The sequence below is a fragment of the Hyaena hyaena genome, unplaced genomic scaffold, assembly GCF_003009895.1.
Source record: "Hyaena hyaena isolate Hyena2069 unplaced genomic scaffold, ASM300989v1 scaffold_907, whole genome shotgun sequence".
NCBI classification, from domain to species: domain Eukaryota; kingdom Metazoa; phylum Chordata; class Mammalia; order Carnivora; family Hyaenidae; genus Hyaena; species Hyaena hyaena.
Genome location: NW_024081541.1, coordinates 517,949 through 590,037, shown reverse-complemented (window position 1 = coordinate 590,037; position 72,089 = coordinate 517,949). Strand labels below are relative to the sequence as shown.

At 33.3% G+C, this 72,089-nt stretch overlaps 1 long non-coding RNA gene across 3 annotated transcripts; it reads left to right on the top strand.

Annotated features, from left to right (window-relative positions):
* Positions 1–22,657: 22,657 nt before the first annotated feature.
* Positions 22,658–66,757, top strand: LOC120222762. 3 transcript variants are annotated; one of them, XR_005526114.1, is made up of 5 exons: positions 22,658–22,894; positions 41,497–41,578; positions 44,130–44,236; positions 60,420–60,480; positions 66,659–66,757. It is a non-coding gene; the product is annotated as an uncharacterized LOC120222762 (long non-coding RNA). The 3 variants fall into 3 exon arrangements; XR_005526116.1 differs by lacking the exons at positions 60,420–60,480; positions 66,659–66,757 and adding an exon at positions 53,075–53,105; XR_005526115.1 differs by lacking the exons at positions 22,658–22,894; positions 41,497–41,578; positions 44,130–44,236 and adding an exon at positions 59,973–60,061.
* Positions 66,758–72,089: the final 5,332 nt, after the last annotated feature.

Here is a 72,089-nt window from a genome sequence, read left to right as displayed (position 1 = left end):
AAGGAGATGAATTCAAATACTGGTCAACAAAGGGAACCTGATATCATAAATAAAGAACCACATACAAGGAATCTGTCTTACATTTCAAATGAAATTTTTAAAAGCATACATAAGTACAAATAAAGCAAAAGAGATCTGGAATATACAAGGAAAAAAGAAAAAGTAATATGAAAATGATCAGGATGTAGTTCTCTGGACCTTGAATAAGGTAAACACTGGTACCTGCTGGTAATGCTAATTACCTGGAATGGGGCAGACCAGCTGATCTGAAAAAGCTATGCACCTTGTATACAATCATTGTTTAGTTCCTGAGTTTTAGTATTTTCTTCTTTACCTGGTGATTATCCATGTCACTGATTGTAGAGCTTCTTTCTTTATTTCCTAGGTAGGGCAGTGGATTTTATTTGTTTAAGTTTTTAAAATTAATTTTTGTTTTTTAAATCCAGAGAGAGGTAGGGAGGTTATTTTAACACAGTGTTGTCAATGGGGGCAACTTGGTAATAGCTGGAAACATTTTTGGTTGTCACTGGACTGGACTGGAGTGTAGGGAAGTCCCCTACAACAAAGAATTATTCACTCCCAAATATTAATATCAATAGTGCAAATGTGGACAAACACTGTTCTTACAGTAAATATATAGATATGTCTCTTTATGATTTTTGTAGGTACTTGTGAGCAGAAATAATAAATGAGATAATAGTAGTTTTCCTACTTGATTATATATCAGAATTATATAACAGGATTTTGAGAACCATGGATTCTAGGAATCCTTTATAAACCTGTTAAGGGAAGTTTTAATGAATATATTTTATATTTTAAAGAACTAAATAGTTACTTCTGTTCGTGATGAGGGAGCATAAGGCAGGCTGAGAGCAAAGCATAAGCTAGCACATCCTTCCCCCAAGGTGGGATATGTGTGACATTCCTCTGGCACCCCTGGCTGCCCAAGGACAAAGGAAAGGAAAGGAAAAAAAAACAAATGATTAACTGATAGAGACCACAGTCATGCAGGACTTGAGTCTCCATCAGTTTATAAATATCCTAGTTAATTATAAGAAAAAGGCAATCTTATAAAGAGCCTAATCTCCAGAAACCTATACACTCCGTTTCCTGGAGACCCCCAGTATCACCCTCCCCTCCATAGTGATGTGGGGAATACAGGCAAGAAGGAAATGGTGGTAAAATTAAATTTCCTTATAACTTGCAGCCCAGTGACAAATACTTGAGGCTGGCATAGTAAAATGGTTCTCTAGGAACTCTCTGTAGTCTTAATGTTAATGGTTTGTTATAGGGAAAAACAACCTTAGCTTGACAATAGCTAGGCCTCTACTAATCTGCGTCTTCAGTATATGAAAACCTCTTTGGAAACTTCCCTTTTGACTTTACCTCCCCCAAGCCCATGGTATATAACCAGTCATTCACAATCCCAGTGCAGCTTTTTCTGCCCATGGGTCCTGGCCCCATGCTTTAATAAAATCGCTTTTTAAAAATTTTTTATAAATGTTTTGATTTATTTCTGAGAGAGAGAGACAGCGTGAGCAGTGGAGGGTAAGAGAGAGAGGGAGACACAGAATCTGAAGCAGGCTCCAGGCTCTGAGCTAGCTGTCAGCACAGAGCCTGATGCGGGGCTTGAACCCACAAACTGTGAGATCATGACCTGAGCCGAAGCTGGACACTTAACCGACTGAGCCACCCTGGCGCCCCTAATAAAATCACTTTTTGTACTAAAGACATCTTCAAGAATTCTTTCTCAGCCATCAGCTCTGAATCTCTCCCCCCCTCCTACCACCAAAAAACCCCTTTATCATTAGGTACTCATGCTTGAGAGTAACTAAAGTATTATCTCCATTCCTGGCTTACTAGAGAAAAGAGATTTTGTTTTCTTATCCTGTTTATTCTCATGGAAAGTTCTTATTGATCTGTTTGTTAAATTCTGCCTCCAAGCATGCATGGAAAAAATGTATTCTACATCAAAATTTGGCATCTCTACACATGAACTGAAGGATCAGGATAATAATTCAGATTATTAAAGTAATAGGTATCATAGGAATTGTTGACACAGCTGTAGCATGCTGATACTTAGGGTTCAAACTATTTCTTTTTCCATGAGGCTTACATCGATTGTCACAGTGATGAAAACTAAGAAAACATTTTCAACTTCGATTAATATTAAGCTTCATCTTTATTGCCTCTGCTATGTTTTTCTTTAAATGTTTTATTTATTTTTGAGTGAGAGAGAGAGAGACAGTGTGAGCAGAGGAGGGTCAGAGAGAGAGGAAGACACAGAATCCAAAACAGGCTCCAGGCTCTGAGCTAGCTGTCAGCACAGAGTCCGACTTGGGGCTCAAACCCACAAACCGTGAGATCATGACCTGAACTGAAGTCGATGTTCAACTGACTGAGCCACCCAGGCGCCCCTGGTTTTTTTTTTTTTTTTTTTAATTAAAATAGCACTCTAACTCAAGTACCTGAGTAAAAGTAACATAAATATTTCCACCTTTCTCTTGTTAAATCGTTTTTATTTTTTTAATGTTTATTTATTTTGAAAGAAAGAGAGAGCGAACAGAGAGGGGCACAGAGAGGAAGAGAGAGAATGCCAAGCAGGTTCCGTGCCCAGCATGGAGTCCAACTCAGGGCTCAATCCCATGACTCTGGATCATGACCTGGGCCAACATCAAGAGTCAAATGCTTAACTGACTGAGCCACCCAAGCACCCCATTTTTCTTGTGAAAGCATTCTAAAAGAAATAAATCTTATTGGTTTTCTGACTGAAAATTATGTACGTGCTTTTTTGAAAATGAAGTCAGATAATACATAAGAATATAAGGACAAAAGTAAATAGTCACTGTATCACTTTATCCAGAGTTAGTGATACACTTAAAAAATGTATACATTTTTATAATACAGTTAAAAAAATATATATCTTGGGGCTCCTGGGTGGCTCAGTCAGTTGGGTGGCTGACTTCAGCTCAAGTCATGATCTCACAGCTTGTGGGTTCAAGCCCCACATTGGGCTCTTTGCTGCCAACTTGGAGCCTGGAGCATGCTTCAGATTTTGTGCCTCCCTCTTTCTCTGTACCTCCTCCATTCACATTCTATATCTCTCTCTCAAATAATAAACACTAAAATAATATTTAAAAAATATATCTTTCAATGTAACTTATATGTACACAAAAACACATTAACAGCATTTCCTTAATTTAAAAAAAGAATTGGAGTATTTTTCTGTCTGGTCATAATAGAGTAGCAGATATTGCCAAAAATTATTATGAAAGCTGAATAATCCAGTAGCTGCTAACGCAAAGGAATCTATATTCCAAAAATTTCCCAAAAAGAGAGAAAGCCAGAAACACAGGCAGGAATTAAAGGAAAAAGGAAGAAAGAAAGGAAGGATTTCCAACTTCCAGATGGCTTCACCATTAAATTCTTCCAAATAGTAAAAGGAGAAATAATATCAATATTACACACATTACAAAACATGAAAATGAGATCATAGACAAAGAAAAACTAAAGAAGGTCATGACCACTAAACCAGCCAAGCAAAAAAAACCAAAAAAACAAAAAAAAAAACAAAAACAAAATTAAAGTGTACTTTGAGTGGAGAAAAAAGAGACCAAAAGCACCAAAGACTAGAAAGGAATAGAGAACATCACCAGAAACACCAACTTTATGGGTAATACAAAAGCACTAAATTCATCTATTAAAAATCATCTGTAGGGTGACTGGGTGACTTAGTTGGTTAAGTGTCCAACTTCAGCTGAGGTCATGATCTCACTGTTCGTGAGTTCAAGCCCCACGTCATGTTCTGAGCTGTCAGCTGGAGCCTGCTTCAGATTCTGTGATTCCCTCTCTCTTCCTGCCTTCCCTCACACACACTCTGTCTCTCTCTCTCAAAAATGAACATAAAAAATAAATAAAATTTTTAAAAATCATCTGAATGTAAGTGGACTAAACACTCCAATTAAAAGTTAACACAGGGAGTCAGAATGGATAAAAAACAAACAAACAAACAAGATCCATCTATATGCTGCCTACAAGAGACTCATTTTAGACCTAAAGATACATCCAGATTGTGAGGGAGTGGAGAACCATCTTTCTTGCTGACAGAGGTCAAAAGAAAGCCAGAGAAGTCATACTTATACCAGACACACTAGATTTTAAAGACTGTAACAAGAGATGAAGGGCACAATATCATAATTAAGAGATCTATCCTTCAAGAAGATCTAAAAATTATAAATATTTATGTCCCCAAATTGAAAGCAGGAAAATATTTAAATCAATGAATAACAAACATAAAGAAATTAATTAATAAATATAAAATACTAGTAGGGGACTTTAATATCCCACTTATAACAATGGAGAGATCATCTAAGCAGAAAATCAACAAGGGAAAAATGGCTTTAAATAAGCATTTGAACAGTTAATATATACATTAACATATATATTCAGAACATTTCATCCTAAAGCAGCAGAATACACATTCTTTTTGAGTGCACATGGAACATCCTCCAGAATAGATCACATACTGGGTCACAAATAAGGCCTCAGCCAGTATTAAAAACAAAATTGAGATCATACCATGCATATTTCTTTTTATTTTATTTTTTTATTCCACGCATATTTCTACACTACAATGCTATGAAACTTGAAGTCAACCACAAGAAAAAATTTGGAAAGACCACAAATACATGGAGGTTAAAGAACAGACTATTAAAATGAATGGGTTAACCAGGAAATTAAAGAAGAAATAAAAAAAGTACATGGAAGCAAATGAAAACACTATAGTCCAAAACCTTTGGGATGCCGTAAAGGTGGTCCTGAGAGGCAAGTATACCGCAATAAAAAAAAGTGAAAATGGAAGAATACTTTTCAGCTTATTTTATGGAGCGCCATTCTGACATCAAAAGTCACACACACAAAAAAAAAACTACAAGAAAACAATATTACAAGCCAATATCTCTTATGAATCTACAAATACAGTACTATATAAATATGATAAAAACATTACCAATGAGGTTACTCCAAAAATCCAAGTTGGCTTAACATTTGTATATCAGCAAGGATAAAAACCTCATCATCTAAATAGACATATAAAGATCTTTGATAAATTTTAACATTCATTTACTTATTAAAAAACAAAACAAAACGGACAAAAAATCCTTTAACTAATAACAGAAAAGACCTACATTTAATCTGAGTTATTTACAAAAAGCCTAAAATTAACATCATACTTAATGGAATTATTGAATTCTTTTTTCCTGCCTTGGTCAATAAGCAATTGTGTCCAACTCTGTTCAACATTTTAGATATTCAACATTAGAAGTATTAGTCAATACAACAGATAAAGAGAACTAAGAGTCATAAAAATTAAAAAGGAAGAAATGACACCACATTGTATTTAAAACGTCTCTATTATTATTTAAAAATTCCAGGAGGGTCCATAAACATTTATAATTAATATGTGAAATGTTAATATACATTAATTGCAAAGCTAAAAAAGATGTTATCTTGATACACAAATAAGCAAGTTGGAAATTATATAAAACACCGTCAGTTAAAATTGCATCAGTTAGCATAAAATACCTAGAACTCTTCTAAGCTAAACTAAGCAAGTTACCTGCACTAAAAAATTAAACATTTTTCTAAACAAAGTAAAGAACTAAATAAATGCTCACAAATGGGGAGACTCTAATAACATTTCTATTCCCTCAAATTGATCTAATAGACCTTTGTAGGTATTCAATTCAATAACAGTTTTTAATGTTCAAGAAAAATTTTGAAGATGCAAAGAATATAAAATAGCCAAAGTAGTCTTTAAAAAGATAAATAAAATTGGAAGACAAACAATACAAGATATACTATAAAACAATAATAATTAAAATAATGTGATATAGATGCATGTGTATACAAAAATCTATGAAGAAATACTGGAGGTCCTAAAAAGAAACCCACAGATATATAGTTACCTAATTTATTTAAAGGCTCCACTATAATCGAGAACAAACTAGAGGTTGATCTTTCCAATAAATTCGCTGGAACTATTAAATATTAGTATAGAAAAAATTTTACTACTATTCAAAAAATTGTTCAAGAGCATAATATCTTTAAACACTTGGGAAAAGCAAAGTTTTTTTTTTTTTTAAAAAAAGAACATGAAAAGCATTAAACTAAGAAAAATTAATATTTTAGAACTTCATCAAAAAAAACATCTTTAACAGAGTACAAATGCAAATTGCAGAGTGGAAAATATAGCTGCAATTCCTATATATAGGAACTCAAACCTAGTACTCAAACCTAAATATGTAAATAAATACAGGTTAATTTTTTTAAGGTAAAGTACATGACAAAATCTGGCCAAAACCTTAACTAGTAACTTCATCAATGAAAATGTCTAAATAGCCAAATTTTATATTCATTTGGTCAGAATTATTAGTCGTCATGGAAATGCAAATTTAAACATTGAGATGTTAAATGCCCACCAAAATGTTAAAAATAAAAGATTAAAAAGGCCTGTTTTAGTGAGGATGTACAGCAATTTAAGCTGGCATATGTTACTGTTGTAGTGTAAACTGGTAAAACAGTCTTAGAAAATGCTTTGTCAGTATCCAAAATACGGAATATACATTTTCCCCATAATTTAGCAAATCTGCCCTTAGTTATATACCCAAGAGAAATAAGTACATATAACTACAAAAAAGTCATTTTTAAGAATATTCATAGCATCTTTATTCATAGTATTCCCAAGCTGAAAATATCTGTCAAAAGTGGAATGAGTGAATAAATTGTAATAAATTAAATGTGTTTAAAGTACAATAAAAAGAACAGTATACTGATATGTACAACATGGATTAATTTTATAGATATTATATTGCCCAACTAATATTAACAGAGATAAAAATAAAGGGCCAGTGTAGGTTGATTTTAGTTATACTAGGTAAGCCTGGGACATTGGGCTATGACATAAATTTCTTAGTTTATTAAATATTCCTGAGGTCATTTCAAAAGGAAACAGGAGCCAAGGTTGAGCAAAAGAACCACATAGGAGGCTTCTCAACTTTCTCAACTCCATTCCTCCCATGAACACACCAATGTACAGCTACACATGGGGCAATTTACCTCTGAAAGAAACCTGGGAACTGACGCCTATATATGAAGTGAATGAGAAAATACTCACATGACAATAGGTAGGCAAGGCTGACTCCACTTTTGCCATATACCCAACTTGCAGCCCATATAATCAGGAGAGTTCTCCAAACTCCAGATCCTCTCTGAGGTATGTAAGGGCTTGAACCCCTTACTCTAGCTGGTAACACTTTATTATATAGTTGAAATTTTCTAAGAGATTAGAGTTTAAATGTTCTCACTCCACTCCTCTCTAAAAATTAATACGTAAGGTGATGGATGGATTATTTTTAACTTGTTGGGGGAAATCTTTTCACAATGTATATGTATATCGAATTGTCATGTTGTATAAATATCTTACAATTTTGTCAATTTAATCTCAATAAAGCTGAGAGAAAAAAATAAAAAGATTGGCAGAAACATTAAAAAAAATAACCAGCCACCATGAAAGGTTTTTCACTGGCCAAAAGCAATATGAAAAGAATAGTGACAACAATAGACTGAAATACTTCAAATATGTAAAAAAATATACTTATTCAAAATGATACCAAAATACATTTATTAACTCTGGAGTTTTCTAAAGCATCATACCATTGTTCTGAAATTAATAAATAATGGAAAATAATCTAGGATTTAATTATCCCTACTTTTCCAGATAAACTGTTTCAGAGAACACTAATATTTGATGAAGTAACATCATTTCTTGCTTCTTGTCAGATAATTGCAACTCACAGTTGTCAAAGAAATAATAAAATTAGAAAAATCACTATTCGCAACCACTTATAAATAATAAATCTAGGCAATGGTTATCAATGGTTGCTAAAACCATTAGGTGAACAGTTAATGGAAAACTTTATTATGGATAGATACGGCTGAATACACCTGAGCCTACTTATCTATCTTAACTTCACAATAATAAGGAAAGCAGACATGAATTTCCTGACAACGCTAAATGGAATGCATCACCTATAGAAAAATATTGACACACAGCTCCCCCCCACTTGCATCTGAATCTGATTAAGCCTGTTTTTTCATCAATTGAGAAAATGAGGAAGGAATCAGAATACTCTACAGGTCAAATGGACCCAGTTTAAAATAAAAGTTTTAGAGGTTGAAGATGGGATTGTGATGCCTCCTGCTTTAGTTTTTTCTTTTTCAATATTACTTTGACTATCGGGGTCTTTTGGGGTTCCATACAAATTTTAGGATTGTTTGTTCTAGCTCTATGAAAAATACTGTTGGTATTTTTGGTATCAGTATTGGTATTTCATTAAATGTGTAGATGGCTTTGCATAGCATAGACATTTTAACAATATTTGTTCTTCCAATCCATGATCATGGAATGTTTAAAGTTAAAATCTTATTTAAATGGTCTTTAGTATCAGTAAGGTAAAAATTAGTTTCTTTCTCTTCTGACAGATATTAAAACCTTTGTAAAATATAAATGTATTATTAAAATAATTTTTTAATTTTAATTTTTAATTTTTAAATTTTCTTTTACAAATAGTTTATTGTCAGGTTGGTTTCCATATAACACACAGTGCTCATCCCCACAAGTGCCCTCCTCCATGCCCATCTCCCCCCTCCCCCCTCACACCCATCAGTCCTTAGTTTGTTCTCAGCATTCAAGAGTCTCTCATGGTTTGCTTCTCTCCCTTTCCCCCACTATTTCCCCCCTTCTTCTCCACCATGGTCTTCCGTTAAGTTCCTCCCAATCCTCCTATATGTGCAAACATATGGTATTTGTCCTTCTCTGCCCGACTTATTTCGCTCAGCATAACACCCTCAAGGTCCATCCATGTTGCTACACATGGCCAGATTTCATTCTTTCTCATTGCCATGTAGTATTCCATCGTATAGATAAACCACATCTTGATCCATTTGTCCATTGATGGACACTTAGGCTCTTTCCATGAAAATAATTTTTAAATGTTTATTTTTGAGAGTGAGAATGTGTGGGTGTGAGTGGGGGTGGGGCAGAGAATGAAGGAGAGAGAATCCCATTGAGGCTCCATGCTATCAGCACAGATCCTGAGATGGGGCTCGAACCCACAAATTGTGAGATCATGACCTGAGCCAAAATCAAGAGTCAGATGTTTAGGGATGCCTGAGTGGCTCAGCTGGTTAAGTGTCCAACTTCAGCTCAGATCATAATCTCACTGTTCGTGGGTTCAGGCTCCTGGTCGGGCTCTGTGCTGACAGCTCAGAGCCTGGAGCCTGCTTCCTTTTCTGTGTCTCCTCCTCTCTCTGCCTTTCCCTCAGTTGCACTCTATCTCACTCTGTCTCTCAAAAATAAATAAATGTAAAAAAAAAAAAAAGAGTCAGATTTTGACTGAGCCACACAGGAGCCCCTAAAATATATTTTTTAAATTTATCATCCATAAATATCCACTGTTAATACTTCATGAATGATATTCCAGTTACCTCTTTAAGCATATAAGAACTATTATGCATTTATATTTTATTTAATAATTATTATTTAATATACAGTGCTATTAATAACAAGAGGGCTAATAATATATATGCCAGGCCAAATAGTATATGTGTTTTAGCTATTGTACATAAATTAGGTCATTTATTCATGTGAAATCCCTATAATGAAGGCATTACTATTTTGTTTATTTTACAGATAAGCAACCTGATTTACCATGGAGTAAAATAACATACTTAAGGTCACAGCTACTAAGTAAAGATGCTAAGAATCATACCCAAGCAGTTTGTGCAGCCTAATTTCTCTCAACATAATTTTAATAGAAAACGACACCAATAACAATTAGAGAATTATCTGATGAAATTAAAAATGTTTTGTTAAATTACTTTTGCAATAAAAAATACCCTTAAATTATCTTGGTCAACTTTTTTAGGATACTTTTTGTATGGCTTAATAACATTTCATGTAAAATGTGTCTGTGTATATGAGATTAGTTCATAATGAATGCATGTGTGTCTGCTTGAATGTGCAGATTTTTTGTAGGTTTTATCATTGGTTTCAATCCTACATCTTACCTTTTATTACATAACTTTACTATATATTTACTAATCATGTTCATAAGGCCAAAATTAAACCTTTTACTATATATTCATTTTCCATTTCTCTTTCTCATACACACACACACGTACATTCACATATACAGGTAGATGATACGAAGACAGACATGCATGTAATTTATCAACTATATTTATTTTTTATTTTTTTAAGTTTATTTATTTATTTTAAGTGAGAAAGAGAGTGAGAGAGTGTGAGGAGGGAAGGGGCAGAGAAAGAGGGGGAGAGAGAGAATCCCAAGTAGTCTCCACACTGAAAGCTCAGAGCCCAATCTCACAAATTGTGAGATCATGACTTGAGGCAAAATCAAGAGTTGGATGCTTGATCAACTTAGCCACCCAGGTGACCCAATCCACTGACTTTTAAAGAACAAACAGGTTGCCCCCAGTCTGTGGGAGGAAAATAATTACAGATGTATTCTGAGTATCTTATGGAATTTCTATAATATTTTTAGAATTTTCCATTAGAGGTAAACTGCATGATAAAATGATTTGGTTTGTTAGAAAAGTGCATACAGTATTAGGAATTACTAGCACTATTCAGAACTACTATACAGTTCAAGAAAATCTGATGGACTGAATTGCCAAAATTTTTGATGGAAAAGAGGCAGAATCAGGATTAAAATCTATGCTTGAATGTCCAAACTAAGCTGGTATGAAGCTTACTATATCAATTCCTTTTTTAGTTTTCCATATTAACATTCTCTAGAATCGTTTATACATTAGAATCATTTTATCCTTCAAAGTAAAAAACAAACAAACAAACAAGGCATCCAGCTAATAATGGCATTTTAATGTCTTTATGGGTCTTTTTCCATTCTAATTTTATACTTTTCAGTTAACTTTTTCTAATGTACAATATTTATAATAGCATACATTTCACCAAATTTTATTTCTTGTTAATTTCTAACTTTGTTAATTTGTTTTAACACTGGGAGTTTTAAAAATTGATTTTACCTTTCATACATACCTGTGAAAAATGATTTTTGGTGTACATGCTGATCACAGACCTTTGATATCTACTCCTGTGCTTTTACTATACTCCATATTGATAACTGCAATTACTTCAGTTCTGGGAGACTGAGTACTTTCCCAGAATTTATAATTCCTCGCCTTTTCTCTTTGTTTGACCTGTGATTATGAACAGAGTTCATTGTAGATACAGGTGAAAGGCTTATGAAAATGTAGTAATTTCCATAGGCCTGGTGCTCTTTGCTGCATCGGAGGTTATAGAATATACTTTTCTTCAGTTTTGGTCTGACCTGATGTCTGAGGCCATGTTTAAGCTGCCCTTTTCTTTCATGTTAAAGGACAGAGTGGATTTCTTGATGCAGTTCTCTGCATTTGAATTAGTCAAAGAGATTTTACAATTGGCTTCTTCTTGTGATTCTGCGTTGGGATTCATGTTCTTTGACCTGCATCCGTTCTTGAGGAGGACTTTTTTCTCCCTTCCAATGACCCAAATGTCCTGGTAACTTCATTTTCAGAATCTTTCTCTCTGAACTGAGACATGTTTGCCCTCCTATAATTCCCAAGGGTCAAGGATCTGTCTACAACACATTTTCTTTTGTCTATTGAATATACAGATAGAAGAAACAAAAAAAATGGCTTTGCATATGCTACTGGTTTTTTCATATTCTATTTACCTACTATTTACCTCTGAGAGTTTCTATTGTCTTTGTTTTCCCCCAGTGGTTCACCAAATCTGCACTGTTTAATTGTTGACCTGTGATACCAATTTAGTCACTGGGGAATTATGACAGCTTCTACCCTTGAGTATTGCAAGTCGTATAGGACCTGGGTGAATATCATTACTGGGATAGGAATTTAAAATTATTTACCTTATAGTCAAATCTTACTGATCTAATATTTCTTTAATTTCTCTGTAATTCACATAACTATATGTGCATGTTATTTTTGTAGGAAAAATTTATTTCCTCTATGTTTATTCTTTATCAGGCAAGATTCTTTTAATTAATTTTTTCCTTCTGGTTATGCAATTTTCTTTTGCTTTATCATTGACTTTTCTAAGGCACTTTTTATAGGAAGATCAGGAATAATTTTTTTCTTACTGAAGTAAAATTTATATACAGTAAACTGCACAGATCAGCAGTGTGGAATTCAAGAGTTTTCATAAGTTTATACACCCATGTGAAATCACACTAATAAGGATTTCTATGACTATAGAAGATTCATGTATGTCCCATTCCAGTTAATTACCATCTCCCACAGCCATACAATTCTTGATTGCTATCACCACAAATTAGCGTCTCCTTATATTATGTAGATAGAATCTTACAGGTATATGTTTTTACTTCTTTCACTCAAAACACTTTTAAGATTCATTCAAATTGTTGTACATATCAGTAGTTCATTTTTTATATTGTTGAGTACAATTACATTTTATGAATACATCACAGTTTGTTTATCTCTTTTGTTGATGGACATACTATTTGTTCTAAATGGATTTTTTCACTTTGTAATTATTTGTTCTTGTATAAGATGGACAGTTGATTGTTACAAAATAAAAAAAAATCAACTGCCTATCAATAAACCAGCAGTAATGGATCTTAATAAATTCCTAAATTCAACCATTATCTCTAGTTTTGTAGATTCCCTGTGATTTTCTGTGTAAAATATTATGTGTTCTGCAAATTAATAAGTTTTATTGCTTTTCTTATCTTTTGTTTTTTTTTTTTAATGTTTTATTTATTTTTTTGAGAGAGAGAAACAGACAGCGTGAGCAGGGGAGGGTCAGAGAGAGAGGGAGACACAGAATCAGAAGCAGACTCCAGTCTCTCAGCCAGCTGTCAGCACAGAGCCTGACCCGGAGCTCGAACCCACGAACCGTGAGATAATGACCTGAGCTGAAGTCGGATGCTCAACCTATTAAGCCACCCAGGCGCCCCTATCTTTTGTCTTTTTATTTGTTTTAATATAGTCTCATTTCATTGGTTGGCACTTCAGGTACATAATTTAATATAAGTGATATGAATACATATGTTTGACATTCCTGATCTGAGGGGAACTGAGAAGGAAAACTTCATCATTAGTTATAACTTTAGTGGTAGACTTACTTTTATGTCCTTTATCAGTTTTACAATGTGCCCTTGTATTCCTAGTTCACTGAAAGTTTCATTACACATGGGCGTAACTTTTCTTACATGGTTTTCCTGCATCTATTAAGATGATCATATACTTTTCCTCCTTTATTCTGTTAATATGACAACATGCATTGATTGATTTTCTATGTGAATTCAAGCTTGCATTTTTGAAACAAATCCCACATAGTCATGCTGTACTTACATACTGATGGATTACATTTGCTGGTGTTTTGCTAAGGACTTTAATATCCATATTCATGAAAGGTATTTGTGAATTATTTCCTGTAATGTCAAGTAAAGTTTTTGTACCAGGGATTTTTTGCTCTTATAAAAATGATTGAGTCTCTACTAATGCCCAGAGTAAAGTAGTGCTTCAAATTTTAGCCAATAACTGATACATACCTTTATTTGGCCCAGGGTTTTAAAACAGCATCTAATCTCTTATTTTGATTGCTAAAATCATTGGGGAAATAGGTCTACACATTTTATACCATCATTTACTAGTATCATTCATAACAACATCCTTCACAATCAATGTACTTTCAGTATCACTCTGAAGCTCTTAGTGACTTAAATTCTAGTAGCTTCAAACTTGAATTCCAAGCCCATGTTTCTGTTTCCTGCCTTCTTCCATTAGAATATGTATGACCACCTCATGCTCAATACTTTTAAAGTGGAACACATCACATTACCTACCAGTTTACTCCATCTCTGAGCTTTTAGGATCTTCCAATGATATCAATATCATGCTTATTACCTAAACTAAAAACCACAGATTATCTTTGAGACTTGTTTCCCCTACACTCTATAGGCAGTCAATTGATGGTGCCTGTGAGTTCAAGTCCTGAGACTCTTGTCACATTAAGATGCATCTTTAAGTCTAACTGTTTAGATCTTTCTTGTTTGCCTAGACTACACTGGCCTTCTAATTGTCTCACTTTTTCCAAGCCTTCTCCCACCCCTCCAATCCATCTTAAGTTTTGTCTCATGAATGCATGTCAGATCTCAACATTACCTCCTCAATAACAAAAATAAATCCATAATTATCTTATCAAGTTAGGAAGGAGTTTCACATACAAAGGCTAGTAATTTCATATTCTAATTCACCAAAATAATTTCTATACATTTTCCTTATGATTTTCCAGTATGAAAACTGAGTAACTTGTTTTCCTTTGTATGTCACATATATTCCTGAAACCATTCCTGTATTGATTTTAATTCCTTAGTCTGCATCTTTCCCCCTTCTTACTATACACACTATAAAGTGGTGGTTAGTAATAAAAACTCTGAAGTGAACCTTATGACATATTGATCACATATGATTATACCATATGTTTTCTATCAGACTACATGATTTTTGAAGGTAGTGTCCAAGTCTGCTTTGTTATCCCAAATACACAGCATGTTATCTTTCTCCTGGTAAAATTACAATAACTATTTGCTGAATGAATGACTTAGTTTCCACTGACTTGCTTTTGCAGTCATTTGCAGCTACTTTAAAGTGACAAATTGTCTTAGCCACCTTAGACTTGATCTCTACCATTAAACTATGTCCTTAAGTTGTATGTAAAGAAAGTTAGTTTAAGGGCACTAATGTGGGGAAGGACAATAATCTAGAGAGATATTATCTCTTTAAATTATTTACTAACCAAGGCCACATCATATCTATTTTGAACCTCATAAAGAGTTTTAAGTTAATGACCTTCATCTCCATTAGCTCTTCACCAGTGTGGTCTCATTGAAACTACGAGAGTTAATCATTTCTCTGGAGACCCTCAGTTAAAAATGAAAACTATTCAGACTATTTATAGATATTTATTTTGGCTTAAAAATAATCAAATTTATTTATTAATTTTATTTTATTTTCATTAAAATAAATAGCCAAATTTATTTAGAATAGAAAGATAACTTTTTACTCTCCAGCACAGAAAATAACAAGATTTAACAGAACAGCCAGTAACTTTGGCAGTTTAAGGGCTCCAGCATCTTAGCTAGACATGGAGACAAAACAGGTAGCCATCATAATAAGTCTTAGAGTGGCAATGGGAGTTGTTTGTTATCACATGTGGGACTTTCTTTATAGCTCATCAAAACTATTGAGGTTTCACTTGAAAGGACTCTGGTTCTGCTCAGATGTTTGGGGCATATGTGTCTGAAACATGTGTATTATTACTATTAATATGATCTCATTCATACCTACAGATTACTAAGGACAGAGAAAATTGTTTCTCCACAGCTTCCTGTCTTTTATATCATTTATTATCCTTAGTATTTAATCATTTCTTCTCACACTTACTGAAATGAGGAGGTATACACCAATGCTTACTCCAAAATCATTTTTTTTACCATCCTGAGTCCTGCTTGGTAAATGTGTACCTTTTATTCTCCTATGATCACACAAATTGCAAAATCAAAATTTTGAATTATATTTCATATTTGAAAATGCTAATTTTTTACAAATATCAGACTTAGTATTTTCAGTCTTTCAGATGAATATTTCAGTATTTATTTCTTATTTCTTTTATTTTTATTGCATTTATTTATTTCAAGAGAGCAAAAGTGAGTGAGACACAGAGAGAGGGAGAAAGAGATAATCTCAAGCAGGCTCTGCTCTGTCAGCACAGAGCTCAATGCAGAGCTCATTCTCATGAACCATGAGATCATGGTCTAAGCTGAAATCAAGAGTCAGATACTTAAATGACTGAGCCACTCATGTATTTCTCACCTACCCAGTCCTTGAGAATGTAGCCAAATAGTTTGGAAATCTAGGTGACTTAAATTTTTTAATAAATCATGACTTATCTTGACTTAACCATGACTTAAACTTTATAAGAGTCTTGTGAAGATCAACAGGAACAATGATTTTCTTTGAATACTGGTAGTTATTGTTCACTGATAATATGCCAGAATTGCTGTAATGTGCCATAATTCACATGCACTGCTGGCAACAGATACATATATATAGCCGTTGTCTCTTGAGTAACAGGGTTGTGAACTGCACAGGTCAACTTCCATGCAGATTTTTTGGGGGGGAGATAAATACAGGACAGCACTGTAAATGTATTTTCTCTTCTTTATAGTTTTTAAAATAATATTGTCTTTTCCTTCTTTTATGTTATCTTAAGAATACAGTATATAATACATATAACATACAGAATATCTGTTAACTGATCATGTTATCCTTTTAAGGTTTCTGGTCAGCAGTGGGCTATTAAGGTTTCTGATCAGTAGTAGTTAAGTTTTGGGGAATTCAAAAGTTATATGTGAATTTTTGACTCTGCAGGAGGTAAGTGCCCCTAATACCTATGTTATTCAAGGGTCAACTGTATATGCACATATATACGCATGTAGGTATGCTGATATTATACAAACTGCAACTTCTGGGGAGCTTCTATGTCTCCAAAAATAATATTTTGGGCACAAATACAGTTCATGACTATTTAAATTCTTAGAAGTTAAATTTACAATGGTAAGACTCAGAATAGAAAGGCATTAAAATGACCTGGAAATATATACAAGAACTTCAAAGGGGAAGAGAAATAAATATCATATAGTTTGGATGTAGATTATGCTTCTAGTTTGAATCATTTAGATATTATGTATCTGTCTGTACACTTGCTATAAAAGTCCTTTGTACCAGTGTGTGGTTTGTTGTCTAGAACCAAGTAAATCTACCCTGCAAATGTGAAAAGATGTCTTATATTAGCAACAGTTCTAAACTATTTCTTTAGCCTGAAAAAATAAAATTGATTTGACAACACACATGGAAGTATAACGACAGGTTACTGAGTTTTATTTTTCACACAGACTTCCTAAAGCTTGCGGATTCAGATTTTATATGAATCACTCTGTATTTGTAAACCACAGATTTTTGGTTTCAGTCACTGTATCAAATGGTTCCAGGTCTTTGCTGAATTCATCCGTGAATATAAGGAATGACATTTTGCTAGCAATGCACTTTATATCACAGTAACAAGCCTGAGCTTCTTTTTTGGTGGAATGACCCTGAAATGGGAACAAGTGGGAGAGATGAGGATCTATCAAGGTGAATGCATACATTTTTTTTATTAGGTGAAAGAAACCATTTGCTCCGTCAACTTACTTTTATGTTTCAGTGATAATGGGAACTTTAGAAGCACAAATAGTCTCTCACATAACATACCTGATAAGTTTCCATTTGTTATATCTATATACAGATATACTGGATTTTCTCCAGCTAGCTTTCCTTCCTACAAGTTCCTGAAATTCAAATTCTTCTCATTGTACCTGGACTCTCTCCCTTGTTGAGGCTGCCAATGCATTTCTGGGTTTTAGTTCAACACAAAAAGAATTGGTATGTATAAATACAGATGAAACAGTATAATGTTTCTTCTATATTCTTTTAGAGTTGTCTTGGAGTGTGTCTGCAGCAGAAACCCAATAATAGTTTGAAGAGTGCATGTCAGAGATGTGCTGTCCAATATGGTAATTAATAATCATGTGTGGCTATTTAAACTTAAATGTAAATGAATTACAATGGAAGAACATTTTTAAAGAATCAGCCCCTTGGCATATTGACCACACCATGTGCTCAGGAACTATATGTAGCTTATAGTTGTCATACTTCTGAATGGTGCAGAAACTTCTATTAGAAAGTGGTGGTAGATGGAAAGAATGGTTTTTGGTATCAAACAGACCTGACTTCAAATCTCAGCTCCACTACCATTGTGTGATCTTGACAAGGTTACTTTGTTCCTTCTATTAAGTGTGATATTGACCTTGGATTTTGAGTGTGGACTGCTAAGACCTCTGTTTCACAGAGACTTCAGTGATCTTGGTATAGCCACATAATCATAAGATTATAAAACAACCAAGCTACTTAATAAAAACCAGAGAAAATCCAAGGATATGGAACCACAGATTCAAATCAATTTCCTTGTCTCTCTGTGACAAATCTTTGTTCCATTTGTATGTTTTCTTCATAGTCTTCTGTTTACAGTTTCTTCCACTTACCACAGAAGAAAGGCCTTTGCCTCCCCGGCTCCAGATAGAAATCCTGAAAGAATCCCCTGATCTTTGACACTATCCCGACTGCATTAATCAGTGTGGTTTGAGAGAGTGAAGTACAGTGATGTTGCAAAGGGCCCAGCTTAAATCAATTTTAGGGACCAGAGACATTTCATCATATAACAGTTGCAGCTACCCATTGATGGAGTAGTTTTCCACACCAAGGAAAAAGAAGTGAAACATGGAGGTCTTCTGGCTGACCTAAGACCCTGTCAGAAGACACAATGGCATCTACTACAAGTTGCATGATGTATGCCTTGCAGAGTGTTGTGAGGGGAAATTTAAAAGTCGTCAATGACGGGTCATTTCAAATGCCTAGCTTATAGGAATATTTCAATAAATTATAATTGTTGAATTTTCTTGTTTTATTAATTAGTAAGATACACAACGAAGTTTGACTACTTTAACTCTCCCCTTTCCTAGGTAGTTTTGCATAAATGCAGAGGTTATCTAGTAAGAGGTATTTATGGCCATTTTCTTCCTCTAAAAAGACTTTTATTTCAGCCCCAAATTTCCTTTAAAACTCTTCCAACTAGTCCTCTTTGCTAGTCAGACCATAGCTTATCTAAATGCCTTCCCTCACTATTCTTTTTTATTTGCTTTGAATGTTCTACAAAATTCTCCTCCTTACTCCCCCTGTGGAATCTCACTTGACTGCTGCAGTCCACTTAGTTGCATATTTCTTTTCTGAATTGTAGTAAATACTGCCTATATCTCACTGTTATGGTGCACTTCATAATTTGTAAGATATAATTTTTCAACATTAAATTTTAAAGGCTCTGAATCTGAAGTGGAGTGTGATTGTACCTAATGGTATCTCATAATCTCTGTTGGCTCTGAAGAACATCCAGAATAGAAAATATGTTAACTTATAGGAGTCAAATGTTTATGGGAAGGAGTTGGATGAGATAGTTAGACATTTTCATTATGGATAAATAATATTAAATAGAAAGTATATTTCAGAGTTTGAACACTCAATTATTTTTTTAGGGGAACCTGGGTCGCTCAGTTGGTTGGGTGTCTGACTTCAGCTCAGGTCATGATCTCACAATCCGTGGGTGTGATCTCTGCATCAGGCTCTGTGCTGACAGCTCAGAGCCTGGAGCCTGCTTCAGGTTCTGTGTCTCCTTATCTCTATGCCCCTCCCCCACTCACTCTCTGTCTTTGTTTCTCAAAATAAAATAAAGACATAAAAAAATTAAAAAAATTTTTTTTCAGTTTATTTATTTTGAGAGAGAGAGAGAAAGAGCACGTGAGAGCACACGTAAGTAGGTGAGGGAGGGTCAGAGAGTGAGGAAAAGAGAATCCAAAGTAGGCTCCCATGCTGTTAGTACCTGCCTGCCGTGGGGCTAAATGCCAGGTACCGTGAGATCATGACCTGCTTGAAATTAAGAGTCAGGTGCTCAGGTGACTGAGCCACACAGGTTCCCCTAAACACTCAATTATCAAACATGTATGAGTTATCAAATTTTCCTATTATTGGTAATCATTTATTAAACTTTTGCATACCTAAAACTTTCAAATATGTAAAACGATTATTTCATAAGTATATAACCCCCAAATTAGCATAAGAAGGCATTTGTGGCTCTTGATAAATATTGTCAAATTGTTTTCCAAAGTGGGGTAAGTAATTTACAATTTTCTCAGATATGCATTTGCACTTCTTAAATAAGGTATTTAAATAATTTAAATAATTTAACCATCCGTAGCCAGAGAATGTTCATAAGAAGAACAAGTCGTTCAGATTCAAAGTCCCATGATATTTTTATGTCTTATTGCAAGTTGAATAAAATAAGCAGAATTTGAGTTCATCCAGAGGGCTTCTATTTTCAATCACTCATCATTCAGCACACTATTGGTTAAAGACCCGAGTAACTTCAGAATCAATGGGAAAGGTCCCTGATTTGAAAATTTTGTTCATCACCTGACCTCTAAATTTCAATATCAGGCTAGATTTTCACACAGTTAGTATATACACATAGAAGGGTCTGTGGCAGAGCTACTAAAATAGAATCTCTGTTAAAGGCACTAAATATTCTCTAAGCTTGTTCCCTGCTATACAAGGTGGTGTTCAATGGGCATCACCTGAGAGATTTAAAAATGTAGACACTCAGGTTTTACTCCTACTTCTAAGAACTTCTGTATTACAAGATGAATTTTAAGATTTCCCTTTTGGTATATATATATCATATAGGCATATATATATGTTTATATATATAATATATATATAGACATTTGAGAATCATTGATATAGGTGGTTATGAAGTCACATCAAGACATACTGTTCAGGGGTGCCTGGATGGCTTAGTAGGTTAAATGTACAACTTTTGCTTAAGTCATGATCTTCACGGTTTGTGAGTTCGAGCCCTGCGTCAGGCTCTGTGCTGACAGCTAAGAGCCTGGAGACTGCTTCAGATTCTGTGTCTCCCTCTCTCTGCTCCTCTCCAGCTTGTGCTCAATTTTTATCTCTCAAAAATAAATAAATGTTGAAAAAAAAAGAAATACTGTTCATAGCTCTTAAATGTTTCACAATTTGCTATCATTTATGCATGTGACATTCATGACAAAATGCATAAAGAGGAATCCCATTCCCTAGCCATGGATCTGTGTGTAATTTTTAACTTAACTTTTTTTTAACTTTTTAACTTTAACTTTTAACTTACTGTAACATGTGGCATTCTCATGATTTGACATTGTTTAACATTATGAGTCAGCTAATAATTTTTTAAGTCTAAGTAGGCCTCCTCTACTATTCTAAATAGGTTTGCATTCTTATAACAATAGCACTGCAAAATTTCAAAATCATTTGCCATTTGGACCACTTAGTTGTTTCTACTCATTCACTCAGATTTTTAAATTTATTTTATTTTATTTTTATGTTTATGGAGAACTAGTGGCAAAATAAATGACACGTGGTTTTACTGTTATAAAGTGTGCATTCATCACAAAGATAATATTCTGAGAATTTACTCAAGTATTCTCTCTGAAGAATAATGTGCTAAAAAACTCCATTCATTCATTCAACATTTAATGAGCACCTACAACTTGCTAGACTGAAGTTCTAGGGATTTCATAGTGAATAAAGAGGAAATGAGGCTTTATTCTAGAAGGTTTACATCGTGTAAACAGAGAATACCTGATCGCTGTCAAGGAAGAAGTAGCCACAAGTTTTAGATAGCAATGATTGCCATGAAAAAAATAAAAGAGGGCAATGAGCCAGAGTAGCAGAGAGGGTGGTAAGAGAATTATGGGCTACCATTTCTCTCTGGAACAGAGCTAGTTTACATACACTAAAACTTAGCCCTTTAGTTAGTATTTTGGTGCCAATTTAGAATTTTTGTGTGTGGCTATTACTTATCATGTCTACTGTCACTTTGATTAATCTTGAGATCAGAGTCAAAAAACAAAATAATATAGTTTTAGAAGGAAATCCTTTCTACAGCAGGATGTAAGATTTGGTTGCTCTATAAAATATGAATAAGGTCATATACTATAACTTAGGTATTCTGCATTATTTTAATATATAACTTGTTTATTTTTAAATTCTTATTGAGGGCGAAATTGATCATATTAAATCGAGACCCAGAGAAGTTAATTAACTTACTCTGGTTCACATATATTTTAAGAAAACAAACCAACAAATAAAAACATTGTAACTCAGGGATTTGTAACTCTACTGTGCAAACAGTTTCTTCTCTACTTTCTATCTTCATAATTACTAACAAAATAAATAGAGGATTGCTGGGCAAGTCTCAATAAACAAAATTTGCCTAAAAGAAGCAGTAGTTGGGAGTAAGAAAGACAATGTGGCAAATGGGACAAACCCCATGGAAACTTTGTGAACAGTGGATACCCAAGGCTGTCCAAAGCATCTATGAAGGGAGGTCCAAGGACTGCAAGGTCATGCATATGGGACTTCTTCCTAACACAGTCCTTTCTTTCTGGATCAGCATATCTTTACTCCAATGAGACAAGAAACAAGTTCAGAAAGAAGAGTAGACATAGCTATAACATGTATTATAATAAATAATGCACAGCTAAATGTGGATAGGAAGATGAAACAAACAGTAAACAACTCAGAAATATACTTGAAACACCTTTAAAAATACAAAGAAACCGCATAGTGAATTTCTGCTAAGAGCATTTCCTGACTCCTTTGTAAAGAACCAATTATTATCTGGTCATCTGTTAGGACTGAATATTTGTGTCATCTCCCAAATTAATATATTAAATCCTAAGCCCCATTGTGATGGTACTAGGAGATGAGGTCTTCGGGAGGTAATTAGGTCACAAAGGTGGAGCTCTTAGTAATAGGATTAGGGTCTTTATAAGAAGAAATGAGAGAGCTTGTTTCGTCTCTCTGCTCTCCCACCATATGAGGAGACAAGAAGATGGTGATCAACAAACCAGGAAAAATGCTCTTATCAGAGAGCACATCTGCTGGCACCTTGATCTTAGAATTCTCAGCCTTCAGAACTGTAGGGAAAGTTTTTTCTATTGTTTAAGCCACTCACACTATCCTGTAATAACAGCTTGAACTAAGGCACCACCTGAAAACTCTAAAAATAACGTAGATGGTGAGTATTCATACATAATTCCTACAAAATTCTGTGTAAAGGTATTGTTAGATCTCTTTTCCTTTCCCTTTTCCTTTTTTTCATCTCTTTAGTAATGATGATGATGATAAAATACATACAAACAAAAGGTAGGAAATGATAATATATAAGATAAAATCTGACTTTTGAAATAAAATATAAAAGTAGAAAAGTTAAATATAATTAAATAGAATTAAACATGTGCATTCAGTAAAATTCAAGAAAGCACAGACCCTATGAATCAGGAGATGGACAAATAGATTCTATGAAACATGATCACATTTAGGAACTGGCAGAAATAAGTAAATAATCTAAGGACAAAAACATGAATTATAAATTTTAAAACTATAACATAATCAGTAACAACAGAAAAGTAAATAGATAATTGAGATAAAGTACACCTTTGAGAATCTCTAAGAAGGTAGAAGTTAAGATGCAGAACCACAGGTGATCATTAAGGGAATAAATAATGGAAGCAGAAAATGATGATGCCTCATGTTTGGCAGTTTATAAAGAGCAGAATATCTCTCCTTGGTTGAAGAAAACAGATATATAGATTGTTATGAACCTGACATTAAAATTGAAGAAAAGGGAAGAGCTATTTAAGCATAGCCTCATAAAATTTAACAGTTTAAGTACCAAGAAAAATTCCTAAAAATATAAAAAAAAGGAACATAAACAAAAAGGAACAAAAAAAGATGATATCAAAGAGTTGCAAGCACAGAAAGAGAAATAAGCCTGGCTTTAGCTTCCTCCACTGAAATTCTAAAATCTGTAAGACATTGGCACAAAATCCATATAGAATTTTTATGACAGAGATTGTCAAATATTATGATTAATAACACTTCGTTCAGTCAAGTTGTTAATGAAGCTATATATACAATGGGAGAAAAAAGATTAGATTTATAAGAACCAATGAAATAAATTTTGAATTTTAGTATTGGAAGAAAAGAAATAAAGTTATGATCAAACCATGAAGAGTCAAAATAATGATCTTTAGAAGTTTAGGTTTGGAGAAATGTGATTGATAGATTGCATTGAACACAGAAACTTGTAAATAGAATTAATTCTAAATAGATATAAATAGGTTTGCAAAATAGAATGCAAATTGCATTAACAAGTATTAAAATAGAGCACGCAAAAATGTCAAAATGATTTAATCATGAACCTGAGGCTTCAATAACTAATAAATTTAAGCCATAATTTTTTTTAAAAAGGTAATTGAGAAGGTTTGAAGTAGGAGAAAATAAACATTACATGTTTTTTAAAAAAACTTTATCTCACCTGAGAGAAATTTAATGTAGAATAATTTTTAAAAGTTATAATATAAAAATTCTCATGTTTCAAGTATTGTATACCTTCAACTTTTTAGAAACTTTATGGAAAACATTTAAAAGTACGGCTCATTTGGAAAAATATTTAAATTTTACAGAAAACAGAAAATAAACTTGTAATTTTTGTCTAGAAGGTGGACTAGCACACTTGAAAATTTTCTCAGTACAGACACATAACCATGTTGGATAAAAACAACATAAGTATGTTATTTTATCTTATTTTTAAAAAATACAACATGAAATATTTTAAATGCTAGCTTAGCTGACATAAAATAATCAATAAACATTTACAAGTGATAGACAAATACTTGTGTATATTTATCACAGCTTTATTCATAATAGCCCAGTTGGAAACAAATCAAATGTCTATCAACAGGTAAATGAATGACTAAATTTTGTCTAAGTCAGATAGTGGAATATTACTAGGCAATAAAAAAGAATGGACTGCTGACACATGCACCATCATAAGTAAATCTCTAAAATATTTTCTCAAGTGAAATAAAAGTCCTAAAATAATATCTGTTTGATTCTATTTACAGAAAAGTTATCAAACAGGCAAGAGTAAGCTATGATGATAAACCTGAGAACATTGGTTGCTTGAGACAGGGAGACTGACCAGAAAGGGAATTGAGAAAATTTATTAGGGTAATAAAAATGTTCTATATCTTAACTGGGGTTAAGTTATCAAATCTGCATTTGATAGTGTGTAAATACTAACTCGAAAAAGAAAAAAATAATCCCTGGGCAATGTTGCTCTGAAGTGAATCTAGAGCAAAATAAAATCATAATAATCTCATGCCCTCCACAATGAAAAATTTAAAACTTCTGCACAGAAATTTGTTTCCATTCCTCCCACATATTCTCTCATTTGATCACCCTGACTCCTATTTTCTCCTAGAGAAAAAGTAGAAAGTATCAGAATCAGAAATATTCCATCAGAAATATCAGAAGAATCAGAAAGATTCCATCAACTACACTATAACCAGTTATATAACTTCCGAATTCTACCTTCTCCTTGCCCCTTTGAACCTCTAATATATACACTCAAATATGCTATACTGATTTCTTTCTTGTTTGCTCTGTACAGTCAAAATATCAGTAACAATACCTTTACTTTCTTCCTTATTCTCATCTTTTCAAATTTTGTTTCTTAATTACAAAACCAAAGCTTTTCTAATAACAGTTAAAAAAAACAATAAAAGGTAAACAAAATTATTTTAGATTTACTCGTCTACTGCTACCATCCTAACTAATTCTGTCCCTTTTAACTATGCTTCAATGATGTTTGTTTCCATTTCTTAAAATTTAATCAATTTTAATGCACAGTAACTCTATCAAACTAATTAACACTGAGGTCTCCTTTTGAAATTAATGCTGTTATGTACAATGATAATATTTAGATCTCATCTTTAATTAAATTGAATAATTTTGACACTGTTGACTTTTTGTTCCTTCATAAAGCCCTTCTTTGTCTTGATTTTATGGGCATGTAACTTACATATTCATTCTTCTTTATTTTTCTGTACCTTCTCTCAGACTCAGACATCACCAACAGCTACATAAATGTTGAAATTCTTAAGAGAATATTCTAGGTCCTTTCTTCTATTTACTTTCTACTTTCCTCCTAACTAATTTCATCTGTCCCATGGCTAGATATTGAGGTAGGAGGTATGTTACCAAAACTCTAAAATAAAAGGCAAGTGGCAGGGTATTACAGAAACAACATCAAGAGAGGAAATGATTAAAAACAAAGGCTATAATGAGTAATATGTAATTGAATAGAATATTATAATAATTCAGATACTGAGCAGCAGAGGGGCTGGAGCAAAAATGAAGGCAAAGAAAACTAGCAGTCACTTGTATGATATCCAGCCAGTGTATGAATAGGGTGGAAATGGATTTCAACTTGTCTTAAAGAGTAATTTAGTCACTTGACAGTTACCACCATTGTACCAAGTGATTTTTGTTGATGGTGCTCTTAAAATATAAAATATTTCCACCATTTAATAAAGTTATATTTAGTGATTTGTTATAGTTGAAATAACTGTAGCAATATGCTACTATTTTTATACCTTGAGCTGTAAGAAAAAAAGTTAAAAACCATAAAATCTTCTGAGGTTATAGACTGGCACAAATTAAATTTTGTTATTTTTGTATACTGGGTCTTATCTTCCTAGGCAGCCAATTATCAGTTGGCAATCATATATTGAACTTCTTTATCAGTGTACCATTTCACTTGTTGCTTTCCAAAGAGATTAAACCCTGTATCGGAGGTAATGACTGAAGACTGAGAAGTATATCCATTGAGGTTTTCACACATTCTATATACCAGGAACTTTGCACTTTCCTTGGCAGGTGTTTCCACAGCCAGTTGCGTTTTAAAAAGGTAAATCTGATGATCTAACTCTTTTCTTTAATTTTTAATGCTGCCATAGTGTCTATATGTTAAAATTAAAACTCAATGTTTTGGCCTCCAAACACTTCATAATTTGATCCCTATTCATATTAATTATGTTGTAGCTCCAGAATATGACCCTTTTTCCAAATATTTCCTCGGCCCAGCAAGGGTGCATCCCAGATACGAAGGCTCCTCTCTGTGGGCCATTTGATAATGAATTAAATACTTCCTTTGTACTCTATTAAAACTTGTCTATATGCAAGCCTTCCTTTGGGCTCTCAAAGGTGATGATTATGTAGACTTCTATCACCAAACACTAATTTTGCCTTATTTGAAGGAGAATTCCCTAGGGTATGAATCCTTTCTGCATTCTCAGAGCTGAGCTTAGTGTCTAGTGCACATTAAATGTATATAGTGAGTGATTAAATAGTTGAAAAATAAATGAATCATTGAATAAATGAAGGAAACTGACCTCAGATCATTTGACTGGCTTACATAAAGCCATACAGCAAATAATATTAAACATAAAAATGACTTTAATTTATGTATTTATTCTGTCTTATTGATATTTTGTTAAACTCATTTACTTATTATATGTCTCTTTTTTTTTTAAGTTTATTTATTTTGAGAGAAAGAGAGAGAGCTCACACTGGGAAAGGAGAGAGAGAGAGAGAAAATCCCAATTACACTTTGTGCTGTCAGCACAGAGTCTGACAGAGGGCTCAATCCCATGAACTGTGAGATCATGACTTGAGCTGAAATCAAGCGTTGGACGTTTAATCAATTGAGCCACCCAGGCACCCCAATTACATGTCTTTAATGAAGTATTACTATTTATTTCTAAATAAATCTGTATGATTCTGGAAGAAAATTCAGATACCCTTGACAAGCTTCTCCTATTCACTGCTGGGCTTCTCACTACTGCCTTTTGACATGGATTGGAAGTGGGAAGCTATATTGTTAGTAGAGCTTTCAAATGTGGTATCTGTAGTTTGTGTGCCAGTTTTGATGTCCTCTTTGAACCAAAATAAGAATGAATTTGGGAGGAAAAATTGTGTCTCGGAAATGGTACATATGTTTAGTATAAGTGAAATATAATTAAGATTTTTTGCAGGATAAGATTTTTTTGTAGCATATTATATAAGGAAATAGTTTATTTTATGTGTAGCCAGGGTATAGAATGACTCACATATACACATACATACATACACAAAAATAAAAAGAAACACTTGTGCTAGTAAAATTAAAATGAGATAAATCAGATTAATTTGATAATTGTTTTTCAAATAATCACTTTTTAATCTATTTTAAGTCAACTTTAGTGTATCTGAATCTTTATAATAGATGTTACACATTTCTAAAAGTCAATTTTTGTTGATACCCCACACAAGTTAGTACATGATAGTCATATGTTTATTCAACAAATATTTTCAAGAGAGAAAAATACTAAGTATCCAAAGATAAAATGGTAAATATAATATTTTTCTTTAAAAAATTTTTAATGTTTTATTTATTTTCGAGAGAGAGAGAGGAAGAGAGCAGGGGAGGGTAGAGAGAGAGGGAGACACAGAATCTGAAGCAGGTTCCAGGCTTTGAGCTGTCAGCACAGAGCCCGATGCAGGGCTCAAACTCAGGAACTGTGAGATCATGACCTGAACCGAAGTCAGATGCTTAACCAACTGAGTCACCCACGTGTTCCAAATGTAATATTTTTTCATGCAGTTTACAACTAGTAATTACTAACAAAATGGAAAAAGTGAGTATATATGTATTTTTAGCTTAGCTTAGTTATCATACCTTAGCTTAGTTACACATTTTTTAAATTAATTTATTTTGAGAGAGAGAGCATGCACACGTGCACAGAGTGCACAAGAGTGGGGCAGGGGCAGAGAGAGAGAGAGAGAGAGAGAGAGGGAGAGAGAGAGAGAATTCTAAGCATGGTTCCATGCTGTTGGCACAGAGCTCGACATGGGGGTCAATCTCACAAATTGTGAGATCATGACCTGAGCCCAAATCAAGAGTCAGACGCTTAACCCACTGAGCCACCCAGGTGCTCCTATACATTTTGTTTTAATAAGTAAATAAGGTACTTCCTTTATGACTAAATGAGGTAGCCATTTAAAATTTTTGCTGGACTTTGATTTCCCAAGTTCTTTAAATTTTGTTTCTCAAACATGGTACTTTCAATAAGGTCTGTATAGCATAATGAAACAATATATCATATTTTAAAGTCTCTTTGCATCATGTTTATGTCACTGTTTGGCTGTTCAGGATCTAGTAGAGATATACTGTACCAGCTAGGGGAAAAAACTGCCCTGAGAAACTCACAGAAAAGAATTCTGTGTCATTGATTCCAGATCTGCAATCCTCAGTGACACAATTTTCTACAATAGTTTACAACTGAAATATTTTACAATTTCAAAACAACTAATCAGAAATATTTCAAAAGCATTTGTTTTTTTAATCTATAATTCAAAGCAGATCAGAGATAAAATCTTAGCCAATTTCATCATTGTAACTCAACCTCCTCATTAAAAGTTTTAGACTGGAAAGACTCATGCTAACTTTGTTAATTTAATGTTGGTTATGAAGCATTATTTCCTTTTTTACTAAGTAATAGGGGAAATTGATAGTTTTGTTAGTTTCTACCTCATCTGCATTGTTTTGAAAGCATATTAAATAGCTTTTTGTAGAGCTTGAAAGTCAGGGAAACATATGCTAATCAAACACACACACATACACATACACACATATACACAGACACATGATAATGATATGAACAACCCAAACAGTTCTTGTTTAAGAACAAGAAATTCAACATATTTAAAATGTCTCTTTAGAATTTATCAATGAAAAACAGAAATCTAACGCTACATAAATATACTGATTTTTGAAAAGTACTTGTATATATACATATATATATACCTCCCTATACATACACACACACAGAACATGTATAGAGACCTGAGTTGAGTTTATTGTACTTATTACATATTATTAATGCTTTCAAATCTCCATTGGTTTCTTTTATATAATAAATCCAAAAATTATGAGATACACTTATATATCAGAGGCACAACTTATAAATAGAATCTGCATCTCAATCATGTTTGAGGATTTTAACACTCATACTTGCTTAGTTACTTTTCTCTAAGTGAAACAAAGACCTTACCATGCAATAAATATCAAACTAAAAATCATGTCTTCAGTGAAACCACCCTAAGATTATTCCTAATAGAAATGGACACTCCCTAATAAGATCCCCCATGCACTCATATTGTGCACAATATGCACTTTCATACTGTGTTGATTAATTCATTTTTTCAATCTATCTTAAAGCAGTCATTCAGTGAGTTAGTCATCCTTACCCAAAAATATCTGTGGAAGCATTTATACAAGAAGTTAGGAATGATAAAATGAATAAAACATAGTATCCTTTCCATGAGGCCTCCTAATGTTGGGAGTTAAAAGAAGGCTTTAGTGAAGGAAATAACTTTTGAACTGAGTTGTATAGACAGGTGTAACTTCCCTACATGCATGAGTGGGGTGATCTCTCACAGGAATGAACAGTATGGGGTCATTCATAGGAATGAACAGTACTTTGGGAACGTAGTTGCTTGTTCAGGCTGGAGGGTGATGAAGGAGAAGGAGCTGATGCTGAAGAAGTGTGCAGGGGACAGATCGAAGACTGCCCATGGTCTTTACTGTGCAACAGTGAATTAACACACATTCTACCCCCTTTCTCCTGCATTTCTTATCTTGGCTAATGGAATATACTTTTATATCTTTATTCAAAATAGAAATCTGAGAAAGATCCAAGATCTCTATCTTTCTCATATCCTGACATTCAGATGGGTCCTACCTCTTAGTTATATCTCTAATCCATACCTGCTGTCTGTCTCCAATTTCCTCAGCTTGACTGTCATTCTTTCTTTCCTGGGTTATTGCAGTAGTCCCAATGTGTTTTATCTGCCTAGAGTTCCATTTCCCTATGCATTCACTGTGATGTTCCAAAAATAATATCTAAAAACAATTAAATTTTAATAATGTGATTTCCTGATGAATAGAAGTTATTACTTCAGTTGAATGTGGACTGCTTTTTTTTTTTTTTTTAATGCATTATCACTTCCTGGAACACAACTGTTATTAGTCGTTTTTGTGTCATCAAGTGCAGCTATAATATGATATTAGCTATTAGTAAGATTTAATAAATAACTGTTAAGTGACTAAGAAAAGTAAATACTCTTGGCACACCTGGGTGGCTCAGTTAGTCAAGCACTGATTTTAGCTCAGGTCATGATCTCATGGCTCATGAGTTTAGTCCTGCATTGGGCTCTCTGTGGTCAGCGCAGAGCCCTCTTCAGATCCTCTGTCTCCCCACCCCTCTCTGCCCCTACCCCGCTCTCTCTCTCTCTCTCTCTCTCTCTCACACACACACACACACACACACACAAATAAACATTAAAAAAGTAAATACTCTTAATTTTATTAAAGCCTACAAATAGTTCCTATCAAACAGAGATATCTTTTAAAAAGTGATTTCAATCTTTACTTTCCTCTTCTACCCAAGCTCAGATGTTAATGACGGTCTCTGGATTTTTCTTTACTTTTTTCACTTTTTTCAGCTCCAAAGCAAAAGTGCAAAAAACAAAACAGAGAAGCAAACATAAAAACAGTTAATCCCTTACACCCTGTTATCTTACTATTTGGTCTGCATGAATCTCAATGTTCTGACTAATTAAGTACAATCTTCTGGGATTGGCTGAGAAATCCTATGTGATTGCATACTGTATCCCATTCAACGTATGAAGTATATTTATCCTGGCAACCAATGAAATATCAATAATCATTAATTGATACAGAGTGAAAATATATAGCCAGTACATTTGATAACTTTTTCTCTCACTTTCTCTTTTTATAATCTTATATTTTAATCCTTCATTAGAATTAAATGGAATAATTAAATCAACATGAATGCATTATGTGACTGATATCAAGGGTCTTCATGAATTGCTGTAGATGGTAAAAATGATTTTATATTACAAATTATCATATTACATACTATACATAGTATCATGCATATATTACAATGATTTTATATTACATATTATCTTATTACATGTTACACATATGATATAATTTTACATATCATATCATATTATACATATATATACATACACATACATATATACATATATACATATTATACATACATACATACATACACATTATATATACTATATATTATATATATGTAATATATGGTTTACATTATCCTAGGGTTTTAGCCTCATTCAAGAAGAATAACTACACAGTCAAAAACTAAGACTATATGCATAATACCATGCAGACTGTACATGAAAACTTGTGACCAACATAAGGAATGATGAACTCACAGGGAGGTTACTTGGAGAGATTATGGTAGAATGCTAAATCGTGTATCTTGTATTTAAAAAGAATTTTCAGCTTTTTGATTGTCTGTTGAAAATGTGTCATTTAAGGATGAAGAGAACAGAACAGCATACTGAAAACACACACACTCACAAACACACACGGAATCTCTGTACCAGAAAAACAACTTGGAATTTAAAAGGAATTAAAGGATCCTGACAAATGCTGAGTAATTCACAAATGGTTCATCTTCCTTTTTGCTCTAGGACATACAGGCACTGTTAAGCATGAACCAAATGGAAACAGTGTATGTTCTCACCATACTCCACTTCACATTCTTCTTTCCTGGGCTCATGGAAAACTAAACTCATATACTTTTGTTGTTAGTATGACTATCTGAACAGTTCTGACTAAACAAATGTGTGCAGGGTCACTTCCAACCTTCTGTACACTTTTCATACCAATCTATCCTCTTATCAGGCAACTAAAGATGACTTGTATTGAAATGGTTGAGATGTAGACTTTATTTCAAGCCATCGTTAATAATTGTATGGAAGATATCTGCCCTAGAGGGTGGACTACCTATATCATATTTTGCAAGAGCAAGAAATAAAACTTTTTTTAAAATGTGAAACCATGAGATTTGAGGTTCTCTCTCTTTCTGTTTCATTGCTTTTGTCTGTAACTTCCCTTGTCTTTATTCTGAATTTGTTATTTTGGTAGAATTTACAGCTTTTCTGTGCTAGAAGTCTCCAAAAATGAGCCGCCTGCATTGTAGAAATAGCAAAATTTTTCTGAATTGAGACAATAGTTTTTACTTTGTTGTTAATACTCTGAGGTTGTTTGTTTTCTGTATACCACACATACATTCCTTATAAGACACTTTCCTTCACTCCACTTTTAATTTGATTGTAAGGAATCACTGTGTACATCTCTCTTTTCCCAGTATCTAGTTATTCAGCAACACTGGAATAACTATCAGCTTATCTGACAGGATATTATATAGGTAAATTTAGGAAATTAAGAAGCTAACTGATTTGGGGTGGGGATATAGATTTATAGGTGAAAGCATATAGCTATGATGCCATCAGGTTGGTGGCTGAATATTCTTGTTTATTGGATTAAATAAAATGTTATAATTAATGATGTTCATGATAGTTTTAGCCTGAAATTATAAAGTCCTCAAATAAAAATAGCATACATCTGATGGGACACTTAGGGACACAGGGATCCATTATTATTATCAAGCTCACGAAATCACCTTCACAATAAAATATAAAGTGATTGCTCATGTTTTCCTATATTCCTAACTTTGACAATCCATGTTGATATGAAAGTCTGACCTCACCTCATCTCAATAACACTAACCCTCCCCACCATTCCAGGCAAGGGAAATTTTAGAACTTTTTTCTCTAAACTTGCAGTAAATCAAAATGCAAAGAACCAGAGAAATGTGAACTAATACAGATTAGGATTTGTGCCAGGAACCCCTCCCCCCCAATTATTTTTGGATCATTTTCAGTTGTTTATATAAAATTTTTTTTATCCTACAGGGAACATTATATATAAGCTCGTGTGCACATTTTAATGAATAAACACTTTAAAATTAATAATTGATTTGTAAAAATTTAAGTGTTAGTGTCTGAGCAAGTATGATATCCATAATAATTCTTCTGAATCAGGATGAGAAAGAAGGGAAATAGTAATTTAATATAATTCAAACACATACACCATTTAATCTATTCTGTGCCCAAGAAGGGTCAGCCTGGAAAAGTATGAAGTTTGATTGATAAAGACATGATCAAATAGGTATCTTAACTACTTTGAATAACTTTTCTGGAATCCCTACAGCATAAAGGGCATTGTACAAAATTCTGATTCTCAGAGATATAAGATTATTCTAACCTCTTTTTTTAAAGTAAATGACTATTGTTTTTGACATCATAACACATTTGCATTATAAAAGAAATGTGCCAAACAAATATAAGTAATGCAGAAAAGCAAAAATGCAAAATGAAAAGTATAAAATCATCCCAAATTCCATCTAATATCATTGTTAACTTTAGATAAACCTCATTCTCAACCAATATTTCTGTATTTATTTATATCACTGTTTGAATAAGTTTAATGAGAGATGGAAAATATTTTTACAGAAATCACTTCATTCTAAACATGTTACTTTTAGTGAAACAAAATTTTGACTCAATTAATTTAAAATAAGTAAGCTTTTTCACTGGGAAGAAATCTATAGTTAGTACAGAAAGGAATCAGTTTTTAATCTTTAAGAGATGGAGTCAATTTTTAAACTGCATGTTTCAATTTTAGAGAATGATATTTGAATCTCTGCTCAAATGCTTAGATAAATAGTACTCTTCTTTTTTCCTCTGTCCTCCCCCACCTGCCAATTTCTGTAAGCTACATTATTATTTATACATTGTCAAAGTTTATAAAATTCATATTCTGTTTTACAACCTTCATATTCAGAGATGTTTGGTATTAATTCTATTTTTAAATGGATTCAGTGTTCTCAGCCAGTCCTTTATGACAGGTTTTCCATTTCAGATTTTATTTTGTTTTGCTTCATCACTTAGTTGACTGGAGTTATTTATCAAATTTACTTTTTTTCCCTTTAAAAATAGCCCATAAATGCTGTATTCCCTGAGTTTCTGCATGTCTGAAAATATCTGTCATTCTGTATTGTTTTGTCCTGTCTTATTGTACTTGAAGGACAATTTGGTTATGTGTAAAATCCTGGCTCGGGATTTATTTTCCCTACGACATTTAATGTTGCTGTAAAGAAATCTAAGGCCAGACCGAATCTGTATTATTTGATAATAGATGACTTGGATATTTTTGTGCCCAATTACCTAAAGAATACCTTTTTTGTATTTGAAGTTTAATGATTTAATCACATATTACTGCCAATTGTTCTATACCCACATATTTTCTGTAATGTTTTCCAATGTATTTAACATGTTACCTGTATGTTTTATGATATCTATAAATTGCAGATATTGTTCACTTTTGGTTTCTACTTCAAAAATTAAAATTCCTTTGGGTAATCACTGTCTGATATTTCAAATTATCACCTTCATTTTTATTGCTTTAATCTTCTCATTTTTTAAGTTCATTATAATTTTACCAAAACTTTCCTTATGCTCATAATTCGATTCTAATCTACTCTTTTGTTCTTGATTTTTCTAAATTACTCATCAGTTCTATAATGATTTTTATTTTTTTAACTTTCCTTGCTATTATATACCTTTTGCAATATTTTATTATCTCATCTTTAAGTTTTTTATTACAATATGTATGCAGACTTGTCATGCCATTTTCTTTTATTTTTCGATTCTTTTCCTTCCTCTTTTTATTTAAAATTCTGATTTATAATTTTATAAATGTATGAATATATACATAAATGTTTTAATTACATGTCAAAACTATAAATGTAGATTTAGTAAGGCGGAAATTGAGCAACATCATCTGGATTGACAATAAACCCACAATGCAGCATAATGGATATTTATATGTCTGTTTTTTTGCTTATGTTTCTGCATTTACACCAGGAAGGATCTAATTTTTAAAAATTTTTAATTTATTGTTTTACATTTTGACCCTTCCATTTATTTTTCCTACTCCCCACCCATGCATTTGGGGAGTCTATCTCCTCTGTCTTTATGAACTTGTTTTTTGTTTGTTTTGTTTTGTTTTAAGATTTCACATAAAGGAGAAATTATATGATATTTATCTTTTTCTGTCCGACTTATTTCACTTAGCATAATGCCCTCAAATGTCCTCATCCATGTTGGTGCAAGATTTTATTTTTATGGCTGAATAATACTCCATTGTAAATATCAACCACAACTTCTTTATCAATTCATCTATCAGTGAACACTTAGGTTGTTTCCATACCTTGGGTATTATAAATAGTTGTGCAATGAGCATAGGTCTGCATTTACCAACTTTGAGTTAGTGTTTTCATTTTCTTTGGTTAAATAGCTAGGAGTTGTACTTCTGGGTCATACAGTAGTTCTATTTTTAGTTTTTGGGCAATCTCCATACTGTTTTTCATAATGGTTGCCCCAATTTACATTCCTACCAATAGTGCATGAGGGTTCTTTTTTCTCCACGTCCACATCACTTGTTATATCTTGTCTTTTTTGTTTTGTTTGTTTTTTAGAGGCAGAAAAAGCACATGAGCAGGGGAGAAGGGCAGAAGGAGATAGAGAGATGACAGAGAAAGAGAGAGAGAATGAGAATCTTAAGCAGGTTCCATGTTCAACATGGAGCCCAATGTGGAGCTCCAACTCAGAATCCTGGGATCATGACCTGAGTCAAAATCAAGAGCTCGATGCTCAACCAACTGAGACAGCCAGGTACCGCATCTTGTCTTTTTGATAATAGTTATTCTAATAGCTGTGAGGTGTTATTTCAACATTTCAACTGTGCATTTTTCTGATGATTAATGATGTTGAGCATCTTTTGAAATACCTGTTACTTATTTGTATGTCTCCTTTGAAAAAAATGTCTATTCAGATATTATGCCTATTTTCTAATTGGACTATTTATCTTTTGAATTTTGTGAGCTCTTTATGTATTTTGAGTATTAACCTTTTATCAGATAGATGTTACAAAATTTTTCTCCTTTGTTGCCTCTTTATTTCGTTGATGATTTCCTTTGCTGTGCAGAAGCTTTTTAGTTTGAGGTAGTTTCACTTATTTGTCTTTGCTTTTGTTGCCTTTACTTTTGGTATCAGTTAAAAAAAAATCTCGGTCTTGACCAAGTCTTAGTCAAGAAGCTTACTGTCTATGTTTTATAGGACGTTTATGGTTACTGATCTCACATGCAAGTTTTAAATAATGTTTTGAGTTAATTTTGTATATGGTTTAAGATAGAGGTCAAATTTTATTCTTTTGCATATATTTGTCCAATTTTCCTAACACTATTATTGAAGACATTATCTTTTCTCCATTGTATATTCTTGTCTCATTTGCCCTAAATTAATTGACCTCTATTCATGTGTTTATTTCAAGGCTGTCCATTGATTTATGTGCCTATTCCTATAGCAATACTATAGGGTTTTAATTACTAAAAATTTGTAATATAGTTTGAATTCAGGGAGAATGATGCCTCCAGCTTTGTACTTCTTTCTTAAGATTGTGTTGGCTAGTAGGAGACTTTTGTGGTTCCATATACATTTTAGGATTGTTTATGTCTGTGAAAAATGCCATTGGACTTTCAAGAGGAATTGCACTGTATCTGTATATTGTTTTGGGTATTTGAGCATGGAATATTTTTCCATTTATTTGTGTCTTCAGTTTCTTACTACAATATCCTACAGTTTTCAGTATATAGGTCTTTCGTCTGTATTAAATCTATTCCTATGTATTTTATTATTTTGATGCAAATGCAAATAGGATTGTTTTCTTAAATTCTCTCTCTGATAGTTCATTATTATTGTATAGAAATGCAACATATTTTTGCATATTGATTTTGTATCCTGAAGTTTTACTGAATTCATTTATTCTAATAGTTTTTTGATAGAGTCTTTAGGATTTTCTGTATATAGCCTCATGTCTTCTGCAAACAGTGACAGTTTTACTTCTTCCTTTCCAATTTTATTTATTTCTTGTTCTTATCAGTTCCTCTAGCTAAGACTTCTAGTACTATGTTGGACAGAACTGATGGGAATGGACATCCTTGTCTTGTTCCTGAGATTAGAGGAAAATTTTCCAGCTTTTTACTATTGAGTACACTATTAGCTCTGGTCTTGTCATATATGGTCTTTATTATGTTGAGGCACATTCATTCCCACCTCTTTTGCTGAGAGTTTTTGTCATAAATGGATACTGGGTTTTGTCAAATGCTTTTTCTGCATCTCTTGAAATGATCATATAATTGTTATCCTTCATTTTGCTAATGTGGTGTATCACATTCAATGATTTGAAGATATTAAACCAGCCTTGTATCCCTTAAATAAATTCCACTTGATCATGGTATATGATCCTTATAATCTAGTGTTGAAATTAGTTTTACCTATTTATCATCTCTGCGGCCTGATGACCAGATGCAGTCTTTGTTGGAGTATATTTGAGTCTATCTTCTGAGAAAGAATCCTTTTCTCCAAGTGATGTCTAGATATCCTGCTTCTATGGGGGAAAGTCTCATGAATTCAGACTGTTCCTCCATTTCAGCAAAATCCTGTATCCTTTGTATGAAGAATCAACTCTTACTATTGGCTTTCTTCTTTCCATTATCTCTCCCCAGCTAAGCTTTCTGTTCTTACTTTCCACTCTACACACCATCCTCCTGCCAGTAAGAAGAGAGGACAGATAAACAGAATATCTCCCTCCTATTCTCCCCAAATCAGGTTGTATGTGAGACTTTTCAGTATTCATGTTCACCCATAAGTAATACTTCTGACATAGACTGATGTTAAAGCCACACTATGAGAAAAATCTCTGTCTCTTATCTTAATTGTTCCTTCTTGAATTTGTCAGCATTCATCTATACAATTTTCTTTATTTGGTTGCTTTCAATGAATGATGTATTTGTCTTTATGGCTTCTGTTCATTTAATTAAACTTTATTATTATTACTCAGAAATCCCTACCTTTTTTTCCTTTGTCTTTCATGAGTCTATCTAACACTAGCCATTGATCTGTTTATGAGAAGTGTGAGGAAGAAGAGATAATCAAAACATAGGCATAGAGTAAGATCTTTTTCGGAACATACTCTTCTAATTTAAGTTTAAAAAAAAATAGTTAAATGGTAAGAAGTAAAGAGAAAATGAAGATTGGGGGGAGAATTTGGGGTAGATATTAGAACTTTCTGTATTGTTTTATTATAAGGAATGACTGAGCTGGCCACAAAAATTAAAAGGGTCTGTTTCTCAGCATAAAGGACAGAAGAATAGGAACCAAAAGAGTTTATGTTTTGGGATGAGTGGTTAGGATATAATAACAAAATCCATATGAAATAGTCTTAATTTTGAATTCTTGTAAAGGGAGGTTGATAAATGTAATAATGAATCAAGGCTTCACTGAAATAGTAAATGGATGGAATTTGAAGATAATATATTGTCATATGAAAATAAGTAGCCAGTTTAATAGATAGGCAGGACTTTTAGTCTTTATTTATCCTACATTACATTCAACATGCATTGTTGGATATGTTCAATGCCCTCAGCAGAAGCAACCAATTTATAATCAGTTTCAGTTACAAGAAGAGTAAGTTTGGATACTCAAAACCCAATCTTTATTTTTTTTTTTTTTACAAATAGTTTATTGTCAAGTTGGTTTCCATATAACACCAAGTGCTCATCCCCACAAGTGCCCTCCTCCATGCCCATCTCCCCTCCACCCACATACACACACCCATCAGTCCTCAGTTTGTTTTCAGTATTCAAGAGTCTTTCATGGTCAAAACCCAATCTTAATATTTAAAAGTTCAGGCTTGCTTAAAAAGAAACTTTATTTGCATATCCAGTTCAAAGATTCTCTTTTCCTTTTAGTTCAAGTCCTCACACATGGCTTGGGGGCTTTTCACTAGGGAAGATAAACCTATTTTCCTTTTTCATTTTCTTCACCTTCTTTTTCTTCTGACTATTCTGGTCAGGGGAAGGAGGAATTGTGCCTATTTCTCAGGGATTACCATGGTAGTTCACGTCACATTTCTTACTCCTAATATGTTCTAAATCCTTTCTCCACTTTCTTTAATACAGTCTCATAAAGATTATCCAGCATATTTTCCTCATCTAAAATCTTCTTTTCTGAAGGCAACTCATACATCTTTTCCATGTCAAACATTGGGAATGCAGGATGCTAATCTTTCTTGTGGGGCTTGCTCCCCTATTAGCTCTTTGAGTTGGCACCCTAACTTTTCAAGTTCTAAATAGAAATTGGTATGACACATCAGGTACTCCCAAAACCTATTCTATTGCATTCTTCTTGATTGTATGTGAACAACTACATCTTATAAACTATAGATCTTGGGAATGCAATGTTAGTCTCTCGTTTCTACAAACACTCTTAATCCATCAACTTGTGAAGGAGAATAATAAAAGAGGGGAAAAAAATACTCCTTAGAAGAAAGAAGAAATTTCATTGCATTCTCCATTAGTGACTTCATTAACAACTCACCCACCACTCAACTCTTATTTTACCAGAAAGTTTAGTTTGGCCAAACTTCAGTGAGTCCTGAAAATATATATTTAGCAGTCTCTTTTAATATGAGGAAAGTTTATATTTACTACACAGTTTTGATAAGTATATCCTCAATGGTTTGGGCTTTAAAATTCTGTACTCCAAGATAACAAGTCCCACTCATGCTCTCTCTGTGTCCCAAAAACAAATAAACTATAAAAAGATTTAAAAAAATATGAGGCACCTGGGTGGCTCAGTTGGTTAAGCATCTGTCTTCAGCTCAGGGCATGATCTCACGGTTCATGGGTTCGAGTCCCTCGTCGGGCTCTGTGCTGACAGCTCAGAGCCTGGAGCCTGTTTCAGATTCTGTGTCTCCCTCTTTCTCGGCCCTTCCCCCACTCATGCTCTGTCTCTCTGTCTCAAAAATAAATAAACTATAAAAAATTTTGAAAAAAGATAACATGTAAATCCATGTTCAAGGTGTACTAATACTTTCCTGCTTTCATATGATACTTTCTCTAAATGAAGAAAAAAATATCTTGGCAGGTTTTTTAATTAATAACAATGGTTTAGTAGGGAATAGAAAACATGCTCTGCTGTCTAACGATTTTAATTTAATGGTTAATTTTCAACATTTTCCAACAAATTTAATAGACATTTTCTCAGTCAATCTGTATACAGGTTTTTTCTTTTGGAGGTGACATTTCAAAATCTTGAGGTTATGTCAATTTATGAGCCACAGAGCTAGTAAATGTTATGATAATGAATTACAATTTTATTCTTCCATTCTCTAGTATTTCTCATTTCCAATAAACAAACTTTTCTATATAGTCTAGAGAAAGTTATTGATTTTAGGTTGTGAATATAACATAAAATGTTTATGATTGCATGACTAATAAGCTGTTCTAGCTTAAGAGTTAAGCCTATACTTATGTCCTTGTGAGTTAAGTTTCTTTCTAAGGGAGAAGGTAAAGCATAGCCAAGAGAATTAAAATTATTATAAACATTAATATTAGTAATACTAATACTACTACTAATAACAACAGATTACTCTTTCAGGAGAATCATGAGCTTTTCTAACGAGATGATTGTTTCATCAGGAGAAAAGTATATAAATCAAAGTCTCTGATAGGTAAATGTTTATTATAGAATATGATTAAAAAGATTTAACTACTAATAGAGGTAATTTTATCGCTATCTGTTTCTACTTAAGTACTAGTCAGCTATTACTTAATATATGAAAGAACTCCTACATCTTCCTTATTTTGCCATTGATAGTGTTAATAGTTCATTTCTCTTATATTTTCCTGGGGAAAGGCATTGATCAGTGTACCAGCCTGGACTTCTTTCTCCTGGGAGGAGTGACAAATCTGATTGGTGAGTTAGGAACAGACAATTGGTATGTTTGGATCAGTCTGTGTTTTCCCTCTTTAAATATGACTACAGATATAGACATATGAGTTTTTTGCATTGGGGAAAAGTCTCTGTCTTTACAATTGATACGGATCATAGAAGAATCTGTAGATTTGAGATAATTTCATTTAAATGGAATATTAGGTTATGGTCTCTTATTCTACAACCCTTGGAAAATAAACATGAGTAGAATTAATCAGTAGAGGGATGCAAAATCTCATTTAAAGTTTAAAGCATTTGGTATATCCAAGCACAATTACTTTTTTCTTGACAGTTTGAGGCATCTTGCTTAAACAACTTAAAGCCTGAAGCAATATATTATTTTGACCTTCTTGTACCTCTGTGGCTCATGGCAGCTTTGTTCTTTGGGAAGTGTTTGTTTATATTTATACAGGAGGCTGAATAAGCCTTAACCAAATACAGGAAAAGTCTAAGCAAGTAGGGCAGAGAGCACATGATTCACAGTTGAGTGAGCTTCATTGTCTCATTAGTCATCATGTACAAGCCACAAGTGTGTCCTTGAACTACACAGGCTTGGAGTGACCTGAACTACAGGTACAATTAAGATTGACTATATTTTGTTATGCTTTATGGGTAGAATCTTTCCCCTTTCTTCAGCCTAAGTTTTAAGCAGTTCTTTTAAAATGAATAAAAATAAAATACCCTTATGTGATTTGCTGTTTGGATTTCCCATGTTTATGCTGTTGGCCTCCTGTTTCATACTAATATTATAAAATTATATAAATTATAATTATATAAATTATACAATCACTCTACACAGTAAGCTCTAAGAAGTTAGCTTTAAATTATTGATGAGAGGTCTAGGTATACAGTTATCAATAGGTTTCCTAAAATTAAGCTCCTTTTGATGCTGTTTGCATTGTATTTAGAACTGAAATAGGGAGATATAAGTAGAGGATAATCATTTGGATTCATGTAGCTGATCCATAGAGTCTTTATAAATTAATGTTCTATAATTGCAGTTTTCACATACACAAAAATAGAGATGACAGTAAACTAAATCTTCTGGGATTCAGTTTCTACATTCTTGTTCCATTTACTCCACCACCTCACCTCACTTTATTTTTTTTCTGAAGCAGCCATTATAAAGTAACTCCTAGACATCTGATCATTTAAACTATAAATATATTAGTAAATATTTCTAGCACATAAGGATTTTTTAATTTAATAAAAATGCAGTAACCATATCCAATAATAATTAAGCATTAGTTATTTATTTTTACTGATTGCACCCTTACTAATTACCAATAAAGATTTCACAAGGAATCAAATACAGTGTCTATATTCATTTAGTTCAATTAAAAAAAAATCTGTATAGGTTTTTTTATTTGATTGTTTTAATAAGGGTCCACCTAAAGTCTCACATTGAATTCAGCTGATATTCTCAGACATCTCTTTTTATCAGGAGTGGTTCTCTCTCCCAACATTTTCCTCCATATGTGTTCTCCATATGTCATGTCTCTGGTGTAATTTTCCACATTCTTTAAAGTGTGATATTATTTGTCATGATCCTTTTTCTCCTAACTATCTTATAAGTTAATTGAGGGTTAGGTATAAAAACAGGCTTAGATTCAAGTACAAAATCAATTTAGTCATTCATTCATTGAGAGGGGGAGAGAGAGAGAGAGACAGAGACAGAGACAGAGAGAGACAGCACAAGCCAGAGAGGGACAGAGAAAGAGGAAGAAAGAGAGAATCCCCAAAAGGCTCCATACTGTCAGCACAGAGCCTGATGTGAAGTTCAATCTCACAAACAGTGAGATCATGACCTGAGCTGAAATCACTAGTCAGAAGCTCAACTGACTGAACCAACCAGGCACCCCAAGGTATAAAAACTTTTAATAAATATATTTGGTTATGAATATTTCCTATTGTACATTCTTGGTAAAACATAAATTTTACCATTGATGTCAACCTGACACATTCATTTTAAAGTTTATCTTTGACTTTTGAATTGGCAAACATCATTGGACATCATTGCTTTGATCCACTATATTTGATTTGAGTTATTTCATTCATTTCCCTTGAGTTTATTAGCTCTAATTGTTACATAAAGGAGAGTTTCTCTCATGAACGTTTTGACTCATTTAAAAATAGCCCTTATAAGAAAAGCCAGACAGATGCTTGTTTCTTTCCTTTTATTTATCTTGGGTGAGACCATGGTTAGCCAGCTTTATATTGGTTAAAAAGAAAAAGGGAAGAATCTTTGGGTATGGGATTATTCAGCTCAGCAGTGAGGGTGATCAAGGAATTAGGATGAATACTGATTTCAAATTACCCACGTAAAAAAATTCAAGCACAAAATTTATATTTATATTAGAAAATCAAACATGTGGAAAAGGAAAGAAAAGAATGAGGAGAAATTATAGCCAAATCCAACAAACAACACTAGGTATATATTCCATAGAAAGAAAAATAATATATTGGCATTAATAACACTTCTAAGTTTACTGATGATAGGTATCCAGCTCACCCAAAAATAGTGGAAGGAAATAATATCTTTCTTTGGCTTACAGGTTTCCCTAGCTACAGGCCATTTTGATAGCCATGGTAGCCCATAACTGAAAACGTCGCAAGAGAGCACAGAAACTATGTACCTTGATCATGGTATCTCCCCTGCCAGGTAAGTATCAGAAACTAAGTTCCTAAACAGAACCATATCCAATGCAGTACTAGGCAGCAAGAAACTCAGAATTCAAAACATAACAGCAAAATGAAAATTAGAATTTTGAATATTCAAGAAAGGATTGTAAAATAAAATCCTGTGATGGGATCTTCCCTTACTGAAAATATGTAAATTATAAAAGGACACACACACAGAAAAGGGCTTCAAATATCACTCTCTGAGAAAAGAGAAAGTGATTGAAAGTGTCAGAATTATTATCTGGAAGGATTGTTTCTTTAAATGATAACTTGATGACTGTGTCTCCACTGGCTGTTTTCACTCATTAGCTGAAAGAAACTTATAAGGAGGAAGAAACATGGAAACATGATATAAATGTAAGAGTCAACTATACTTTTTAGAAAGGATTTGAGCACTGGCTTTCAATGGATTACAAAAAATTGAAGCTTACATCATTGATTTTTGATATTTCATGTTTTTCAAATGTGAGTATTTAGTGTTATACTCTTTTTAAAGACTATTTTAGCTGCATCTCCCAAATTTTCAAGTTCATTTTTATTTTCACTCAATACAAAATGTTCTTGATTTCTTTTGTAATATTTTCTTGATCCATAGGTTACTTAGAAGTAATTTCCAAAAACTTTGGAATTTTCTAATTTTTTTGTTATTCATTTTTAATTCATTATATATTACTCGTAGCATATACTCTGTATGACTTCATCTATTTTAAATTGTTTAAAACTTGTTTATGGCCTAGCATATGGTTCATGTTGGTAAATACCTCATGTATGCTTGAAATGAATACATATTCTGTGGTTGTTGGATGACATAGTCTATAAACATAATTTAAGTCAAGTTGATCAGTAGTGATGCTCAAATGTTATATATCTTATTAATTTTCTGACTTCTATCAATTACTAATAAAAAAAATCTCCGTGTTTTTGCATGCTGTGCAAAATACCAGAAACAGCAAGAGGAGATTTAGGTGTAATTTTGCATTAATATGAGAGAATATAGGCTTTAGTGTATGTCTAGACTGTTCAGATGTTGTAACAAAATATCACAGAATGGATGCCTTTAGCCATGTAAGTATTAGATTTGGTAGATAAAACTTATGAAATTTTTCCTTTGTGGTATTGAAGAACAAATTATCCATGACATTTGTTAAAGACAGTAAGTAAGAATTCAATGAAGAGGCATTACTACAATGGGTATTTTACCAGAGAGAGGAGAAATGAGGCTCAACTCTTGATATGGCAAGGGCAAACAGAAATTTATAGTTAAGCGGCAAGTTGGGAAGAGAAAACAACAAAGCTGGAGGGATTCTTGGTAGACTAACTCAACAGGAGTCTTCCTGAAGGCAGGACAGGGTAATATGACAGGGAGATGAGAAATCTGACCAGATATTGGAGGGTTAGACATATTCACTAAACTAACTTAACAGAACTTTTGCTAAAACTGGACTAAGATGGCTAAGGACAGAGTCCAGCTTCAGACCTACTCAAAAAGAGGTATCAAAGGAGCTTAACTCAAGTTTGGTCATAGACAAAGTATTTCTTAGTAAAAAGGATTTCCCACATAAATTATATCCTAAATTAATTAAATAAATATATAAATAACTTGAATTTACATTTTAATTTCTTTCATACATGAGAATTATAAAACCATCAATTATTATCATTATATAATCTTATATTAGAAAAATTCCCAAGTTGTATAGCTCTTCTAGTGCATTAGGGATTTCATATTCACATATAGAGAGAGAAAGAAAGAGAAAATGAAAGCAAGAGAACAGAAAGGGGAAAGAGGGAATAAGCATTTTGTTATTTGTTTAGATTTTTGATAGCCAATGTATCTGGTAACCTTGATTCTCCAGAAGTATGATTTTCAATTCTTGTCTCCATTACATCATATGTTAACAGATTCTCACCTGTAATACTCAGAACAGTGAAGGCAACTCTATGTCGTTCTCTATTTTTAATAAATCAGCCAATGAAAATGATACTGAAAACATCATAGGAAGAATCTGAATCCTCCCTAATGCTCTCTCTCTCTGTCTCTCTCTCTATATATATAATGCAATTTTTACTTCATTTCTGTCATATTTTAAAAGTTAGCACATAGTTTTGTAATCAATTGTATTTTTTTCTTTGAATAGTCTTCACAGGGAATGATTCTTTGTCACTATCATACCTCATTCTATGAAAAGTAAGTTGGCTGGGAAGGCTCTTTTCTTTTCCTTTCTTTCTTTCTTTCTTTCTTTCTTTCTTTCTTTCTTTCTTTCTTTCTTTCTTTCTTTCTTTCTCTTTCTTTCTTTCTTTCTTTCTTTCTTTCTTTCTTTCTTTCTTTCTTTCTTTCTTTTCTTTCTTTCCCTCTCTTTCTCTCTCTCTCCCTTTCTTTCATTACATACATTGTTAAAGACAATTTAAAACTTAAGATTTTAATTATTAGTGTTCTTTATCAAACAGCAATATAATGTGGTGGTTAAGACCAGAGTATTTTACTTAGACACATGTGACTTTTTGCTTGCTGTGCTACTACCAGAAGCAGCAAGAGGTAGAAGCCAGAAGAGAGAAAAAGATTGTTAGGATGTGAATCCACTCTACCAGCTGCCAGTTACATATGAGAAATTTACTTAAAATTTCTGAGCCTCTCCCCCTCTTAAAAGGGATAATAATAGTACTTTCTCCAAAGTGTTTTTTCAAAGGCTAAAGATATAATTTCTTGGAACAGTTTATGGAAGATATTAAATGCCTTATAAATGTTTGTTGGCAGCCAAGGTAATTGAAATAGTAGCAGCAGGACTTGTCACTGTAGTTTAAATTGTAGTCATACCACTAGTAGCTATAATAAATTCTGCTACACCTCATTATTCTGCCAAATCATCTTGGTTGAAAGTCAATCAATTCCTTATAATATAACCCTGTGGGAGAAATTTTACTGTAAAAAGATCCCTGAGAATATGAAACACCTGTGATAGTTTTGTACTAACCTCTTTAAACCTGATAGCCACAAAATCTTTGTTTTTATTATTATCATTATCAAGACATTGCTGTGCTTTGATTATACATGCTCAAGAGTGGGTGGGGTGTGGGAACAGATGGCTGCTAAAAGGCTGACTGTGAGATGCTGCATAGTAAGGAAGACATACACACACTAGGCCTTATTGTCTCCACACCACATTGTAGAACAATGTTGAAAGTACATGACGATATGTATCCTAGATGTTCTTTGATGCTAGTAGAACAGATTGCCTTTCAGAAACTACCTTCATTCATTGGCTCTACCTGAGTAAATCTAGAGAAAGGAGCATGGATGATAAAAGTACAGTCAGAATTATAGAAAATTATAGCTCAGTATTGATGCTAGGATATGGAGAATTTATATTAAGTCCCACTGAAGCAGAAATATCCACAGAAGAATTAACGCTGGAGATTTTAAAAGACATTCAGCAGCTCTTTTTTTTTTTTTTTTTTTTTTTTTTTTTTTTTTTTTTTTTTTTTTTTTTTTTTTTTTTTTTTTTTTTTTTTTTTTTTTTTTTTTTGTTAATTGAAACACATTTAAAATTCTCTCCATATTTGGTAAATAACATAAACTCCTTGAACCTTGGGGTTCATCTCATAAAACAGAGATGATAATAATTACGCATAGGCCTATTTTAGGACTCAAATGAACAGTGTATAAAAATACCTGGCACTAAACATGGTAAGAGCCTAAGTGTCCATCAACGGACCAATGGATCAAGAAGATGTGGTTTATCTATACCATGGAATACTACATGGCAATGAGAAAGAATGAAATCTGGCCATGTGTAGCAACATGGATGGACCTTGAGGGTGTTATGCTGAGCAAAATAAGTCAGGCAGAGAAGGACAAATACCATATGTTTACACGTAAAGGAGGGTTAGGAGGAACTTAACGGAGGACCATAGGGGAGAAGAAGGGGGGGAAACAGTGGGGGAGAGAGAGAGAAGCAAACCATGAGAGACTCTTGAATGCTGAGAACAAACTGATGGATGTTGGGGGGGAGGGGGGATGGGCATGGAGGGGGGCACTTGTGGGGATGAGCACTGGGTGTTATATGGAAAACAACTTGACAATAAACTATTTGTTAAAAAAAAATACCTGGCACTGAGCAGGCTCACTGTGAATCTAAGTACTTACTCTTCTTTTCTACCTGGTGGCAGAGCCAAGGATTCTCTTTGGTAAGTTAGAAAAGGCAATTATAGAAATTTGTCATCAAGGTAGTATCGCTCATGTGTCCAGCCCTTAGACCTCTCACAGCAAGACTGAAAATAGCCTTGTGCACAGTTTATAAACATGGTACTACCAGCTCTGCTCATCCTTGCACAATTAGTTCAGGTGGTTAGACCATAGTGTTAATGACTCCAGGGTTTTAGTTCAGTAAGGATAAACTGCATTAAAATAGACAAAACACATACACACACACAGACACACACACACCCCCCACACACAAATTCTGCTTTATTGGAAAAACTACACCTCTAACCATTTTAAGCAATCTCATTATAATGTAATTTTTGTCAAAAGAAGTTGCTTTGATAATGAAGAAAAAGAAGCTGGGAAGTCTATTATTGATGTAGGTAAAAGCAATTCAAGTTAATACCATCATTATGTGTCCTAGATGATTTTGTCTCTTCCCAGTGTAGACAATTCCAAGCAGGAATTTTGAGTTCTAGTTGGAATATGAATAATAAAAACAAACTTGTGCAGTTAAAAGCTAAAAGAAAACAATATTTTTTCAGTTTCCTTTGGGCTTTTTCCATGTTATTAAGGACTCGGGACTGTAAAGGGGATAATAAATAATGATAAAAAAGGATTTAACTGAAATATTAGTGGATTTTTAAGAGTTCTCTGCATAAATGAACTGTATTTAGTTTTCCTAGCCCAGATAAATTATACCCCCCTCCAGACCAAGAAAGTTGCAAATGAGAAAGCTCAACTTTAATAATTCCATCAAAGGATGGAATAAGGAGAAGTTACCACAATCTGGATATAAGCAAATACAAGTCTGAATTCTTCTCAAATGAAATTTTAAAAATCACAACAGAATTGTAACATTTGGGCTATAGAAGTATATAATTAATGCCAATATTTATAAAAGCTGTATCACATGTTTAGGAAAAAAACATCAAACAATTAGAAAAGTTAGGGATCCACTAAGATCAAGGGATGCCAGCAAATGTCATATATATGTGAAATCTATATTATAATTAATAATATATGATATTATTCTGATTTTTTAAGATATAACATTATACAGACTTAAATCAGGTTTTGAAGAAACCTCTCCAGGTATTCAATGAGTCAAAACGGAGAATGGTAGATAAGGTAAATAAAATCATAACTATTTTAAAAATGTGTACTAGAAAGTGTTAATTAAAGGATCAGTATCTCCCAGTTACATGTCACAGGTCTATGCTCTCAACTTGTGTTTTATACCTGTGGTATGGATAAGGGTCTATAAAAGATAATATATAATTAGAAATTCCTTAGCTCTGTGGGGGAATCAGGCATGATTTTAAATCCTGGCTGGGAAAATATTGGCAAGTTTACCTAACCATTTTACACTTCTATTGACTCATTTCTGAATTGTGAAAAATATTACTTTCCTCTTAGGGTACTGGAGGTTAGATAAGAACATGTATATAAAGTTTGTAGGACATTGCTTGCCATTTCTTAATAACGCAATAATTCATTATTACTATGTTGTTTGGATGTTAAATATAGTCATACTTCATGTCTCTTGGCCTTTTCTTTGCCTTTAACTCATTCAGACATCTTAAGGATGCTACAGTGTGTAAAGGATACTGTCTCTACTACTTTTGGCTTCATTTTATTCACAATAATATTTCTCAAAATAGTCCCTTTCCATTTGATCTTCCATTACCAAGTTGAAACCCTCCTTGGTCTCATCCTGAATTAGAGAAAGCACTTTCTAGCTAATATCCTTGCTTCCAGGTTTTTTTTTTAAATTCTATTCATTCAGGAATTCTGCCAAATTTATCTGCCCAAAATCCACTTCCAAAATACCACCACTGTATCCTATAATACTCCAAAGGATAATGGCACTATCCCACATTTAAGAAAACATCAACTTCCTTTTTTAGACACTGATCCTTCAAGATCACTCCCATGGCTTCGTACCAGCTTTGGGTGCCCCCACTTTCCTTCAGGAATCTTCATTTTGCCTCACTACTCTATGTTGCCTGTGCAGTGAACACCTTTTCCTTCTATCATCATCCTTTTGTTCATTGAGCTATTTTTACCAGTGTAAATTATCTACTCTTAAAATTGTTTGCATTATGCTAGCCTGTATTGATTTAGCTGTTCCATACCCACCATCCAGGAATTAATCATGCAGTTCTTGGTTATTACAGGTTAATAATCATAAAGTTTTGTTTTGGAGATTTATGTGTCATAGATATCCTAGTTTCTCTAGCTACATACTAAGAAACATAGGTCATCTTTTTTTTTTTTTTCTAATCCAGTATATATAGCAATATACTGTACACAAATTTGCAAAGCAGGCACATGATATGTAAGTTTATATTAAATAAATTAACAAAACTACTAATTGAATGATTCACTTAATATCGAATCCATTTTTTGGCCCAGGACTATATTGATCCAAAAGTAGGTAAAACAGTGTTGGCTTTTGATGAAGACTCTTCCAGGGATATGAATCAAATTATCTACAGAAGACACTTCATTTCAATGACATGCTATAATGCTTTATTTACGTGTATATTCTATGTACAGTTCATGGATTTCTTTCTATTTCTTGTCTTTAGTAACTTCACCTAAGATTCCTTCAGAGGTAGAACAAAGCACTAGGTTTCCCCATGATGCTCTATCATTATTTAACACCACAGAGCAGAGTCACATCTAACAATTGCAAGACTTTCCTATTCCAGCATGCAAACTTTTGTAAAGCTTGTTCTAATAAACGAAAGAAAAATAAATCCACTGGATTTTCCTATATGCTTCCCTAAGGCTTACATTGAACAATGAGTCCAGTACTGTGCTGTACATAACACTGCTGAGGTTCCTGAACAATTCAAACCTCGCCAAGCACAAGAGCCAAGGAAGCTATTAGCATGTGTCTAAACCCAGAGCTTAACATTCCAGATGAGCCTAGTGTCACAGGTTCCTTTGGAATGTGATTTTTTAAAATTCTTTTCCATGTGGATGTGTGAAAATATGAGGGAGGCTGAAGCAGTTGGAGAGGGAGGGAGAGCATGTCTAGAGTGATGACACATTTAAAAATACCATCCTGAGAAACCCTGAGCTCTCTAGCTATGGATTCTAAATATAGTTATGCCAACAGGAGAGAAGTGCACCAGTTGGGCTTTCAGAAAGCTGCTCCAGCACCAGGTAAAGATGACTCACCCAGGGGGCATAAGGCTGTGATGTGCCATTTCAGCATTTTCTGACCAAAGCCTTCAAAGACAGTTCCTTCCCAGAAAGCCACACTCTCCTCAGAGAACAGAGGAATAATAATACATCAGAACTGAATTCCTAGCATTAGATCATTGCTAATCTCCTAAAAACCACTTTTTTTAATTGTTGTTATAAAAAAGCTTTCTAGGTAATGACTGTTATTGGCTAAGAAAATATACAAAAAATATGCAGTGGATATTATTTTATCTTATATGTATGTTAGTTTAAATATCTTTCCATTAAGTTGATTTCTTATAAGGGAAATCTAAAACTGGTGTTGCACTGAACATACTTCTAACATTCCAAACAATAAATTAAGCAGGATCATAAGGAGAAAAGCCTTTATTTCATGATTTCTGCTTATTTTTTCCATCAGAATATACACACAAACACACAATTCCCTAAAACTTCTTAAATCATCAGACCTATTTAAGCCTACTTTTTAAAAAAAAAAATTAATGTTTTTTTATTTATTTCTGAGAGAGAGAGACAGCGTGAGCAGGGGAGGGTCAGAGAGAGAGGGAGACACAGAATCCAAAACAGGCTCCAGGCTCTGAGCTGGCTGTCAGCACAGAGCCCATCATGTCATGGGCTCAATCAATCCCATGAACCATGGGATCATGACCTGAGCCAAAGTCGGACACCTAACCAGCTGAGCCACCCAGGCGCCCCTTGAGCCTACTGTTAAAAATGAGTCAGAATGCATCTACTATAGTTCTTGCCCATGGTATATTTATTATGCTGACTAGATTTATTGCATTTTAATGGCTACATGTTCATAAGTTAATTCTTAACCAGGGCTATTTAAAAACCTCCTGTGATGAGCTAACTATAACAAACTTGCCATCTGTGTCTCTTAGGAAGCAAAAGTTTTAAATTTAGTGAACTTGTTGGCATTCTATTTTTCAATTCAACATCCTCTGTAAATGTATTTTCTAGATCCTTAATTCTAGAGGAGTAGGGGTGGAGGGTAGACTAGACTGACTTGTTTGTAAGAGTTGGAATCAGAACTCTCTTAACACTGACTTCATTTAGTGATGATTTAATATTAATAATAGCCCTAGCTTCTCCTTTGCTTTTTCTCATTTCCCTTCAGAACAAGAAGTATAGATGCTACCAACACTTTCCACTTTGCCACCAGGTGATGCCAGTGGAATAAAGGTGTTGCAGAGATTGTTAGCCACATTGTAAGTCAGAAGCAGAAAGTGGAGATTTTATCTGTCTTCTGCAGACACGTTCATTCAGTGGTTTCTAATGCCTGAACTTTTTCATTAAAATAGAAGGATAGGCATCGAGGTGAGGCATTTGGAGCCCGTTTCTTTTCTTTGAGTCTTTTTTTTTTTTTAAAGATTTTTTTTTTTTTTTTATTTCTAGGAGAGAGAGAGAGAGACAGCGTGAGCAGGGGAGGGTCAGAGAGAGAGGGAGTCACAGACTGAAACAGGCTCCAGGCTCTGAGCTGGCAGTCAGCACAGAGCCCGACGCGGGGCTCGAACCCACTAACCTCGTGATCATGACCTAAGCGAAAGTCGGACGCTTAACCTACTAAGCCACCCAGGCGCCCCTCTTTTCTTTGAGTCTTAATTGTTTCATCTTGTCCTGATGCAATGGATAATGTTTCCTCTTCTCGAGTTTTGTTTCTATTGCTTTTGATATTTGTATTTACCCTTTTGTATCACTTCTTTCCTTTTTTCTTTCCTACCTTGCCTGTCTTCATTCTTCTGCCTCCCCTCAAAATTAGAAAATAAATAAATAATAAAAATGTAAATAATCTCCCTTTTAATTTGGAGAAAAAAACATCAATTTGTTGTGTTGTTTTTGATGTTAGCATGAAAATGTAACCATAGAGCACTATTAATCTCTATATAGCTTTCATATATCTAGAGACACTTAACATGATTTGACAAAAAAATAAATGGGTAATATACTTCAGTGAATATTAGGATTCTTCATCAATCATCAATTAAAGTAAACAATTCCCCCCAAATGTCAATTGACTATGATGAGAACTCTTAACTTATTTTAGAAATAAATGTAATTTTCTAATCAAAATTAAGTCATACCTTACAAATTCCAGACCCAAAACAATACAAAAATCCAAATGCAAGAAAGCCTTGTTTTCCAAATAAAGATCTATTAATTAAAAATGGGGTCTGGAATAAAAGAAAACCATGAATCAGATCAGTGGTTAACACTATCCTGCGCAGATAACCAGTGGAAGAATATTAAAATGTGTGTGCTTAAAATTAACTACAAACAGAAATTAACCTGTGCCTATTGTCCCTGTATGATATAGACTAAAAACAAAAACAAAAAAACCCAAAAGCAAACATGAAGAGACTATGACCCTTTGCTTTCCTTTAAATGCATTTTCAAGTCACAGTCACTGAATTTTACCGTAGAGTTATTCAGACATTGTCAGACATACATGCACACAAATTCCAGAATCTCATTTCTTGAATCATAGGTAAAATACCCTTTAACATACCTAATACCTTGACTTTCCAAAAGTTTTGTTTCCTTTCACCAATCTTCACATTGCATTAAAGTATAAAATATAGATGCTGGCTTTTCAGAAGGAGCTAAACTGGTGACAAGCAATTTGATAGGAAATGACTTCATAATGTTAAGTGGATGCTACAGAAAAGAGGGGGTGGTGAAAGATATTGGAGTGTCTGAGACTGACATGCTATTTACACTTTTGAAGACCTCCCCATCCCCCACACTCCAGGGAAGCCTCAGAGTTGGCCTGCATCCATCTCACTAGGTACAAATGCATTATCTCATTTTCTAGTACCTTTTAACATGCCAAGAACTCATCACATCCCAACTTCCCTAGTTTTTCTTAATTCTGGTTCCTGGAACAATTATTCGCTCTAGAGACAGGAAGAAAAGATACTGATGGGAAAGTTTCTATTCCATTAACTTTGATCAATTCTATAGTTTGGGCAATTGGTCAGACTTCAATCTAAATACTCTGGTTGCTTCCTTTTGATCTTGACAATGTGAAATTACTTTAGAAAATATTAATAATATTTATAATTGTTAGTATTATTTATTAGTATTAAATAAGTAGGCTAGTGACTCTCATGACCCTTAATACTAAGAAACCAGGTATGATATTGTGATCATAGAAAGAGTGAACATAATTTCTTCTACATTTTCAGGGAATTTCTTACTTTGGGCACCCATCTTTGGGATGAATAAGATGACTCTCTCAAGAATCATTTCCAAAATATGTTCCTGCATAAAGTATAAATAAATATCAGGCATAAAGTTCTAAGCATAAAGTATGAATGAATGTCACTGTACTTCAAACTTATTGGACAATTAAAAAAAAACATTTTAAAAATTATTTCATTATTTTTCAGTTTCAGCTTCATTAATAGGCTAGTGTAGCAAAAAGAGAACTGATCTTGGAATCAGGAGACCAGTCTTTATTGTTTCCCTGGCCATTGAACAAACGTGTGACCTTGGACAAGCCACTTCATCTTTCTTTAGTGAATCTTCATTTATAAGCTGGTAGTGATGAAAAAAAAAGTTGTTTTTGGACATAGCTGTATTAAGAATATATAGTGTCTGAATATGTCATCAATGTGCCATTTTCTTGGTTTCTTCCATCTTATGAGAAAATTTTTGATCTTTCTCAGGAAAAGTAGAGGTTACATAAAAATTACTGTAACACTTAAGATTTATTAGATGTTATAGTTTCTTTTAGGAAGGTACTTTATTAGCTTTGTTCATCTCTGTGTTTCCACAACACAGAACACAGTAGGCACTATCAGAAAATATTTGTTAAATGAATGAATATGCCTTGGAGATATATTTTGCTTTAAGGAACCTGTTTTCCCCCCACATTTTTATTTTTTATTTTTTTAAATATTTCAAGTTTTTTATTTAAATTCTAATGAGTTAACACATAGTACAATATTAATAATTATAGGCATAGAATTTAGTGATTCATCATTTACATATAATAACTAGTTCTCATCACAACAAGTGCCCTCTAGGAGACCTTTTTAATGTTAACATTATAAAGGAAAACTCCTTAGCCCTTTATTTTTGGAATAAAAGGCAAAAACTAAGGTCCAAATTAGCATTCATCATGTCTCAAAGAACCCCTAAAATATCATAGCATATAAAGATATTCTCATAAAATCTGCAAAGTATTTCACTGAAATTATAACAATGTAAAACATTAATTATCTTAATATGCCTGCATCTGAATTATAAATGTATACAGATTTAAAAGTTTCCATACAATATAATTATCTCCATAAATTATTTGGATACCAGATAACTTTTTGGTAATATTCCTGTCTTAGAAATGACAAAATGCATAGGGCAATCACAATGAAAAAAACATGTATTTTCTAAAGAAAATTTTCTCATTCAGGGTGTTATGTAATAGTACATGTATGTAATGGTATAGTACATAGTGCAGGGGCACCTAGATGGCTCAGTTGGTTGGGTATCTGATTCTTGATTTTGGCTCAGGTCCTGATCTCACAGCTGTGAGATTAAGCTACACATTGGGCTCCGCACACTGGGCATGAAGCCTGCTTAAAATACTCTCTCTTCCTCTGCTCCTCCCCTGTTTGTGCTCCCTCTCACTCTCTAAAAAACACACAAGAAAAGTACACGGTGCAAAATAAGACTGGCTTTACAACCAAGGTTCAAGTTCCTGATTTGTAACTTGAAATTCATTTATTAGTTATCTTTCTCATCTTTACATTTAAAAGAAAAATTGTTTACATATTTTTGAGAGAAATAGACAGAGCGTGAGTGGGGGAGGAGCAGAGAGAGGAGGAGTCACAGAATCCAAAGCAGGCTCTACACTCAGATGTCAGCAAAGAGCTGACAAGGGTCTCAAACTCATAAACCATGAAATCATGATCTGAGCCAAAGTCGGATGCTTAACCAATTGAGCCACTCAGGTGTCTCACTTTTTCATCTTTAAATGAAGATAATTACAATACTGTTTTCAGGATAAAATAAGCTATTAAATGAAAGCCTCTTAAAATGAAACATTTCACAAAACAGGTATTCAGTAGATGTCAGCAATGCTTCCAATCATGATTTTTATAATGAGAAGCATAAATAAGTCTCCTAAAAAGAAAGAAATCTAACTTTGAAGATCCCTAATGCACACAATGGATGTTTTTAATACATGCTCCCTTCTTATTCATACTCCATCCTTCACTTGGGAATTTCTGGCTTCCTCCCTCCCTCCCACCTTCAAGAAGGTATGCCTGGAAGCCCACCAGGCCAATTTTCTCTAGCCTATCAAGGCTAGGCACTAAATCTGGCTGCTAGCAGATCAAAGAAGGGTTAGGCAAGATACTTGGAGCTCAGAGTAACTGATTTACCTAATCTAGTAGTATATCGTTTTATTTTATTTTCTGTTCTTTTCTTTTTAAATTTTTGTTTGTTTGTTTTCATTGCAGTATAGTTGACACACAATGTTACATTAGTTTCAGGTGTACATAGTGATTCAACAACTCTACATTATACTATGCTCACCAGAACTAGAGCTCCCATCTGTCACCATACAATGCTATTACAATACCATTGACTATATTCCCTATGTTGTATCTTTTATTCTCATTACTTATTCATTCCACAACTGCAAGCCCATATCCCCATATTTCCCCTCCCTTTCACCCATTTTGCCCATTCTCCCATCTCCCTCTTCTATGGTAGCCATCAATTGCTTCTGTTTTTATGGGTCTGTTTCTGCTTTTTATTTGCTCATTTGTTTATTCATTTTTACCCAGTTTTTTAATCCTTTTACCAAATGTTTCAGAATTCTTATATGGTTCATCGTCTCAGTATTTTTTCCATATCTAAAGATTTACAGATATTAATCAAAGGTACAGGATAGAAATAACTGGCTAAAGTTGCAATAGTGTCTGACATTTACTTTTAAGATTTTAAACAGTGATGATGCTCCCCACTATAAATTACTTGTTTCATTTCACTCCTCCTATAAACAAACAAAATAGCAATTTTGTTTTGCCTTTTTAGGGGTAAATATGAGTAATCTGAGAAAAACATATTGCTTGTGAAGGCTTAACTCCTTTGCACATCCTTTCCTATCAAAAGCATCCTCCCACGCACTGAAACTGAAGAAGTCAAAGACTGCCCAGATTTTTTTGCCTCATAATTCTTCAAGACTATTTTGTGATTTTAATGGTAATAAAGTGAACAATATCATAATTTTTTATGACAGAGAAACAAACGATCATACAAAATATGAATTTCAAGAAATCACTAATAGGGTCTGAGTGTTAGCATTTTTACTAGCATCGTCTTTGTATTTATTCATTTTAGTATGTATTTGAAAAACAATATGCTAGAGTGATTTGAAAACTTATTTAGCTTAGAATTTGAGACTATACTTTTAGTTGTTCTTAAAATGAATTTATATTTATTTAGAGAAGTACAGATTGAAGCTACTCAAAATCTCAAAATGATCATTGTTGAAATATATCACTTATAAATAAGGAAAAAAATAAAACCATAATTTTCAGACAAAAATCTATAAACAGTAAATGATTACTTTTATTCATTTATTTATTTTATTTATTATTCTATTTTATTCATTTATTTAAGTGTAATTCTTGTATAATTAAATTTATCCTTTTTGGTGTATATTTCTATGAGTTTTGGCAAACATTTTTGTGTAACTACAATTATAGATAAGATGTAGACCATTTCAATGACTTCCCCAAGTCCTCTCATATATCTTTTTAACCAATCCCTTTTCCAGCCCTAGACCTAGAAACTACTTACATGTTATCTGTCTTTACAGTTTTGTATTTTCCAGAATTTCATATGAATGAAACCACAGGGATGTAGCCTTGGAGTCTGGCTTTTTTCATTTATCATGATGTTTTTGAGATTAATCCTTGAGCAGAAGTAAGAAGTGTGTCTCCTAGCAGTTTGCTCCTGTTTATTATTGAGTAGCATTCCATCCACTGCAGGAAGTACCATTATTTGTTTAACATTTATCTGTTGAAGGATATTTGGGTTGTTCCCAGTTTTTAACAATTAAGATCAGAACTACAATCAATGTTTCTTTTCAAGTTTTGTGTGGGCATAAGTTTTCACTTTTCTACAGTAAGTACCTAGTACTGATTTGCAGGATTATATGATAAGTATAATGTTTAATGTCATAAGAAAGTGTAAAACTATTTCCAAAGTGGCTGGACCATTTTTGAATTCCCATCAACAGCTTATGAGTGCTTCAGTTGCTTCATATCGACAGTTGTTTTCTTGCATTCTAACTGGGATTATTTTAACATTCATTCATCTAGCCATCTGTTTATTTATTTATTCACTTAGTTGAGCAATAGTTTATTTGGGTGACTTATAAGTTTATGATAAAAATTGATATTGATGCTTTTGTCCTTCTAATGAATGTATACTGATCTAAGTAAGTAGAAGTGATTAAGTGAGTTGATAACAGAAAACAATCATTACTGAAGTAAATCATTTATAAAGACAAAAGTAAAAACCACAATATTCCATAAACTCTAGGAATATGATATTATTTTATTTTTTAATGTTAATTTACTTATTTTGAGAGAGAGAGAGAGACAGAGAGAGAGACAGAGAGAATGTGAGCAGGAGAGGGGCAAATAGAGCGGGAGAGAAACAATGCCAAGTAGGCTCCATGCAGTCAGTGCAGAGCCTGATACTGGGCCGGATCTCAAGAATTGTGAGATTATGCATGACCAGAGCCAAAATGAAGAGTTAGACACTCAACCAGCTGAAACACCCAGATACCCCTGTGACATTATTATTTTTTTAATGTTTATTCATTTATTTTTGAGAGAGAGAGCGAAGAGAGGGAAGGACAGAGAAACAGGGAGACAGAATCCCAAGCAGGCTCCCCACTATCTGCAAAGCCCAACATGGGGCTTGAACACATGAATGATGAGATCATGACCTAGGCTGAAACCAAGAGCAGGACACTCAACTGACTGAGCCACACAGGTACCCTTGTGATATTATTTTAGATACTTGGTTTCATACAGCTAACAGTATATAGTTATTGCTTATAAATCTATTCCATTGGACTATTACTGGTATTACTTCAGAACTGCATTGACATAGTTTAAATTTTTTTTTTTTAATGTTCTAGGAGAGAGAGAGAGAGACGGCGTGAGCAGGGGAGAGTCAGAGAGAGAGGGAGTCACAGACTGAAACAGGCTCCAGGCTCTGAGCTGGCTGTCAGCACAGACGAACCCATGAACCGCGAGATCATGACCTAAGCGAAAGTCGGACGCTTAACTGACTAAGCCACCCAGGCGCTCCTGACATAGTTTAAAGAAGCTCAAGTATCTTCTTATTCATAAGGTTACAATAAATCTTCACTGCTTATTTTCTCTGACCTTTATCAATATTTTTTATATTCATCATGGTACAAAAATAATTATTTATATATGCTATATATATTATAAACTATTAGAAAAATAAATGTACAGAATTCTTAATGCCTATCATATAGGACTAGCAAATACTTAATTAAAGGAATTATATATGATACAGGGAAACAATGCGTTTATTTTACTTAAAGTGCTGACATTTTATTCAAGCTATAAAATTAAAGAAAGAAAAACAGGAGTTTTAACAAATTGAAGAGCTAATACTGTCCTGCATTTCCAATTTTATGCATTACTATATTGAAACTATCTTTTATATTGTTACATGATAGACTTCATGACTTGTGCAAAACTGAACATGACTGAGGCTAATCAAGTCTGAAGTAAAGAACAGTAAGTACTGACTTAATTATTATCACTCAAAATTTAAGAGTAAGTAAAGTATGTATCAAAATGGGAACTCATTAGAAATGAGCTTAAAACAAAAAGAAAAACATGTAAATAAATATTACTGACCTTTGGAGAAAGAGATTGAGAAGCCTCTGCTCTGGAGATCTCATTTTGAGAACATCAGTCATCTGCTCTGGAAGGTTTGGACATGGAAGTTGCTGGAAGCAAGGAAAAATATCTTAGATGCCTTTCAAGCATGCTTTTTCACAGTTTATGCTTTATATCTCTCAATAAAGCACAATAAAGACAAAAGAAAATCAAAATACAAGATGCTTATTTTATTTTTAGAATCTTTTTTTTTTCTAAAATTTATCTAAAATTGGATCTCTGTATTTAAGAGTCTCTTATGGTTTGCCTCTGTCTTTCTGTTTTTATCTTATTTTTCCTTTCCTTCCCCTATGTTCATCTGTTGTGTTTCTCAAATTCCACATACCGGTGGAATCATATGATATCTGAAAGTTGCTGGAGGGGAGAGGGGATGGGTTAAATTGGTGATGGGCATTAAGGACCACACTTTTGGGGAGGAGTATTGGATTTCATATGCAAGAGATGAATCAGTGGGTTCTACTCCTGAAGCCAAGACTACACTGTAATTTAACTAACTTGAATTTAAATTAAAACAATAAATTAAAAAATTGGACCAGTAGCATGTAATTTTAAGTGTTTTATTAATATATAGCCAATATAGAACAAACTGCAACTGTTTATAGTATACAGTTTATAAGTTTTGAAATATGTAGCATGGATGAAACAATCAGCCTGTAAAGACAGTGAACAATTTCCCTCTTGCCTATTTTTTTTTTCCATGCTTATTTCTGAGATTAAGAGAGTGAGTGGGGAAAGGGCGGAGAAGAGGGGGAGACACAATCTGAAATAGGCTCCAGGTTCTGAGCTGTCAGCACAGAGCCTGATGTGGGGCTCGAACTCATGAAGTCTGACTCATGATCCAACATCAGACACTTAACCGACTGAGCCCCTCAGCCTTCTTGCTCCTGCTTAACGACAACTTTGCATCCCTTCCCAAACCTACATCCATTGCTGTTGTAACCACTGGTCTGCTTTTTGGTCAACAGAAATTAGTTTGCATTTACTAGCATATTACATAAATGAAATCATACAAGTAGTTTTTTTGTCTGCCTTTTTAAATTCAGTGTAATTATTTTCATTTCCATTCATATTGTAGCTTGTATCAATGTTTCATTCATTTTTTGCTGAGTATTATTCCATTGTATGGACATACTGCTATTTCACTTGTGAACAGATATTTGAGTTAGTTCCAAATTAATGATGAATAAAGCCATTGTAAACATTCCAAATATTTTTGTAAAAATATTTTATTTCTCTTAAGTATCTATGGAATGGATAGATCATATGGAAGACGTATGTTTCATTTTTTAAGAACCAGTTTCCCATAGTAACTGTTCCATGTATCGTCCTTCAATCAGTGTGTGTTTTAATGTTCCACATTTTTGTCAACAGTTGATATAGCAAGTCTCTTTCATTGTACCTGTCTAATCTACGTGTAGTCACTACAGTGGTATCTCATGGTAGTTCTCTTTTGCCTTGTCCTAACAATTAGTGATGCTGGACATCTTTTCATGTGCTTATTTGCTATTTGTACATTTTCTCTAGCAATATGTCTGTTCAATTTTTTTAGCCATTTATATATCGTTTTTTAGAATTCCATATATATTCTAGGTATTATCCTTCTACTAGATATATAAACTGGATAAAATTTCTGTGGCTTGCCTTTTATTCTCTTAAGTCTGTCAGAGAATATGAGTCTTTAATTTTGATGAAAAAAATGTTATCAACCAATTCCATTATGAATCCTATTTAAAGCATGGTATCAACAAATCTCCTATTTTACATCCACAGAGGTTGTTTTCCTATGTTTTCTTCTAGATGTTTTATAATTTTAGGTTTTAAATTTAGTTCTATGTTCTATTTTGAGTTAGTTTTGATTAATGGTGCAAAGTATCCTTATTTTATGCTTTATATATAGAACAGATGTGGCACATTTGTTGAAAACAGAACCCAGTATCCACTGATTTGTTTTTCTATTTGTGTTATATATATGTCATTGTCCATATACACGTAGATCTATTTCAGTATTCCTGTTTTTCTATTTCACTGATCTACATGTCTGTCTTTATGCCAATACCATGCTGATGTAAGAACTTTCTTTTTCTTTACTATTAGTATTTACTGCTATAGATAGAACCATAAGTACTGATTCAGTAACATTCTACAAATGTTAGAATGTTGTATTTTCATGTTATTATTAATTACTAAGTATTATTATTTTATATTTTGATTTTGTTGTTGACCAGTGAGGTATTCAACAATTTGCTATTAAGTTTCCAAATACTTGGAGATTTTTCAGAAATCTTTCATTATTGATTTCTATTTACTTTATATCATCTGAATGCTTTAAAATTTATCCAGACTTGTTTTATATCTAAACATATATTCTATCTTAATAAATGTTCTGGATACACTTGAAAGAATGTAAAAGTGAACTGTATTATACTCTTGTTGGGTGGAGTGTTACAGATATCAACTAGGCATGTTGTTTGATAGTGTTGATTAAATCCCCTGCATCTGTACAGGTTTTCTGTCTACATGTTCTGTCAATCATTGAGAAAAGATTGCTGAAACCTATGACTATAATTTAGAGTGTTTGTTCTCTATTTAATTCTAACAGCTTTTTCTTCATATATATTAAACCTCTGTTATTAGATATAAGCATGTAGAGTGTGTATGCCCTCAGAATGAATGGGTCTCTTTCAGAGTATGAAGTCACATTCTTTATTCTTGGTAAGAGCCTTTGCCCTAAAGTCAAATTTCTGAAGTTAATATAACTATTGAAATTTACTTTTGGTTAGTGTTGGCATGGTATGTATTTGCACATCCTTTAACTTATAATTTTTTGAAATTTTGAGATGATTAAATTTACACATAACCATTAAAAAATAATACTCAATGTGCCCTTTACCCAGTTACTTTTCATGGCAACTGTGCAAAACCATAGTGCAATATCACAACCAGGATACATCGTTACGGTTAAGATACAGAATATTTCCATCAAAACAAAGATCCCTCATGTTGCCCTTGTAACCACTCCCACATTCTTCTTTCTCCATAGCTTCTAAACCCTGGGCAATCACTAATCTGTTTTTCATGGCATAAAGTTGCCATTTTATGAATGTTATATAAATGAAATCATACAGTATGTACTCCTTGGAATTGACCTTTATTACTTGGCATGATTCTCTGGAACTTTATCAAGCTTGCTCCCCTTATCAACAATTTGTGTCTTTTTATTGCTGAGTAGTATTTATTAGTATAGGCATACTACAAGTTTGCTTACCATTCACCAGTGTTAGAATATATAATCTATTTCTAGTTTTTGGCTATTACAAGTGAAGCAGTTCTAAATATTCATATACAGATTTTCATTTCTCTGGGATAAATACTGGTTGTATGTCAAACTGAAGTTTCTTAAGAAACTCCAAATTGTACCATATTAGAGTGAGTGGCTATACCATTTTACAACCCTACCAGCAGTGCATAGGTGATCTAATTTCTAAATATTCTATGTTACTATTTTGGTGTTGTCATTATTTTGTATTTTAGCCATACTGATAGCTGTGTAGTGTTATCTCATTCAGATTTTATTTTGTATTTTTTTTTAAATATTTTTATTTATTTCTAGGAGAGAGAGAGAAAGACAGTGTGAGCAGGGGAGGGTCAGAGAGAGAGGGAGATACAGACTCTGACTGAAATAGGCTCCAGGCTCTGAGCTGGCAGTCAGCACAGAGCCCGACGCGGGGCTCGAACCCATGAATGGCGAGATCATGACCTAAGCGAAGTCGGACGCTTAACCGACTAAGCCACCCAGGTGCCCCTATTTTGTATTTTCTTAATAGCTAATGAAATTAAACATCTTTTCATGTGTTTATTTGACATCCGTAGCTCTCCTCAGTGAATTTTTCTCTTCATGTTTTTTGTCCATATTCTAACTGGATTGTTTGTTTAGTGTTGAACATTAGGAATGTTTTTGTTTCTGTTTGTTTACTGTTTGGGGATCTTTTTATTTGTTTAAATTCTCTAGTTAAAATATTTTACAGTAGCATTGAAAGTTGTTTATATAATAACTTTTAAATTCAAGAATATATAAGTATTCAATATATTCAAATGTTCAGTTATATTAAAGATATAAAGGATATTGATATATTCTTTATTTATTATAGTATTTTTAATATTAAATATATCAGTCCTTTATTGAATATATGGTTCACAATTATTTTCTCCCAGTCTGTATCTTGTCTTTTGAGACCTTTACCAGAATCTTCTGCAGAGTAAACTTTCAATTTTGAAGTCCAGTTTATCAATTTTTCTTTTATCTATTCTGCTTTAGTTGCAAAACCTAAATGTTGCAAGAGATGTTTTCAACAAGCTCTATCTAGATCCTGAACTTTTTTCAAAAAGATTTTTGGTTTTATATTTTACATTTAAATTTATGCTTTTTTGAGAGAGAGAGAGAGAGAGAGAGAGAGAGAGAATATGCTTGAGCAGGGGAGGGGTAGAGAGAATCTTACACAGGCTCCAAGCCCAGCACGGAGCCTGATTCAGGGCTTAACATGTAACTCGATTCCAGTACCTCAGGATTATGACTTGTGCCAAAATCAAGAGCCAGACGCTCAAATGACTGAGTCACCCAGGCTCTAAATTTATGAGCCATTTTGACTTATGTGAAAAAGTTTGACATTTAGGTCAAGGTTTTTGTTTGTTTCATTTCCTTGAGTTTTACTATCAATACCCAATTGGTCCAACATTATTTGTTGAAAAGAAAGCTGCATTAATTTACTTTTACCTATTTGTCAAAAATTAATTGCATAATTTGTTGGTCTATTTCTAGATTTTCAATTTTGTTCCATTGCACTGTGTGTCTAATCATCCATCAGTACTACATAGTTTTATTTTCTATAGCTATACAATAAGTCTTAAAATTGAGTAGACAGATTTTTCCTACTTTATTCCTTTTAATCAAAAATATATTAGCTATTCATACAATAGGATGCAGCTTTCCACTTCTGAGTATTTATCCAAAAAAATGGATAAAAACACTAATTTTGGGGCACCTGGGTGGCTCAGTCAGTTAAGTGTCTGGGTCTGGTTTCCGCTCAGATCATGATCTCACAGTTTCGTGAGTTCAAGCCCCACATCAGGCTCTATACTGACGGTATGGAGCCTGCTTGGGATTCTTTCTCTCTCCCTTTCTCTCTGTCCCTCCCCTGCTCACACTGTTTCTGTCTCTCTCAATATAAATAAACTTAAACAAATTTTAAAAAGAGAAAACAAAAACACTAATTTAAAGTGATGCATGTACCCCCATGTTCACTTCAGCATAATTTATAATAGCAAAGATATGGAAACCACCAGATTATAAAGCAGTATTATTCATCCATAGAAAAGAATGAAATCTTACCATTTGAGAAAAATGAATGGACCTCAAGGGCATTATGCTTATTGAAATAGGTCAGACAGAGAAATACACATTCCATCTGATCGCTCTTAAATGTGGAATCCAAAAAACAACCAACCAAACAACGATATAAATACAGAGAACAGACTGATAGTTGTAAAAGGTGGGAGTAGATGGCTGGACTGTATTGTTGTTGCTATTGTTTAAATGAATTAAATAACTTTTAAAGAAAAACAAAATAGCAAAGACCTGCTGGAGTTTTGTAATCGTAACTTGGGGAAATAATTTATATAGCAATGCTTCTACTTAGCTCATACCAAAAAATAATTAGCAGATTTAATGGATAGTCACCAGATGTAAATAAGCAAAAGCTAACTTGTTATTTTTAGAATGGAAGTACATAGCTTTATAACAGTTATTAAGACATATATTCATGAATTCCATGATATAAAGGTAACCATCAGAACCAAACATAAGTTAATAAAGTATAAATTTCTAGATTTAAATAAACTCAAGTAAAATCAATTATTAGTTCTACAGATGTGTATTTCTTAGGATTTCCTGCATAGACAAAAAAAGAACATTTGTATTTATTCTTTTTTAATATATATGCTTCTTATTTTCTTTTAGTGCCTTATAGACCTGGTTAGAGCTTCTAGCATCATACTCAGAGGGAGCGTTGGTGACTCAGTTGGTTGAGCATCCAACTCTTGATTTTGGCTCATGTCATGATCTCACAGGTTAGTGCGTTCAAGCTCTGAGTCAGGCTCCATTGCTGATAAAGGAGAGCCTACCTGGAATTCTCTCTCTGTCCCTCCCCTACTTGTGTGGGCCCTCTCTCTCTCTCTCTTTCTCTCTGTCTTTTTCTCAAATAAATACATAAGCATTAAAAAATAACTCTCAGCACTATACTGAATAAGTCTTGAGAGAGTATGTCCTGGTTTTGTTCCCTCTATTAGGGTTAAACCATCCAGTCTTTAATCATAAAACATGTTAGCTTTAAGGTGTTACACAAGTTCTTTATCAAGTGAGGAAGTTCCTCTCTATTATTATTATTTATTCTGAGACTGTTTATCATGAATAGATGTTGAATTTCATCAAACATATTTCTTCATTGATTGATATAATAATCTGATTTTTCTCCTTCAGTCTATTAATATGGAGGATTACATGGATTAATTTTTAATTATTGAACCAAGCTTACATTTATAGAATAAATCCCACTTGATCATGGTGTATGATTATTTTTATAGATTGCTGAATTCTACGTACTGAGATTTTATTATGGATTTTATGCATCTATATTTGTGAAAAATGTTTGTCTGTGGTTTTCTTTTACTATCTTTGTTTGGTTAATCCAAAGATACTAAACTGAGTCAGTCTGAATGCTCAACCTTTCCTTTCTCTCTGTCTATTTTGTTATCTGTGTTTAAAATCTTGACATACATTTATATTTATATGCTTGTTTTCACTGTTACTTTACTGTTATCACTGGTTTTAGGTAGTTTCTAATGGAAGGTCAAATCTGATACCTTTTATGCCATCTTGATTAAAAGTCAAAGGCTTAACATAATTTTGAAAAGAGGAGAAAAAGAAAAAAGAGAACAGTAATAAAAACAAAAATGTATAGATGTTAGACTCAATCAATGGAACAGAAATAGCTCCCAATAAAGTATTCTTTTTGCCCTAATACTTGAATTTCGTGCTTTTGGATTCACAAATTTCCTTAATTGTATACATTAATTTTCTATATATGTAAGTAAAATTTTCCCTGGAGCAAGTTCATACTTTCCTGCCTTTTAAAGAAATCCGTTATTAATGATTAGTAACAAACTTAATAAGAGATCTTTAGACCAGAAGTTATCAAATCAATTGAGGTCACATAAACTGTTTAAAATCATATGGTGGCTTAAGAAAAAAAAAAAAAACTTTAGTGTTAGAAGACTTACAGGCAAGAAATAGGACAAAGTCTAAATTTTTTTCTAATAAAATGTTCCTTATAATTTCCTATCAATCTTGTATAGATTTGAGGCAGAAAGAGACAAATGATTCCTGCAGTCATCTTTTCAAACAAAATTGCTGAACATTGGGTTTTTAAAAGTGGTAATAATTCATTTTCTTCCTCAAAATCACTCAAATTCTGCTAATTGCTATTTTTCTTAGCTGTCACACCAGACTGAATAGATTTATTTTCTTTTCTATTCTAAGTGTTAATAAGAAGCTAACATACTCCAAACACCTAAGCACTCAAGAATACGTAGTTTGGAATAGGGATTATGTTGGTGTGGTTTTAACCAAGTAATAGCTCTGTCAGAAAATTAGCAAGAGGTAGTCTTATCTATTTTCTGAATCTCCTCTAAACATACTATGTCTAATCCAAAACAGGATATTTGTCATTGTTTAGTTTATGAGTCTCTTTAAAAAAATGGAATTTGAAAGCAATAGTCAAAATAAAAAATAAGTCTGTTGAGTTGTTGATTATTTAAATTCACCAAATAATGTGTTCAAAGCTATTCTTGAGCCTAATTTCATATCTGGACCTCACCAATGGACCTCACCATCCCTGAACTTCATTTCATTACCCACCTTAAAATTCCTGTCTCAAACCTAGAGGGGAAGTGGGGATGCTAGGAAGCTCAAGGATGTAATGGAGCAACCGACTCAAAAATCACCTGACAATATGTACAACAATATATGACATATTTCAAAATATAATCACTATTTTTTGGGAGGGAGTGGGCAAGAGTCTTTCACACTATTCTTAATGTCAAATTGCAATGACAAAATACCATCTACATGTGAAAACAATATGTAAATAGGGCTTCTTAATCTAGAGTCAGTTTAGACATATAGAAAGCTAATGATTTAAGCAATTATTAATATTATATTATTAAGATCCTCGCCATTAAAGCTCAATAGTTACTGAGTGTCCCCTGTGTGCCAGGCCTGTGCCATTCTTTCATTTTAAAAAATCTAAAATATCATGGGGTTGAATACACAGGAAGCAAAACATTCATGACTTCAGTGCCTCCTGTTAATAGGAATAACACTTGGCATTATGGAAGCTTTAATTAAATTGGAAAATGTCAGGGAAAGAAAATACAATTAAGCCTAGGTATACTTAAGCTTTGCTATTATCACCACAAAATGGGACATACAACTTCAATGCTGTATACTAAGCAATCATAAAGTCCTAAGGCAAATGACCATGTTGAGTCTGCTCATCCTTAACATGCACAAGAAAATATGGATTACTTTTCCTTAATAATAAAGGAACATAAAAACAGTTAAAATATTTCTCCAATTTCAAATTCCTCCAACACAAAATTCTCACCCCAAAGTTTCCTACTAAGTTGTTTCACAAAGGATATCTTAGTTATTAGTCTTCAACTCAAGAGATACATCCTTGCATCACTAATCTGCCAAGATATAGAGTCTCAGTCTGAAGCTCTCTATTATAGATAATTTGAGTGGTTTTCCAAAGGCTGAAGCATGACAAATGCAATGATCTCTTGGGAGAAATTTAGATTTTTTTTTTTTAGAGAGAAATCTCTTAGAACTAGTTTATAGAATAAAGCATTATTATGGTTTGACCTCTCTTTGATTAATTCTGAATATATGGGTTTAGTCTCTGATTCAAGCTCTTTCTGTTGTCATTTGAGGTGCAGCTGAAACTACTGAGTAATTTTGGTGCAGCTGAAAAAGAGTGGAACTTGGAAGTATACAAGTACAACTTGGAAGTGAGCTTTCTAACACAGAAAAAGTACTTCCCCAGGATACATTTAAGAATGGACAAAGCATCAGTTTTTCTGATGGACAATATTTAAAAGCAATGTGCAATAGTTTAAGCATTTCTTCTTAAGAAACTTAAAATTTAATATCAATTCATAATATTTTGCTGACAAAAACAATGTTCATAATTCTGGCATTGCCAAAGGTAATCTTATTGATATGAAAGGAAACAATACAGACTGAAATAAACAGAAGAGTGTGGTAATGTATTTGAGCATTTCCAATTAAGAACCCCATAGGTAGGCATACATTTATCATACTAGCTCCAATTAATCTACAGGGTCCTATACATACGCCAAATACTTACAAATTATAAGATGGTACAAGAGGGAATGGAATCAGGTGAAGTATTTTGGTTTAAAAAGACATATGAAGTTAGATACATGGAAAAGTGGGCGTCATTACAGGAGCTGGGAAAAATGAATGGTGGTGGAAGAGAGAAAACAAGAGAATGAAAGATAGAGAATACAACAGAACTACTGAAAAATTAAAACAAGCACTTTTGAGGGGAAGAACTATTGCTTATCTTTCTTCTGAATCCTCCATAGCCTATTGTAGGACTTAACTTACACAAAATTAGTGTTCAAAATACTAAAAGATGTATTAATTGATTTAAAAAAATTCTAGAAGTGCCTGGGTGGCTCAGTTAGATAAGCATCCAACTCCTGATTTTGGCTCAGGTCATGGTCTCATGATTCATGAGTCAAGTCCTGCATTAGGTTCCACACTGACAACATGGAGCATGCTTTGGATTCTCTCTCTCTCTCCCTCTATCTCTCTCCCTGCCCCTCCCCACTAGCATGTGTGCTCTCCCCTTCTCTCTCAAAATAAAAAACATTAAATATGTTAATATATATAAATATATAATATATATGATATATATAACATAATCAAAGGGAATCAACTGAAGTAGTTAGCTGAATTTAAGAGTAAAACCTCAGTTTGTCAGGATTTTGATACTATATGTAGGGATTTTCTTGCAAGGTAGGAAAGCTCATAAATATGATTGTTAATGCATTTAGAGGTGAACAGCCTCTGAGACTGACTGACATTAACCAATGTCATAACAGACTCATGTATAACAACGTAAATAGTAATTCTAATTTTATAATACACATGATATCTAGAACATCAAATATCTCTCTTTTTATTAGCATACTAATAAATAATAATACAGAATTTACATCTGAATATTGCAGAATGAACTAGGTATGTGTTTTACTACCTGATTGTAAAAATTGTCAACCTATTATCATTTACCAATTCACATTCATCCTTACCCAGAGACTCTGCCCCTATTAGCTTTCTGAGCCCCTATCTAAAACCAATTCTTCATGCATTATATTCTAGTCTCTCATGCTTACTAAAGGACATTTACTTTTCTGTTTTTCAACATTTTATTTTTATACCCACCTTCCCCTCCCTCCTGCCACCCCCCCACCCACCCCCCCCGCCATCAAGCAGCTTTTCCCACAGGTTTCTTTGTTGGATTAAAAGATTAATCCTTTGGGTATTTCAAGACTAAACATAAACCTGCAATTGTTTTGAACTCTAATCTCTCACACTTCACATAGTTCATCAGCACATCAAATATCCATAGTTCTACCAAGGCTCATACTTTCAATCCTACCAAGCTCAAGCCAGTATCATTACCTCTAAAATGGCCTCCTTACTTTCTCCCTTAAATCCTTCAATTTACTAACACTAATGTCAGAGTGATTATTTTAAAGCATACATTTGGCTATGTGTCTTCTTTTTTGCTTAGAATACTGCAGAGCCTTCCTATCTATCAATTTTATTTCTGCTGTAGTCTTCACTCACCCTGCCCTAGACACGTTCCTGTTGTTTCTTAAGCACATTAAGAAACAGCATGTTTCTTTTCCCTCTTCCAGGGCCATTTTCTCCTAGGTGTTATTTCCTTGGTTCCTTCAGGTTTGTTATCAAACTTTACTTGTCTGTTTTTTATTTAACAAAAACAAAAACAAAAAAAACATTTTCCTCATCTTTGCCACATTCTATTCTTACCAAATTATATCTCATTTGTGTCTCTTTTTTCCTACATAACAATTAATATTATCTAACTGATACTACCAGCTTTGCTATTTAATAGCTGTGTGATTTTGGGCAAATCACTTAGTATGACGACTCAGTTTCAATATTTATAAAATGGAAATGCTATTACTAATTGTCTCGTATTATTGAAATGAGAATTCCATAATTTGATAGTGTAATATGCTTAGATCAGTGCCAGTTAAATCAGTAATATGAT